We start from the raw sequence: 72,089 nt of genomic DNA, 5'->3' as shown, positions 1-72,089 counted from the left end.
GCATAAAATGAAGATTGAAAATTGACTGCTGCTTTTAGAAATATGGAGATTGCTGGTGATTTTCACAGAGCAATTTCAGGGAAGTAGTGAGCACAAAATCCCAACTGAAGTAAGTTAAAGAGTTAGCAAGATGAAAATATGAAAGTGTGACAGTGAGTACAGAAAACTCTTAAGAAGTCTTGCTGTAAAGGGAAGCCCAGAAAAGCTGCTGGAGCCAGAGTGGGATAATAAGTCTAGGAGGTTCACTTTTGTTTTACTGAGATGGGAGGTCTACCTGTAGGCTGATGAGAATGATCTAGTATTGGGGGGGAGTGGATGTTCAGAGGGTGCCACAAGAGTGGAGGGACTGTCCTTCAGAAGAGCAGGACCTACTCATCCTTTGTATCTAGAGGGAAGACAGAGCATGAGGGTAGGACAAGGAGACTGGTAGATTTGGTAAAGGGGAAAGGAAGCAATTCTCTTGTTCTTGCTTTTATTTTCTTAGTGAAATTTTTTAAAGTCAAGGTTATCAGATGAGAGTGAGGACTGGGAGGGAGTGTTGGAGGTTTGAAAAAAGAGAAGATATAAAGCAGTCATTTGAAAAAGTAGACAGGAAACTGACCAGAGAATTCTAGTAAAATAATCCTATAGTGTTGAGATTTGTGGCAATACACTTAGCTGCTTGAATGCAGATGTCGAGTAGGCAGAGTCGAATATAACCAGGGTTTGGATTTTGCCAAAAAAGCACAATGGAGACAGAGAAGGACAAAAGAATTGAGGGCACATGAAAGGGAGTTACGGTGACAATCCATGGAATCTAAGCTGAGTAATTAAAGAAGTAAGGACAAAGGGGAGAAGTGGACAGAGAAGAGGTATGGGGTAGATCAATGAATTATTGGGATGGTGGTGTCCTTGAGGAGGCAGGAAGAGATGCTCTGGATATCAGAAAGTTGGATGATGGAAAGAAGAACTTGGAGGTTATTGATAGTGATAAAATCTAGGTTATGACTGTGGGAGTAGGTGAACATGGTCAGGGGGACGGTGGAAGGGAGGAAGAGATATTGGAGTGAGGAGGTCAAAGACCTAGAACTGATCTCCTAAGTAAGTGGTGCTGAATCCTACCTGTTCATTCAGATCAACCTGAGAGTTAAAAAACAGAAACAAAAGCCCTAATACCTGAATGCCATCTTGACTAATTAAATCAGTATCTCTGGGGTTTGCGGAAGGCTTGAGCCCAGGTAATCGTTTCAAACAACCCCAGCCGATTCAAATGTGCAGCCAGTTTTAAGGACCAAAGATCTACACAGATGTTGAAGTCACCAGAAATGATGTCAAGAGTGTTACTGAACCAAACTTGGGTCCACTCATCCACAGTGCAGCAAAGCCAATCTACTGACACTGGGTTGTGATGAAGGAAAGTACAGTGTTAATTTACAGCCTGCCAAGCAAGGAAAATGGGTAGCTCATTCTTAAAAGACTCAAACTTCCTGATAGCTTTCAGGGAAGGGTTTTTAAAGGCAACATTTGGGGTGAGGTTTGCAGTTTGTGGACTTTCTTCTGATTGGCTAGTGGTGAGGTAACAGGGTGATGTTTCAGGAATCTTAATCATCAACCTTCTGGTTCCAAGCAGTCTGGGGTCTACTTGCTTGTGGTCAGCATGTAGTCACCATCCTCCACCTGGGTGGGGGTCTTAGTTTCTGCAGAACAACTCAAAGATATGTGACAGATTGTTATGTATATGCTTTGAGAAGGAACTAGAACTCTGTTTTACAATCTGAAGTATTGTCATTACTTTTCTTGCTTGACTACTTTTCCTTTCTGTGTTCCCCATCTTCCCTAATTAGTAACTGCTTGAGTCTGCTCTTTGGAACTCAGGGAAGGTCTAGGAGACTAAAGCTTTCTTCTACAAATAAGAAATAGGGGACATGGAGGGGTTTTTGTACCCAAGAAGACCCCACAGGGTCTTGCTTGGTTTCAATCCCCCCTTCTCTTTGATACTCCTCAATCCTGAGGGGAAAAGGGGTGGGACGAGAAAGGGAATAAAGTTTTGGATAGAGAGGTTAATCATAAACTTGGCAGGGGAACTTGGTTTTAGGGGCACTCGATTTCAAGAGTAGTGGTGAAGGGAAATGCAGTGAGCCAGCTGCTAAAATCGTTCATGCATGAAACAGAATGACTGAGTGGATAGGAAATGAAAGCAGTCTAACATAATCTCAAGGGAACTAGGGTTTCTGAAAGAAAAGTAATGACGAGAAGCAAGGAGAATACCTATTTTTCTATGCCTACCTCCAGGATCTGGAAACGTGGAGTGTGGAAGCAAAAAACAGCCATCATTTGAAAGGGCAGCAGGTAAGCAGGATGCAGCAGAGAGAGTCAGGTCTTAGAAGGTGATGGTATTCAGAGAATAATTGAGAAGAGAATTCAGAGAAGACAATTTAGGGAAGAGTTTGAAGGTAAAAGAGGTTCAAGCTCTGAGTTCCGAAGGCTGCACTGGCAGGGACTGCAGTTTGGGAAGGAATGAGAGAGTGGGTCAGATAAAGGGATATACAGAAGTGTATGGATGAGAGTCTCTATGTTGATCTGAGAGGCTTGGACTTGTGGTAATTAGTCCCATGTCCTCTCAGGGAAAGGTGGAAAAATTAATTCTAAGTATACCTTCCTTCTTGGGATAGGTTGCCTAGGTAGCATGTGGTGATGAAGCAAGTGGAGGAACTGGGTAGGTGGAGTGGGAGCCTGTGAGTCTCAAGCCCTTTTAAGTTGGACCAAGGACAGTGTCAAAAGGGGTAAGAGAATAGTCCTACAAGGTGTAAACTATGAGCCTTCCTTAAAATCTTTGATATAAGCAGTTAAATGGTCTGAATCTCAGAGCTTAACGAGTTATGTTGCATTATCTATTTATGTGCCTGTCTGCCATTAGGCTTTAAATTGCCCTAGCAGAATCTTTTTTTATTTATCGTTTACCCCCTGCACCTAGCATAGTGCTAGCTACAAAGGAAGTGCTTAATAAATGCCTGATGTACTGAAATGAAATGCTTAAAAAGCTAAAGACAAGGTTTTATTGTGTCTGGAGTTAAGTATCCAAGTGAGGCACAATATTTTGTTAGCAATTCTGGATTGTAATCTTACCAGGCTGCACCTATTGCTAAGTATACTTACATTTCTAACCACAAAGAGCACTTTCTTACTTGTTAAAATAATTAAATTAAAATAGTTTCTGCCAGGAATTGGTGCCACAATATATGTCGTTAAGTAGCACATTAAGAAATCAATATTTCTAGCTTGCACTAAGTAAGTTAAGCATCCCTTAATTTAGAAGCATGAACAGCGTATGCGCTTAAGATTCATTTCACAAAAAGAAAAATTAGATCCGCTAACTCAAGGACCCAATGAGACCTCGACATTGTCTTTAGTTCTAGACTTTTTGCTCTATTTGGGGCGCAGGTTTTTCCCTTTCTTTGGAATTTGTCGTTTGGAATTGGGGCAATCTAACACAAAGCAAAAGCAAACAGAAGAGACTCTCTGCTCAAAAAATCAGCTGTCTGCTCTCAATCTCTTGTGGTAGAACCCTGTTGTATTTCTTCTGTATTTATAATAATGTGTCTCGAGAACCCAAATACCAAGTGTTTAATCTAACATGGTGATTTGCTAGAATATTATTTTTTTAAAATCTTTTTTATGCTGTATATCAAAATAAAGTTAAGAACTTATTTATGGGGAAAAAAAGAAGGAAAATAGAACAAGATCATCCTATTTGGATGCAACCCAAATGCAATAAAAATATTCAAAGGAAAATATTCAAATATACAAAAATTTATAAAATCACAAATATGTAAATCACAAAACAACAATTGAAAGAAAAAATATTTTCATCAAAAGTGAAAAAGGGTTAATTTCCATATTAAAGTGTATAAGAAAAATAACCCCAATAGTTAAATAGTCAAAGGATATGAACAACAACTTCACACAAAGAGATATAAATTGCAAAGGAAATAAACTTAAGATAACAATTAAAATATTAGATTACACTTATTAAATGAGCCAAACTAGATTAATAATAATCCAAATTCTAGTGAAAGTGTGGTGCAAAATATTTGCACAAAACATGTAATACTGTAATTTAGGGTAATCATTTTAAAAACTTACATTGAAATGTTATTGTTTAACATTCATACCTTTATATTTAATACTTCTAGCTCCTCAGTAAAAAAAAAATCAATATAGTGAATACAAAATTTTCCAAGATGTTCATTGTATATTATTTACAATTGTAAAATCATAATAGGAACAATCTGTACAAATTATAACAAAGGGATAGTTATAGTATTATGAAAGGTATATGGAATCCTTGGACTACTCTGCAGAAGTACCCCCCTTATCTGTGGTTTCACTTTCAATTACCTATGGTCAACCGCAGTCCGAAAGTATTAAATGGAAAATTTCAGAAATAAACAATTCATAAGTTTTAAATTGCACACCATTCTGAGTAGTAAGGTAAAATCTCACACCATCTCACTCTATCCCACCCAGGATGTGAATCATCCTTTTGTCCAGCTATCCTACCTCTTAGTCACCTAGCAGCCATCTTAGTTATCAGATCAACTATTGCAGTCGCAGTGTTTGTGTGCAAATAACCCTTATTTTACTTAATGATGGCCCCAAAGCACAAGAGTAGTGATGCTGGCAATTCCAATGTGCCAAAGAGAAGCTGTAAAGAGATTCCTTTAAGTGAAAAGGTGAAAGTTCTTGACTTAATAAGGAAAGGAAAAAAATGTATGCAGAGGTTGCTAAAATCTAGGTAAGAACTAATCTTCTCTCTGTGAAATTTTGAAGAAAGAAAAAGAAATTCATGCTAGTTTTGCTGTTGCACCTCAAACTACAAAAGTTATGGCCACAGTGTGTGATAAATGCTTAGTTAAGATGGAAAAGATATTAAATTTATACCAAAAGATATTTTTGAGAGAGAGAGACCACATTCACATAACTTTAATTATAGTGTATTGTTATAATTGTTCTATTTTATTATTAATTATTATTGTTAATCTCTTACTGTACCAAATTTATAAACTAAACTTTATCATAGGATAAAGTTTCTATGTACAAAAAATAACATAGTATATATAGGGTTCGGTACTATCCATGGTTTCAGGCATCCAGTGAGAGTGTTGGAATGTATTCCCCAGAAGGGACTACTGCAGTACATGACAGTGGAACAATGTCATGGAGCTATTAAAAGTAAACTTATGAAGTCTATGTAACCACATGAAAAAATACTTAGGCAGATCAATGAAAAAATGAGTAAGTTTAAACCTGTATGTGCACTGAGATTATACTCAATAAAAATATGTGGAATTTGGATTAAGATTAAAAGGGACTAACATTTTTAATATAATTATTTCAAAATTAATAATAGTAGTAGCTAATATTTACTAAGCATTTACTAGTGCCAAGCACTGTTCTCAGTACTCTATGTATTTTACCTAACATCATCCTCAAACAAGACAATTAAGTAGGTATTATTAATATCTCCATTTTATAGATGAGGAAATTGGAGTTCAAAGAGGTTTAATAACTTTTTTCAAGGTCACTCAGCTATGGTCAGAAGGCACAGAGCCAGAATTCAACCCCTGGCAATCTGGCCTCATGATGACATAACAATGAATTATTCTTCTTTTTCAAGCTGCTCTATACTATGGTTGAAATATTGCTTAAATGATTAACAAAGAAGGAATTTTCTGCAAACTTTTCTACTCAGACAAAGCTAAAGGTGTGGAAAATAGATCTCTTTAATTCTTTGCCAAATTCCATGGGGTTTTCTCTAACTCTTAAGAATTATTTATTTAAAAGGAGCTTGGAAAACAAGGACAATTCCTTGTTTCTCCATTCCTACTATAGTTCCTAATAAACCAGTCTCCACTATAACTGCTTCAGGGAGAGTTAATACAGCCAGCTCTCAGGGACAATCAGCTCTATCGTGCACACTGAGGTAAAGATAAGGTTCATGTGTTCTCATCTATCTGGTGAATACTGCTACAATTCAACTGTAGAAAAACTACAATCAAATCATAGGAAATCATGTTTCCTGGGTGAATAAATGCAAAGACACAGGCTAAAAAAAGATATGTTACAATACCATATGATATCACTTATATGTGGAATCTAAAATATGATACAAATCAACATATCTACGAAACAGAAACAGACTGACAGATATAGAGAAGAGATTTGTGGTTGCCAAGGGGGAGGGAGGGTAGGAGAGGGAAGGACTGGGAGATTTGGATTAGCAGAGGCAAACTATTATATACAGGATGGATAAACAACAAGGTCCTGCTGTATAGCACAGGGAACTATATTCAATATCCTGTGACAAACCATAATGGAAAAGAATATGAAAAAGAACATATATATGTATAACTGAGTCACTTCGCTGTACAGAAGAAATTAACACAACCTTGTAAATCAACTATACTTCAATAAAATTTTTTTAAAAAGATACGTTACAATGATTGGATTTTTTTCCCCTTTCATAAATAAAAGCCTGTAGGAAATCCCTCCTTGAGCATTTTTGCCCATTGTCATAGCATTCTTTTTTTGCTTTCACTCAAAAACAAAGGTAAATCTGAGTGTCATCCAGCAGACATAAGCAGTTCAGATTCCTTTTAGAGGAACAATCCACTGATTTCTCTCGCATAGCCTGAGACCAGAGGGTTGTGGTAACATTTTCAGCAGACCCAGAATACTGGGTCATCACTCCAAACTAGTCCTCTTTTCTAGCTCATTCCTAAGAATCAACATTCTATTTTATTTTATTTTATTTACAAATAAGAAAAAGAGTTTATTTAGAGTCCTAAGAATTGCATTTCCAGAGGCACCGATTCGAATGGCAACTCAAATGTGCTCCGGGGTAAGTAGAAAATAGTGGGGGCTTATAAAGTCAACAAAGATATTCCAGAGAAATTACATAGGTTATCTTTACAGAACTACCATTGCTGCTGGCAGGCATTTTCACCTGCTGGCAGCAGATTGGTTGCTAAGCCGTGGTCTCTAAGGAGTAAAAAAGACAAGTTCCAGGTGGTCTGAGGGTGGCTGCGTCCAAATTCTATGCTGTGTTCAGGGGTGGACATGTGTTAAGTTCTACTTCCTCCCAGCTCCATCTTAGATCACTTTGACAAAAGTGACCCCATTGTTAATTGATGTAAGGCACTGATACTTAAGAGATTTGTGTTACACCGCCTAGTACACTCAACTAACCCATCACTTATGGCCCCTCCCACAGCCACTGTTCTTGGCCTTGGAGGCCTCTCCCTCCTCCTTCAGCTCCTGCCTCCAGGACACACAGAATCACAAATTCAGTCTTCCACAGGCTCTGCCTTTTTAAGCAGCAATCAATGTGACTGCTGATTAGGGCCTGAAAAGGGGGAAGGTACCCTTGGACCTAGCTATGTCCACCAATCTTCAGCCCAATTTGATTTCAAAGGCTATCCCAGGGGCACCCCTCAATGAAGGAGAGGAAAGGAAAGGGGACCTGAAAACAGAACAAGTCTGAGACTGCCTCTCAACAGGGGACTCGGATTCAGATCATAGAGTCTTGGAGATTGTGGTAGTTGAGAGGGATCCTGAATTAGCTTCATCCACCAGATTAGGGCAAAAGCTGGTCCCTGTCTTTAGAACTTTAGAACTTGTTTAAGAGAGGTGAGTCACAGCAGCATCTAAAATTCACAGTAACATTGAGATTAAAGAGCTTCATAGGAACACATAGGCTGCTACAACCCTGGCATCCATAGGAAACAGTGTCACCTTCGTAGACCTTCCTGAGAAAGCGCTGCTGTCTGCCTGGAGTCTGGCAGAAGCTTTCCCCAGTCTCGCAAACCCCACTGGTGTTGACTCGACACTGGAAAGACTCACCGCCTGATGAACGTGCTGAAGGCTGGTGTGATTTTTGGTGCTTGGCTTACCCCTGGGAGGAGGCATAGACGCCTCTAGGCGCAGGGTCTGCACTTGAGCACCGAGGGCTCTACCTGACCTCCCAGGGATGGACTGTGCTGCTGGAGGAAGAAAGTCAAGTCCATCACTGCAGCTCCACTGACCCCACTTGCCAACCAATTATCACCCCAACACCAGGCGGACACCACTGAAAATGTCCTATGCGAATGGCATCTGCAGGAGCACAACAGGTAAACGGAGTTGTATAAGGAGTCAGCACTGCCCACTCCTGCTCTGTCCCGGCTGCAGCTTCACAAAGCCTCCCCTCGCCCTCCTTCTCACCCTCCACTCTCCCTTTTCATCTGAGGAGTCAGGCTCCGAGGAGAAGCCCAGGACTCAGCCTAAAGGGAGAGATGAAGGGGGCAGGGAGGGGACAGAAAGGATGGGTGGAAGGAAAGGGGACAGGAAGACAAAGAGAAGATCAGAAGAAAGAGAGTGAGGCAAGCCAGGGGGAGACTGAGGAAAGGAGAAGAGAGGGAGCTCTTTTTTAATTTTTAATATATTATGGTTTCAATATTTCAGGGAGTTTTCCTACAAGTCTCCAGCAGTGATGAAAGAAATCTGAGACAGAAGAAGAAGGAAACAACAAACACATAAAGATTAACTTTCAGCTAAAACAAGCTTCATTGAACGAACTTTGGGTTATAAATTGCTTTCATTCTCTGGGAGTACTTGTGACTGTTTGGATTTTGCTGATTTTTTTCCCTTCGATTCTCATCGGGGTGACCTGGATAGCGTATAAGATGTTCAGCAAGTTGTTCAGTAGGTAGGAGCAAGTCACTAATTTATCCTCCCTACTTTACTGACTACCAAGCAAATCCACTTAGAGGTGAAGCTGCAGAAATGCCTTCTACGTGACTGACCAGCAGTTAGACAATGTGGATTCTGGGACAGGATGATGTCAGCAGCCTGTCAGGGCTAAACTTTGCTAATGTTTCTCAACTTTGCATAAGTCATTTCAACCATCTGTCTTGCTTTCTCTTAGTGTCCAGGGGAGGAAAAAGACAATGATTAAAATCTACTCCATGGGGCTTCCCTGGTGGCACAGTGGTTAAGAATCCGCCTACCAATGCAGGGGACACGGGTTTAAGCCCTAGTCCGGGAAGATCCCACATGCTGTGGAGCAACTAAGCCCATGCGCCACAACTACTGAACCTGCGCTCTAGAGCCCGTGAGCCACAACTACTGAGCCCATGAGCCACAACTACTGAGCCCGTGTGCCACAACTACTGAGCCCACCCGCGCTCCACAACAGGAGAAGCCACTGCAATGAGAAGCCCGCGCACCGCAGTGAAGAGTAACCCCCGCTCGATGCAACTAAAGAAAGCCCACGTGCAGCAACGAAAACCCAGGGCAGTCAAAAATAAATAAATAAATAAATAAATAAATAAATAAATAAACCTATTTAAAAAAAAAATCTACTCCATGCATATTTATAAAACATTTTTGAGAGTCTCCTAATGGAATTTTTTCTACAAAGTACAAAATACTAAATTACATTAACCATCTTTAATGCTATGCCTAGGGGGAAAGTTTGTATATATATATATATATATATATATATATATACACACACACACACACACACATAATTTATAATATAACAAATTTAATATAGTTAAAGAGGCTATGTTGAGGGAGAAAATTTATATATAATATGCATGACACATATTATTTGATGCCAATTGAGACTTCCCTTAAAAAAAACCATAGTGTCTTAAACTTATCTTTAAGAAAGTGAGTCTGCTTAGGGCATAAAGATTCATTGAGGTGGAGGATGTTTTGTAAATAAAATACGGTTCAGTGTGAAATTCCTAACAATTTGAACAAAAGTATAGGAAGGATCTCACAGACCTCAATTTCAACATCTTAAAGTGCATTTTTTTTTTCAGTCAGTGCTTTTGGTTTTTCTTAAAGTGACTGTGAAGTGAAATGGAGGATAGTGTCTGCTGTCTGGCATAGGAATTTTACTTCTTTAAAGCTATGGTAGTTTTGCCAGGATTTAACTTCTATACAGAGTGGAAGGTTAGAATATATTTACATCTACTTGGTCCCGTCCAACTGTAAGATTCTACTAATGGCTCTTTTCCTGGGTTTATTTGTATCTAACACCTCAATTTAAGTCATGTGACTTTTCCCCAGGAAGTCACAGATTATTTGAAGATGAGGAGTTGTCTTTACAGTAAGAGTGTCTTTTAGATAGTGAAACCCACCCTTTAGAACTACTTTGCTGCTTCTCAGTATCTGTTGTTTTGTACCATCCCCCTCCCCTGCTGAAATGTATACATTCCCTTTAGCCCTTTCCAGATGAGCTAAGATATGATTTTATTTCATTATCAATTCTAAAGGGACCATCTACTGATCCTTAAAGGAGCTGTCAAACTAGATTGAGTTCTCCTGTTAAAATCCTAGACCTCTTGCATACCTTTAAAAATAAAAATAACACAGAGGTGACTGGAAGATTGATCACTCCTCCATAACAAGATTAAAGGTCCCAGTTTTCAGAGAATGGATTCTATTTACTAATAAAATTTTATAGTAAAAGCCAGTGATATTCAATTGCCCTGTTGTGTGTCCAGTCACTTCTCATGATGAAACTTTTGTTTTATCCTCCACATGAAAATGCAATTAGATCACAGTATAATCTCCTACGTAAAACATTTTAATGCTCTGAATGCCCTACAGAATAGAATCAGAACTCCTTAGCATATAATATAAAGATCAAAAACATAAATGCTGATGGGCTGGAGGTTGATGACTGTACTGAGGGAGGAGAGGCCTGAGGCAAACTGGGCAGTACACACATCATGTACGGTGCTGTGCTGGAACTTAAACAGCATTGCCAGACCCTCTAGATTTTCTAGAAAGCCTGGAATCCATATTTTTCCATGTAAAATATTCTAAATTTTAAATGTTGACACCTTATTTAAGAAAAATACTGAATGAGCCAAACAAAACCAATCTAATTTCCAAATTCAGGCCGCAGGGCCCTCTTTGCAAGGCTGGACTCTGATGTCTGCCACCTGTAGGGCTTCATCTCTCACCCCACCCCTTAAGCACATACCCTGTCCTCTGGTCATAGTCTGAGAAGGGCAGCTCTGTAAATGCACTGCCTTCAGTCCCATGTTCGCAAGCCTCTTCTTGCGCCCTTTTCTTGCCTGCGAACATGGAAGTCATATTTCATGATTCAGCTCATTGGCCTTTCCTCAAGACATCCCTCACCCCTACTTAGGCCATACTCACCACACTGTGCCTTATACCCCTCTCTCCAAACTCTATATAACTTCTCAATTACATCTGTAATTTACTGCTCTTTTTTATTTACCTGACTCGTCCTAAGAGACTCTAAGCTCCCCAAAGACAGGGACAGTATTTTATCAATCTCTGTATTCTCAGTACCTAATGCAGTGCCTGGTACATCACCATCATCACTAACACATATAGTACTTAACTGCATTCCTAATGCCTGACAAGTATTAACGTGAACTCTCACACTGGACTGGTATTATCCTCCTCATTTAACACATGAGGAAACTGAAGCACAGAGTGTGACAAGATTCAACACCAAATAGTCTGGAGTTAAGAGGCCACACTTCTAGACCATATTTCCTCCCATATGGAGCAGTGTTATTTGCTGGAAATCAAATTAAATCTAAGTGTCATTTCCTAATAGTTGACCACTCTTTAGTATTTCTAATCCCTTTCTTATGTATCTTTCAGTTGCCAGTCAAACAGAAAAGCTGAGAGGCTATTTTGCCAAGAAGGCAAAACTTAATTAAAATAATGGTGTTTAAGGAATCTAAACTCACCTAGACTTCTGAATTCATCTGCCCTTGCTTCAGCCTTGGTGATAAACAGAGTGCAGCCTGACCTGGTGATAACCCCATTAGGGAGTTTCTTTTGGTGCAAACAGCAATTTAAGCAAATATGCCCTTCTGTTTTTTCTAGTGCTCTTTGTTATTGTAGTAAAATCCAAGTTGAGTTTCATGTGGGAAATCAAAAAACCAAAGAAGGCGACTTTTCATTATACGCAGAAATGCAATGAAATGGTTTTTATTCCCATTCAAGCACTTATTATTTACCTGCACAGCTAAGGAATGGAAGATCTAAAAAGAAACTAAGTGCTAGACTGGCGTCTGCTCTTTTACCCAGATGGAAATTTCACAGGCCTGTCTGAAGTTTCAGGGTAAGTGCTGTCACTCTCAAAAACCAGTAGGTCTGCATTTTCCTTTGCAGTTCAAGTACTCAAACTACAGACATTGTTACTGTTTTTAATCTGATTATAAATATTCCAACTAAAGTAGTTAAATGTTTAGAAAAGGTGAAGACCTGGTAAAACTAAGAGACTGAGGTACTCTGTTGACACTTAAATAATGTAGCCAAGGACAACGTAGGAAGTCATTTAGTGCTATTAATCAGTAATCTAAAAGCATTGTGTCTAGGTGCATGTGTCTTTCTCTTGGCTAACATCTGTGAAATTATCATTGAAAAATCTCATAAAGGAACATTGTAAAAGTACCCAGTAAAATCCAAATGATTGCCATCAATTACAGCTCACCTTTTGTAAGGCTCAAACTTGACATTTTAAAACATTTTAGTTATCACCTTGCTTCAAAATGAACAATGTACCCATGGTTAAAATTCTACCTTCCTTTCATCAAGATATTTGTGACCTAGAAAGTTCAGTCCTCTAGTTAGTATTGATTTTACTTCTGTAATTTTTAAAATAAAGATTTCATGCCCTGTATATCTTTTTTTCCCCAAAAAAATGTTGTTCTATATTCCTGACCCATGAAAAGTGCTGCCATCTGCTGGCCATTTATATATAACTCTATATAAGCAGTTTGGGGTCCTTGAGGAAAGAACTCTGAAAAACTCCGTGCGTTGTTCTACCAGCAACTGAAGCTGAGTACACTTGTCACTTTAGAATTGCCCTTTAAATTATAACACCTCTCTCACTCTCTCACTCTCTCTCTCGTATGTTGACTTGCAGAGTTAAAAACAAACCAAAAAAAGGTAATGTTTGCTGCCCCCTGCTGTTCAAATTCCTTAGCATTTCCGAGCTTTTCTCTCTTGCTGAAACTAAAAACATAATAATTAATGCATTTGTTCCTCCATTCATTCACTCATATAGCCGTTCACTCAGTTATTCATTCAATGAATGAATATAAGCCATCCTATGCACCTACAAACCATGACGTATGCAGATGACTGGGACACAAAACTGACCAATGTGACAAGGAAAGAACAAAGAAGAATTTCAAGGCAAAAGTACATGAAGTCTGTTTTTAAATGTCCCTAGAATCCATCAATTCAGTTGTACAAAATCTGTGATGCCTGGGCTTAATAACAGTCTGAGGCATAGAGAATGGACTTGAGGACACAGGGAGGGGGAAGGGGAAGCTGGGACGAAGTGAGAGAGTGGCATGGACATATATACACTACCAAATGTAAAATAGATAACCAGTGGGAAGCAGCCACGTAGCACAGGGAGATCAGCTCGGTGCTCTGTGACCACCTAGAGGGGTGGGATAGGGAGGGTGGGAGGGAGACTCAAGAGGGAGGGGATACGGGGATATATGTATGCATACAGCTGATTCACTTTGTTATACAGCAGAAACTAACACAACACTGTAAAGCAATTATACTCCAATAAAGATGTTAAAAAAAAAAAAGTCTGAGGAAAAGAGGGAGAGAGAATGGAAGGGGAGGACAGGTAAGAAGTGGGAGAGGAAAAAGGAGGGTGTAAGTAGGCACAGTGAACATGATGTAATCCAGTCATGACAACTTGCTGCTTCCTCTTTAAGTCCATTATAAGCATAAAACTTTTTAATAAGGAGCTAGATGAGTTTAACAGGAGTACATTCCTTCTGGAGCAAGATCTGTGTCTAACGTTTTAACTTTCTCCAGGAAGACCAGGAAATGTGCTCTGCTCTGTCCTTTCACAGAACCTAGTGGCAGTCTCCACCCTCACCCTAACCACACTGTTCCATAATATCTGACTTTTCTTTGTGACTCCTCTTACCAGACAGGGAGTTCCTTAAGGGCTGAGAAGTTGTACATCTTTCTCTCTTCAGCTCTTGGCTTAAGGCCCAGCACATGGTGGGAAGAATAATATAGTAGTTAAGCATTCAGACTTTGCAGGTAAGACAGATCGAGGACTGAATCCCAAATACCCTAGTTATATAAATTTGAGAAGACTTCTTAAACGTACTGAACCTCATGTGATAATTGTGATAATAACAACTACGCGTGTGCTTTCTCAAACATCACATTCCACCTAGACTTTTATTATCTTAGTTTGTTTTAATCTCTGTAAAAGTCCCAGACCCCAAGAAAAGGTAGTATTTTAAACTGCGATTGGGCATTTAAAACTTAACAGGGGGGGCTTTCCTGGTGGCACAGTGGTTGAGAGTCTGCCTGCCAATGCGGGGAACACAGGTTCGGGTCCTGGTCTGGGAAGATCCCACATGCCGCGGAGCAACTAGGCCCGTGAGCCACAACTACTGAGCCTGTGCGTCTGGAGCCTGTGCTCCCAACAAGAGAGCCCACGATAGTGAGAGGCCCGCACACCGCGATGAAGAGTGGCCCCCGCTTGCCACAACTAGAGAAAGCCCTCGCACAGAAACGAAGACCCAACACAACCAAAAATAAATAAATAAATTAATTAATTAAAAAAAAAAAAAAAACTTAACAGGGGGCTTCCCCGGTGGCACAGTGGTTAAGAATCCGTCTGCCAGTGCAGGGGACACGGGTTCGAGCCCTGGTCTGGGACGATCCCACATGCCACGGAGCAACTATCCCCGCGAGCCACAACTACTGAGCCCACGCACCATAACTACTGAAGCCCATGCGCCTAGAGCCCATGCTCCACAGCAAGAGAAGCCATCGCAATGAGAAGCCCACGCACTGCAACGAAGAGTAGCCCCCACTTGCCGCAACTAGAGAAAGGTCGCACACAGCAACGAAGACCGAACGCAGCCAAAAATAAATAAATAAGTAAATAAATTTATTTTAAAAAAAAACTTAACAGGAATGATAGATTTGATGGACTTTTTGATGGGGTGTGGGGATGGGGGAGGGAAGACTGAAGGCTCCAAAGAGACAAGGAAGCATTTGAAAGGGCAAATCAGCAAAAAAAGAGGGAGAGGGTGAGTCAACTTCTCTCAGTCTCATCTGTAAAATGGGGATTATAACAGCATCCAGGTCAAAGGGTGGCTGTAAGGATTAAATGAAGAATATATGGTTTTCAAGAAATATTAGCTATTTTTATTGTTGCTCTTGAAGATTCTCAGAAGACAAACATGACCCCATTCCCAATTTATTTTTAAGAATTTATTTCCAGACAACACATGGATTTAGCAGGGAAAGAAATGAATGCTATTAGAGTTATTTCCTATATTTTAATTTTTTTTCACTGCCCACAGGTGTGCCTCAAGTTTTAAAAGCAGAATGAAGAGCAGAAGCCACACAAGGACCCCCCATATGAGTTTCTCGTTGTCTTAGTTCAGGCTGCTATACCAAAAATACCATAGACTGGATGGCTTAAACAGCAAACATTTTGTACAGTTCTGGAGGCTGGCAAGTCTAAGATCAAAGTGCCTACAGACTCGGTGTCTAGTAAGGGCCTGTTTCCTAGTTCATAGGTGGCCATCCTCTCACTTTGTCCTCATAGGGCAGAAAGGGTAAGGGAGCTCTTTGGGGTCTCTTTTATAACAGCATTAATCCCATTCATGAGGGCTCCACGCTCATGACCTAATCACCTCCCAAAGGCCACACCTCTTAATACCATCACATTGGGGGTTAGATAGCATATAGATGGGTCTTGTTTTTGTATCCATTCAGCAAGCCTGTGTCTTTTCGTTGGAGCATTTAATCCATTCACATTTAAGGTGATTATTGATATGTATGTTCCTATGACCATTTTCTTAATTGTTTTGGGTTTGTTTTTGTAGGTCCTTTTCTTCTCTTGTGTTTCCCACTTAGAGAAGTTCCTTTAGCATTTGTTGTAGAGCTGGTTTGGTGGTGCTGAATTCTCTTAGCTTTTGCTTGTCTGTAAAGCTTTTGATTTCTCCACCAAATCTAAATGAGATCCTTGCTGGGTAGAGTAATCTTGGTTGTAGTTTCTTCCCTTTCATCACTTTAAGTATATCATGCCACTCCCTTCTGGCTTGTAGAGTTTCTGCTGAGAAATCAGCTGTTAACCTTATGGGAGGTCCCTTGTATGTTATTTGTCGTTTTTCCCTTGCTGCTTTCAATAATTTGTCTTTAATTTTTGCCAATTTGATTACCATGTGTCTCGGCGTGTTTCTCCTTGGATTTATCCTGTATGGGACTCGCTGCGCTTCCTGGACTTGGGTGGCTATTTCCTTTCCCATGTTAGGGAAGTTTTCGACTATAATCTCTTCAAATATTTTCTTGGGTCCTTTCTCTCTCTCTTCTCCTTCTGGGACCCCTATAATGCGAATGTTGTTGCGTTTAATGTTGTCCCGAGGTCTCTTAGGGTGTCTTCATTTCTTTTCATTCTTTTTCTTTAGTCTGTTCCACAGCTGTGAATTCCACCATTCTGTCTTCCAGGTCACTTATCCGTTCTTCTGCCTCAGTTATTCTTCTATTGATTCCTTCTAGTATTGTTTTCATTTCAGTTATTGTATTGTTCATCTCTGTTTGTTTGTTCTTTAATTCTTCTAGGTCTTTGTTAAACATTTCTTGCATCTTCTCCATCTTTGCCTCCATTCTTATTCCGAGGTCCTGGATCATCTTCACTATCATTATTCTGAATCTTTTTCTGGAAGGTTGCCTATCTCCACTTCATTTAGTTGTTTTTCTGGGGTTTATCTTGTTCCTTCATCTGGTATATAGCCCTCTGCCTTTTCATCTTGTCTTATCTTTCTGTGAATCTGGTTTTTGTTCCACAGGCTGCAGGATTATAGTTTTTCTTGCTTCTGCTGTCTGCCCTCTGGTGGTTGAGGGCTATCTAAGAGGCTTGATGGGAGGCTCTGGTGGTGGGTAGAGCTGGCTGTTGCTGTGGTGGTCAGAGCTCAGTAAAACTTTAATCAACTTAACTGTTGATGGGTGGGGCTGGGTTCCCTCCCTGTTGGTTGTTTTGCCTGAGGCAACCCAACACTGGAGCCTACCTGGGCTCTTTGGTGGGGCTAATGACAGACTCTGGGGGAGCTCACGCCAAGGAGCACTTCCCAGAACTTCTGCCGCCAGTGTTCTTGACCCCATGGTGAAACAGAGCCACCGCCCGCCTCTGCAGGAGACCCTCCAACAATATCAGGTAGGTCTGGTTCAGTCTCCCCCGGGGTCACTGCTCCTTCCCCTGGGTCCCGATGCGCACACTATTTTGTGTGTGCCCTCCAAGAGTGGGGTCTCTGTTTCCTCCAGTCCTGTCGAAGTCCTGCAGTCAATTCCCACTAGGCTTCAAAGTCTGATTCTCTGTGAATTCCTCCTCCCGTTGCCAGAACCCCAGCTTGGGAAGCCTGATGTGGGGCTCAGAACCTTCACTCCAGTGGGTGGACTTCTGTGGTATAAGTGTTTGCCAGTCTGTGAGTCACCCACCCACCAGTTATGGGATTTGATTTTACTCTGATTGCGCCCCTCCTACCGTCTCATTGTGGCTTCTCCTTTGTCTTTGGATGTGGGGTATCTTTTTTTGGTGAGTTCCAGTGTCTTCCTATCGATGATTGTCCAGCAGCTAGTTGTGATTCTGGTGTTCTCGCAAGAGGGAGTCCACATTGGGGGTTAGGATTTCAAAATATGAATTTTGGAGGGACACAAACATTCAGCACATAACATTTGTCAGAGCTCAGATACTGACATACTGAACAGAGCAGATTACGTCACAACTGTATATTAAAATATAGCTGAGCACCTATAACATCCTGGTCCTTTTATACCCAGAGCACAGAAATGCCCATGTCTCTTTTTCTTTTCTGAGAATTCATGATGTCTTTATGTTTCACAATAAGGAGGAGATACAGAGAACAATTTAATTACATGGATACTCTGTGGCACATATTTTTTTAATTAACCTTTATTGGAGTATAGTTGCTTCACAACTTTGAGTTAGTTTCTACTCTACAGAAAAATGAATCAGCCATACATATACATATATCCCCTCCCTTTTGGGTTTCCTTCCTATTCATGTCACCACAGTGCATTAAGTAGAGTTCCCTGTGCTATACAGCAGGTTCTTATTAGTTATCTATTTTATACATAGTATCAATAGTGTATATATGTCAATCCCAATCTCCTAATTCTTCCCACCCCTCCCCCTTTACCCCTTGTTATCCATACATTTGTTCTCTACTTCTGTGTCTCTATTTCTGCTTTGCAAATAGGATCATCTATACCATTTTTCTAGATTCCACATATGTGTATTAATATATGATATTTGTTTTTCTCTGCCTTACTTCACTCTGTATGACACTCTCTAGGTCCATCCACGTCTCTACAAATGACCCAATTTCATTCCTTTTTAAGGCTGAGTAATATTCCATTGTACATATGTACCACATGTTCTTTATCCATTCCTCTATTGATGGTTTTCTCTGGGTATATCCCCAGTAGTGGGATTGTTGGGTCATATGGTAGTTCTATTTTTAGTTTTTTAAGGAACCTCCATACTGTTCTCTATAGTGGCTGTATCAATTCACACTCCGACCAACAGGGCAGGAGGGTTCCCTTTCCTCCACACCCTCTCCAGCATTTATTGTTTGTAGATTTTTTTTGATGATGACCATTCTGACCGGTGTGAGGTGATACCTCATTGTAGTTTTGATTTGCATTTCTCTAACAATTAGTGAGGTTGAGCATCTTTTCATGTGTTTGTGGCCATCTGTATGCCTTCTTTGGAAAAATGTCTTTTTAGGCCTTCCACCCATTTTTTGATTGGGTTGTTTGTTTTTTTGATATTGAGCTGCAAGAGCTGCTTGTATATTCTGGAGATTAATCCTTTGTCAGTTGCTTCGTTTGCAAATATTTTCTCCCATTCTGAGGGTTGTCTTTTCATCTTGTTTATGGTTTCCTTTGCTCTGCAAAAGCTTTTAAGTTTCATTAGGTCCCATTTGTTTATTTTTGTTTTTATTTTCATTACTCTAGGAGGTGAGTCAAAAAAGATCTTGCTGTGATTTATGTCAAAGAGTTTTCTGCCTATGTTTTCCTCTAAGAGTTTTATAGTGTCTGGTCTTACATTTAGGTCTTTAATCCATTGAGTTTATTTTTGTGTATGGTGTTAGGGAGTGTTCTAATTTCATTCTTTTACATGTAGCTGTCCAGTTTTTTCAGCACCACTTATTGAAGAGACTATCTTTTCTCCATCGTATATTCTTGCCTCCTTTGTCATAGATTAGGTGACCATAGGTGCGTGGGTTTATCCCTGGGCTTTCTATCCTGTTCCATTGATCTATATTTCTGTTTTTGTGCCAGTGCCATACTGTCTTAATTACTGTAGCTTTGTAGAGTATAGTCTGAAGTCAGGGAGCCTAACTCCTCCAGCTCTGTTTTTCTTTCTCAAGACTGCTTTGGCTATTCAGGGTCTTTTGTGTTTTCATAGAAATTGTAAAATATTTTGTTCTAGTTCTGTGAAAAATGCCGTTGGTAATTTGATAGGGATTGCATTGAATCTGTAGATTACTTTGGGTAGTAAAATCATTTTGACAATATTGAGTCTTCCAATCCAAGAACATGGAATATCTCTCCATCTGTTAGTGTGTCTTTGATTTCTTTCAACAGTGTTTTATAGTTTTCTGTGTACAGGTCTTTTGGATCCTTAGGTAGGTTTATTTCTAGGTATTTTATTATTTTTGTTGCAGTGGTAACTGGGATTGTTTCCTTAATTTCTCTTTCTGATCTTTCGTTGTTAGTGCATAGGAATGCAAGAGATTTCTGTGCATTAATTTTCTATCCTGCAACTTTACTAAATTCATTGATTAGCTCTAGTAGTTTTCTGAGGGCATCTTTAGGATTTTCTATGTGTAGTATCATGTCATCTGCAAACAGTGACAGTTTTACTTCTTTTCCAATTTGGATTCCTTTTATTTCTTTTTCTTCTCTGACTGGTGTGGCTAGGACTTCCAAGACTATATTGAATAACAGTGGCAAGAGCGGACAACCTGGTCTTGTTCCTGATCTTAGAGGAAATGCTTTCAGTTTTTCACCATTGAGAATGATGTTTGCTGTGGGTTTGTCATATATGGCCTCTATTATGTGGAGGTAGGTTCCCTCTATGCTCACATTCTGGAGGGTTTTTATCATAAATGGGTGTTGAATTTTGTAAAAACCTTTTTCTGCATCTACTGAGATAATCATATGGCTTTTATTCTTCAATTTATTCATACAGTGTATCACATTGATTTGCGTTTATTGAAGAATCTTTCCATCCCTGGATAAATCCCACTTGATCACGGTGTATGATCCTTTTAATGTGCTCTTGGTTTTGGTTTGCTAGTATTTTGTTGAGGATTTTTGCATCTATGTTCATCAGAGATATTGGCCTGTAATTTTCTTTTTTGCGTGATATCGTTGTCTGGGTTTGGTATCAGGGTAATGGTAGCCTCGTAGAATGAGTTTGGGAGTGTTCTACCCTCTGCAATTTTTGGGAAGAGTTTGAGAAAGATAGGTGTTAGCTCTTCTCTAAATGTTTGATAGAATTCACCTGTGAAGCCATCTGGTCCTGGGCTTTTGTTTGTTGGAAGATTTTTAATCACAGTTTCAATTTCAGTGCTTGTGCTTGTGATTGGTCTGTTCATATTATCTATTTCTTCCTGGTTCAGTCTTGGAAGGTTGTACTTTTCTAAGAATTTGTCCATTTCTTCCAGGTTGTCCATTTCATTGGCATATAGTTGCTTGTAGTAGTCTTTTATGATACTTTGTATTTCTGCGGTGTTCGTTGTAATTTCTCCTTTCTCATTTCTAATTTTACTGATTTAAGTCCTCTCCCTTTTTTTCGTGATGAGTCTGGCTAAAGGTTTATCAATTTTGTTTATCTCCTCAAAGAACCAGCTTTTAGTTTTATTGATCTTTGCTCTTGTTTTCTTCACCTCTATTTCATTTATTTCTGATCTGATCTTTATGATTTCTTTCCTTCTACTAACGTTGGGTTTTCTTTGTTCTTTCTCTAGCTGCTTTAGGTGTAAGGGTAGATTTTTATTTGAGATATTTCTTGTTTCTTGAGGTAGAATTGTATTGCTGTAAACTTCCCTCTTAGGACTGCTTTTGCTGCATCCCATAGGTTTTGGGTCATAGTGTTTTCATTTTCATCTGTTTCTATGTATTTTTTGATATCCTCTTTGATTTCTTCAGTGATCTCTTGGTTAGTTAGTAGCGTATTGTGTAGCCTCCATGTGTTTGTGTTTTTTAGTTTTTTTTTCCTGTAATTGATTTCTAATCTCATAGCATTGTGGTCAGAAAAGATGCTTGATACAATTTCAATTTTCTTAAACTTATCGAGGCGTGATTTGTGACCCAAGATGTGATCTATCCTGGAGAATGTTCCATGAGTACTTGAGAAGAAAGTGTATTCTGCTGCTTTCAGGTGGAATGTCTTACAAATATCAATTAAGTCTATTTGGTCTATTGTGTCATTTAAAGCTCGTGTTTCCTTATTTATTTTCGGACTGCATGATCTGTCCATTGGTGTAAGTGGGGTGTTAAAGTCCCCAACTATGATTGTGTTACCATTGATTTCCCACTTTATGGCTGTTAGCAGTTGCCTTATGTATTGAGGTGCTCCTATTTTGGGTGCATAAATATTTACCATTGTTGTATCTTCTTCTTGGATTGACCCCTTGATCATTATGTAGTGTCCTTCCTTGTCTCTTGTAATAGACCTTATTTTAAGGTGTATCTTGTCTGATATGAGTATTGCTACTCCAGCTTTCTTTTGATTTTCATTTGCATGGAATATCTTTTTCCATCCCCTCACTTTCAGTCTGTATGTGCCCCTATGGCTGAAGTGGGTCTCTTATAGACAGCATATATACGGGTCTTGTTTTCATATGTGTCTTTTGGTTGGAGCATTTAATCTATTTACATTTAAGGTAATTATCAATATGTATGTTCCTATTACCATTTTCTTAATTGTTTTGGATTTGTTCTTGTAGGTCTTTCTCTTCTCTTGTGTTTCCTGCCTAGAGAAGTTCCTTTAGCATTTGTTGAAAAGCTGGTTTGGTGGTGCTGAATTCTCTTAGCTTTTGCTTCTCTGTAAAGCTTTTGATTTCTCCATCAAATCCGAATGAGATCCTTGCTGGGCAAGGTAATCTGGTTGTAGGTTTTTCCCTTTCATCACTTTAAATATGTCCTGCCACTCCCTGCTGTTTTGCAGAGTTTCTGCTGAAAAATCAGCTGTTAACCTTATGGGGGTTCCCTTGTAGGTTATTTGTTGATTTTCCCTTGCTGCTTTTAATATTTTTTCTTTGTATTTAATTTTTGTTAATATGATTAATATGTGTCTCAACATGTTTCTCCTTCAGTTTATCCTCTACAGGACTCTCTGTGCTTCCGGGACTTGATTGACTATTTTCTTTCCCATGTTAGGGAAGTTTTCTACTATAATCTCTTCAAATGTTTTCTCAGGCCCTTTCCCTTTCTCTTCTTCTTCTGGGACCCCTATAATTCGAATGTTGTTGTGTTTAATATTGTCCCAGAGGTCTCTGAGACTGTCCTCATTTCTTTTCATTCTTTTTTCTTTATTCTGCTCCTCAGCAGTTATTTCCACCATTCTATCTTCCAGCTCATATATCCATTCTTCTGCCTCAGTTATTCTGCTATTGATTCCTTCTAGCGTATTCTTCATTTCAGTTATTGTGTTGTTCATCACTGATTGTTTGTTCTTTAGTTCTTCTAGGTCTTTGTTAAATATTTCTTTTATATTCTCGATCCATGTCTCCATTCTATTCCCGAGATCTTGGATCATCTTTATTATCATTACTCTGAATTCTTTTTCAGGTAGATTGCCTATGTCCTCTTCATTTATTTGGTCTTGTGGGATTTTACCTTGCCCCTTCATCTGCAACATATTTTTCTGTCATCTCATTTTGTCTAACCTGCTTTGTTTATGGTCTCCTTTCTGCAGGCTGTAGGGTAGTCGTTCCTCTTACTTCTATTGTCTGCCTCCTGGTGAGTGAGGTTGGTCCTGGGGCTTGTGACGGTTTCCTGGTGGGAGGGGCTGGTGCCTGTGCTCTGGTGGGTGGAGCTGAGTCTTTCCTCTCTGCAGGGCGGGGCCGCATCAGGTGGTGTGTTTTGGGGTGTCTGTGAGCTTAATACAACTTTAGGCAGCCTATCTGCTGATGGGTGGGGCTGTGTTCCTGTCTTGCTGGTTGTTTGGCATGAGGTGTCCAGCACTGGAGCCTGCAGTCAGTTGTGTGGGGCCAGGTCTTGGTGTTGATATGGATACCTCTGGGAGCGCACACGCTGATTAATATTCCCTAGGCCCAGGAATTCTCTGGTGGTCCAGTGTCCTGGACTCTGCGTTCCCACCCCGGAGGCCCAGGCCTCACCCCTTACTGGGGAACCAAGAGCCCACAAACCACACCGTGTGGCCAGAGAAAGAGAAAAGAAAAAGAGACAGATAAACAACACCCGGGATAAATAGCAAAAACAACAGCAAACAGCAGCAACAACAACACAACACACACACAAAGAGAGAAAAAAAAACAAAAAACAAAACAGCAACAAGAACAAGCAAAGAATTCAAAAATGAGAACAGTCAATAAGCACTAAACTAACAAAAACAGAAAATGAAAACTAAAACAAAAACAGAAAGTAAACAAACAACAAAAGAAGCAAAGAAAACATAAAATATACACATACAAACCAATCAAAAAAATACAAAAATAAAATAAAAAACAAAGAACAAAAACAAGAAAAAAACTTCCAAAACAACAAAAAATAAAGTAAAAATAGAAAAATAAAAAATAAATAAAAATAAAAATACATATTAAGATAATAAAGATAAAAAATAAAAGATAAAAAATAATAAAAGCAACAACACCAACAATTGAACAAAACGAGACAAACAAAAAAAAGAATAATTGTAGTATGAGTATTTTCCTGGGGCCTCCGCTGTCAGTGTCCTTGCTCCCACAGTGAGCCAGAGCCGATCCCGCCTCCCTGGGAGGCCTTCCAATACCTCTAGGTGGGTCTCTGGACCTGCTGTGAGCACTGTGGGGCCAGCTCATACCCTGACCTGGCCCAATTCTCACTTGTATTTGTCCCCTAAGTTCACTGCTGGGAAGGCTACACTGAACTCAGTTGTGGGAACACTTGCTGTCTATGCAGGTATTCCACAGATGCAGGATTTACCAAGCCAATCTCGGGGATTTAATCCAAGGCTTGTGCAGCTGCACAGAAAGAGTTCCGTTCCTCTTCCTTAGTCGCACCACCCCTGGGGCTCAGCTTTGGTTTTGACCCCACCTCTGCATGTGCGCCACCCTCAGGCATTTGTTCCCTGCCCAGGTGAGAGGAAGCGAAAGCAGCAGCTGCTTGGGGCACACTTGCTCACTCAGACCTGGGTGTGCACGAGTGGCCTGCAGTGGCGGGGGCCGGCAGGCAGTTGTAACCAACTGTGGCGGTTCGCTCTGGTGGGAGTCCCTCCCAGTGGCCATGGAGGCAGGAGCTGGAGTGTAGGGGTGGTGAGTGTGTGTGGGGGGGTGGGGCGGCCCTGCCTCCCTGCGTGCCTCTCAACAGTGGCACCTCCGTTTTCAGGCAGACCACGCTTCCTCTAGGGGCACTCCCAGCCTCGCATCCCCTCTCTCCCATCACCTCTGCTGTATCCACACAGCCAACAGCGTTCCTCTCCCTGGATCAGTTCTCCCAACCCCACACTTTAGCATTCAGCCCCCTCCAGCATCGGTGGACTCTCATCCCAGGCAGGGGCGCCTAGGGCTGATTCCCAAGGAGGCTTTGGGGTGGGCAGCGCTCAGACCCCCGGAGCCGTCGCAGGCGGGCGGGAAGGCTCAGAAGGGAGCCCCTCCCAGTGCCAGTGGATGCCAAAGAAGCCGGCCGCTGGGGGAAGGGGTTATAATGGCGGCTGCGCCCCTTGCACGCCACTCAACAATGATGCCTTGCTTCTGTGGTGTCCCTGGCTTTTTCTGCAGACTTTCCCCTTTGTGGAGCTCCTTACTCCTGTCCCTTCAGGCTGTCTTTTCACAGCCAATAGCTGTCCCCTCCCTGGGTCTGCACTCCAAACCCCACTTTCCAGCACCCAGCCCCCCTTCACAACAGGTGACTCACAACTCAGGCTGGAATGCACAGAGCTGAGATGTAGACCCTGCCTGCCATTCTTACTTTGTCCTGCCTTCCACAGACCTTCCCCTGCGTTCTCCATTGATCCCCTGAAGGTCCTTTTCTGTCCCAGTTGATTTCCCCACCGTGAGGGAGTTTTTCTGAGTGTGGGGACCTCCCTTCACCTTCAACTTCCTGCTAGGTTGCTGGTCCCTTTTTTGATACTCATTTTTTCTTTCTTTCGTCCTACTCGGTTGTGAGGGGATTTTTCTTGCCCTATTAGGTGTCCAAAAGTCTTCCGCTAATGTTCAGCATGTGCTCTATGAGAACTGTTCCATTTGTAGATGTCTTCTTGATGTACTTGTGAGGAGTGATGAATTCCACATCCTCCTATTCCACCATCTTGACTGCTCCTCACGTATTTTTTTTAAAGCACTTTCAAGTAATGTCATTTTTTTATCTTTTATTTTTTAAAGTTATTGATTTTTACAGTAGGTCCTTGTTGGTTATCTTTTTAAATATAGCAGTGTGTACACGTCAATCCCAAACTCCCAATCTATCCCTCCCTCCCACCCTTCCCCCACCGCATGACCATAAGTTCATTCTCTAAGTCTGTTCCACCTCTGTTTATAACAAGATTGAACATTCTTTTCTTCACCAAGGGAAGTATATAGGGTTTAGGGTTTCATCTTGCTATTTATTTTCTTACAATAGAAATAATAATATCTAACTCAGAGAATGTGAGGATCCTGGGATTCTGGAATTCCAGGATAGATGGTCATTCTGTCGACCAGAATATGTTTTTAGTGTGCAGCATTATTCTAGGTAGAGTGGAAGACTGGTCGAGATTTTCCTTTAATAGATCCATACGTAACTGACTTGTTTCATCTTCAGTGGAGTCTCCAGAAATGAAAGGATAGATACAATTTGAAGTGAAAACTGAAGAAGAGACAAGATGACTTGGAATGGAGGCTATTTCTAGGTATTTTAGGTTCAAATGGACTTAGGATAGAAGAAAGAAATGGAGAAAACTAAAGAAGTAGAACTTGATTGGATGAAATAAGACAATTAAAATAGGTGAATCTCCAACTATCTGGAGCACACCAAGTTCAGAACAGATGGTCACAACTGACCCTGCTTATCTCATCACAAAGCACGTGGTTCCTCCCTCAACCAAAGATACAAGTTATATGTTATTGTTGGACACTCCATTTTTATTAAAGGCCAGTATAAAGGATTGCCACCTAAAATTTGCTGTAAATATTTTTTGAGGAAGTTAACTTCTAACTCCCTTTACAAAGTGCCCTGCAATAAATGTACTATAAAAATTAGACTTAAATAATATTTTCTTTTCATGTGACACTTCTTCACTCTGATAACAGGAGAATGGAGCTTTTTTTTTCTTCTTGTTTACTTTTCTTTTCTTTTTTTTTCCCAGGGAAGTCCCATTAGAGACTTATTTTGTTTGTTTATTTATTTATTTATTTATTTGGCTGTACTGGGTCTTAGTTGTGGCCCATGGGATCTTCATGGCCTTGTGCAGGATCTTCATTAAGGCACGCAGGCTCATAGTAGTGGCATGCAAACTCTTAGTTGTGGCATGCATGTGGGATCTAGTTCCCTGACCAGGGATCGAACCCAGGGCCCCTGCATTGGGAGCACAGAGTCTTAACCACTGGACCACCAGGGAAGTCCCATTTTTCTTCTTGTTTTCTTAAAGTTTTAGTTTAAGTAATGATTACTTACTGGCCTATAAGACAAGTATAAGAAATTTAGAAAGGTCAGATTAATCAGGCTTTCTGTGACAAAATAAATTCAAGTCTCTAGTTACTAAAACGTTAATGTTATATGATATTATGGACTATACTGTATGGTGTCAGAGAGAAGATACATAGCTTTAGTTTTTAAAAACTAATAAAATAGTTTAATTCATTCAGTTATTTACCACAACCAGGAGTGTTAAAGAACTTGGGGTGCAGATAAATCTTTTATATACTTACCAAGCAATACTAATTTTTAAAAAATAGAATGTTACCTTAAGGCTGGCCTAGTACATATTTGCATATCTTTTACTTCTTATCCTAATAAATACCAGGCACTGTTTCCTTTTTTTTTTTTTTTCCTTAATACTTTACTAAGCAAATTTTAAAGATTACATATTATTTTGATATATCTGAAGGGGAAGATGATTTAAAGCACAGAAGAATTTTTTTTTAAATTAATTAATTAATTTATTTATGGCTGTGTTGGGTCTTCGTTTCTGCGCGAGGGCTTTCTCTAGCTGTGGCAAGCGGGGGCCACTCTTCATCGCGGTGCGCGGGCCTCTCACTATCGCGGCCTCTCTTGTTGCAGAGCACAGGCTCCAGACGCGCAGGCTCAGTAATTGTGGCTCATGGGGCCAGTTGCTCCGCGGCATGTGGGATCTTCCCAGACCAGGGCCCGAACCCGTGTTCCCTGCATTAGCAGGCAGACCCTCAACCACTGCGCCACCAGGGAAGCCCTGTTTCCTTTTAAGAACTGTTTTTTTCTTCTCGTGGCATGGGAAAAAGAATTTAAGTATTTGGAGAACTGCCTATGGAAAAATTTCTCTGAACACAATTTTGTTAAGGTTTGTTGTGTCTATTTGAGATTTCTTTTTTTTTTTCCAATGACTATACTGTATGCAATGATGACACTGCAGTCTTTGAATCTGAATTTATACCAGTTGAGACATCTCTGGGGTCTTCATGTCTGCATGGGCTTGCCTGACTGGGATTTGAAGGGGCAACAATTTTAAAAATTTATTATTATTACTATTGATTTTCTTATTGTCCTCTTAAGATATTTTGTTATCAATGTTCTGCTACATCCAAAGTGGCTGCTTGTTAATACAATTTCACCTTTTTCCCTAAGCTTCCAATGCCAAACTCTAATCCACTGACAAAAGTGGTGGCCAAAATGTCCCTACCCATAATATCTGTGACACAGGAACATTGTAAAAAGATCTGAGTCACACAGAATTGGGGATCTGCAAGGACACACTCAGGTTGTTCAGAATTTTTATTTCAGCAAATTTCTACAAGGTGGTGGGGAGTTATGTGAGTTGCTTCAGCCATGACAACTTGACAGCTTTAACATGCCCAGTTGAGGAAGGGTTACCACCAGCCTGGGGCTATTTTGTAGTACCCATCCAGCACTGACACACTGGTCAGTAGCAGAGATGTGACCTTCAGTGGGAAAGCTGATATGGTCGGCTGAGATGATATATTTCATGCATTTGTGTGAACAGTTCTTCTTGAATATTTGATGCTCCTGGAATGATTTAGAGAAGTCTTTTAAATTAGCATGTAATTTAGTCATATTTAAAGACATAAGTCATTGTAGGTTTTTCCCCAACAAGGGAACGTGGGACATGGAAGGACCATTGCTCAAGACCTGGTGTGGACAGCTATTGGCAACACCATCTCAGTACCTTGTTGGCTAGGTGATAGAAGCTGGCAAGGTATGTATGAGGGATTACAGGAAAAAAGAGAAAGCTATTGAAATATCCATGTAGTGCCATAATCAGAATTGTTGTTAAGGTGGCATGGGTACTTTTTTAGAATTGTCTTCAGAAAGACAAGGGTACAGGTAAACAGTAGGAATTTATAGGCAAGAAGAGTAGGGCAAGATGCTACTTTCATAGACAGACACTTGAGACTCCTATTGTCTTGCTGAAGATTCTTTATACCAATCAAAAATGGAGACCACTGATTATTAGAAATTTTGTCCTACTTTGATTCTGGGGATTGTTAAGAAAAAATTATCTAAAACTTGGAAGTAAGCCAAAAAGATTACTGTCTGCCTTTTCAAAGACATATTAAAGCATTGTTCAACAAGTCTGCCCAAAGGTCATCTGCTTCTGGAAGGGGAATGGCAAACAATAGCCCCAGCCCTCCTCAGCCAAACTAGCTCTCCACCTGTTTTTGCATAGCTTCAAATGAAGAATGGTTTTTACAATCTTAAGTGATTGGGAAAATATCTAAAGAAGATTAATATTTTGTCACATGTGAAAAGTATATGAAATTCAAATTTAAGCGTCCATAAGGTTGTACTGGAATATAGCCAGGCTCATTCAATCAGATATTGTCTATGTTTTTGAGCTTCACACACTCCTCAGTTTTTGCCTCTTTGTAGGAAAGGTTTGCAGACCCTTTACCTAAGGGCTGTAACTTTGTTTTATTGTTTCTTATTGATAAGGGTTCAGACTCTGGTGGTAGATATCTTGCTTGTTAAGATAGATAAGTTACAATCTTTTTTCGAAGTTGAAGATGTAAGTGGTATCTGTTCACAGGCAAGATAACCCCGAAAGCTAGAGTTTTATTGCCTTGTAAAATATATACCAGTTTTGTATCTAATTTTTCCATGTTATTCTAACATTCTCTTTTCTGCTGTTGCAGCATCTTACATCCTCCTTTGAATCAGCTTTGTCATCCTGCTGGTTCCTTTATTAATGAGTTAAATACATCTCTGACTTGTGCCAACTATTTATTTGTTTGAATGTTTTTAACTTTCTGAAAACTTATTTTGACATGTTCTTCTAAAATCGATTCTTTTATTAAGAAAACTCTGCAGTGGTTGTTGTCAGTTCAAATTACCTATAGCAGGCCAGTCCCATGCTTCTAATATTTGTATGCTCTTTTCTCATAATGCATAATGATGAGAACTGCTAGAGTCCCCTTGGAAGGGGTATCAATTTGTCTTGAACTCCATGCCCCATACACAAAGAACAAAATAGTGCCTTACAGTCAGCTGGTGGGTGGGTGTCTGGTTTCTGAGAAGTTAAAAAATTGTTTAAATTTTGTCTAGAAATGCTAATTTCTTCCCAGAAATGGCTTATAAATTACATCACTCAAAAAACCAGACCAGACTTGGGACAATGTTCCCTTCACAGACATTACAAGTTCAAGAGCAAATGCTTGAGCCCTGTCCTGAAATTTAAAGTAGGAAAGTCCAGAAGTCCAGTTTAGCCCTGTTAAAAAGAAAACCACAAGCCCAAAATGGCATCATTTGCTTGTGCTAAAAGCCCATGAAACCAAACTTAGACTCAATACCTAACCTAACCGCAGTTTCGACCTTCCTCAGAAATAGTTTGAAATTTTCTGATCAGCACCAATGAGATAATCTGTCACAAGGGTCCTCTCCATCCACCTCTCCCTTCTCCCCTCCCCCACTACAGAGGAAGAAGAGGCAATATGCATGATAAAACCCTTGCTGGTCCTTTCCATCCAAAAAGATGTCCTGGCCTAAAAATAATCATTTCTTTTCTTTTGTTAATAGCTCCCTGCCCCATCCTTCTTCCTATAAAAACCTTCCATTGTGTACAACACTTCTGAGAGCCCTCTAGTTCTAGCTAGGTGGATGCTGCCCTCATGAATTGCCTAATAAAGCCAGTCAGACCTTCCAATTTACTCAGTTGAATTTTGTTTTTAATCCTTCCAGGTTTCCAACTCCTTCTTTGTCTAGGGGTCTTCTAATGCTTACAGGATTTAACTTGTTAACAGGGTCTAACTTTCCGCAGGGAGGCAGTGCTGAGTAGAAACTGGACTTGCCGGTCACATTAAAGCACATAAGTTGGTCAAGATCTCCTAATTGTGAAGCAGCCGTAAAACCCAAGTATCTGTGTCCCTGCAATGGTTCCCCTCTGAGTAGTGGGCTATCAACAATAGGACAAGCAGCAGACAGGCTCCTAGGAAACTACATTCGGGAGGAACTCCCAGCCTCCTGCTCTTTCAAAGGAGCACCCTAATCTTCTACTTTTATTCTTTGCTATTTCATTTTATGACTTAAAAGAAATAGAAGAAAAATTACATTGCAAGAAAATTTAAACCTAGAGCAAATAATGAGAGAGTGAAAGTCTTTACTGTTTAAGTGAACAGTATACAGGGAGCACCCAGACAGTGATGTTTTGAATGAAATTATGCTTCCGTCTTGTTTCAGTGTTTTACTGCTATAGGGAAAGAGGAAAGTCTACCCTTCCACAGCCATTCTCCCACCCACAGAGTAATCTGCAAAGTTTCTGTATATCAGAACATCACTGTCACCCAGCATTTTGTTGAAGAGAGTTTAATCCATCCAGGGAGTTTAAATTGGATTATCCCAGTAGGAAAGGGATGGGCATTTTGAGAGTAAGGGATTATCCCAGTGAAGGGCTGGTATAACGGGGGGGGGGGGGGGGCGGGGGGGAGTGACCAGCCAGTGATGAGTGATGAAGACATGAGTCTGGATTCTGAATCTAGTTGTCTTGGACTTTGCCTGGTGTGCGTAAGGTTAAAGATGGCCCCGGCCCTGTGGACCCAGGCTGGGAGTTAGGTAATGTTTTATCCCCTTGAAAGCCTGCCCTCAAACAGCCAGAGTGTGTAGGTCAGAAAGGTTATCCACCACCACGTTACTCTGTTTATTTTCTTTTTGTCATCCCTGAGTCTTGGGTCAACCCCACCCCTGCTCTGTCCCCCACGAATTAACAGAAAGGAGCAAACCCCCGGTTGGGTCACGGTGATAAGAAAAGCCAACCGCGCCCCGCCCCGCCCTGCGTTAGCAGCTGGAGGTAACCTCAGCAAAGAGCCTGTTCCCTCCTCTCCACGATTTTCCCTCCCGCGAGAACTTCTGCACCGAGAATGGGCCTGGTTTTACAGATAAGGCCGAGCTTGCAGCTGAGACGAAGCGCTGTCGGGAGTGCTGCTCTTCCTTCTTTGTAGCGTTCTTGTGATGGTTAACGGAGCTGATTAAAGTGCAAGGCACAGAGTCTGGAACAACATAAGTACTCAATCAACGGTCTCCATTATTCTCACTATCATGAGCCCGTTAGTTATAACTGGGGGTCGAAAAAAAATCAACGGAGAACCGGAAAGGTCTGCAAACGGGGCGGGACACTGGAACCTCGAATTGAGGGGGGGTGGTGGCGGGGGAGAGCCCACACCAGCAGCCAATCCAGCTGTCCCGGGGAGGAAGAGGAGGAGCCACAGCCGCCCCCGGGACCTCGCTGCTCAGCCCCGGGCCGAGCGCCTGAAACCGCTCCGCTCCGCCGCTCCACGTCTCCACCCCGCCCGAGGCCGTCGCTCCTTCCTCGCGCAGCCATGGCCTCAGGTGCCACTCCCGCGGCCGTGAAGGTGAGATTAGTCGTCCCGACTGCTGCGGTCCTCCGTGCCCTGTACGATCCCGCTCCCACCCGGGGAGACCGCGCCTCTGGGCCGTGCGCCCAGCCAGTGCGCCCCCGCCGCGGCGGGGAGGGTCTGAGGCCGGTTAGCCCAGGGGCAGCGGGCGGGGGAGAGAGAACAATTGCAGCGTCGTCCCCCAGCCTTTGGTCTCAGCTGCATCCGCAGCGCGCAGGAGGTAGGCAAGCCCTTCAGAGAGGGACAGCGGACCGGTGCTGCGCCCGCGCCCAACCCTTCCCGAGCCCCTTTCTGGGCAGATGCGTCTGGCCGGGGCTAGCGGGTGTGCCAGGTGGGTGGGCACCTGCAACCGCTGAGACGGGCTCCTTGAGCCCTGACCGACTTCAACGCTTCCGCTCTGACTTGGCTCTCTGCCCGCGGCCCACGTGGGAAAACTGCATGCTTGATCTTTTGCAAGCTTCCGGCTTTTTTGTGTGTTCTAAACTTAGGCCTTCTCTGCTTTGAGAACTCTTGAGAGTTTTTTAGAACACCGAAATGGAGTATGGGAATACTGGGCCACTCTCTGTTTGGAGGCCTCTGGCTTTAAACTGCTTTGTTGGCAACCTTGAAAGTTAGGGATCAGTTTCCTTGTGCCCTTGGTCCTCAGAGGTCTCGGTACAAGGCATCATTGTGCAGTGGGAGCTTTGGCCGGAGGAGGGCACGAGTTCCGAGGATTGCAACAAGTTTCCCTGGGGCTTTGACGCACTTCTTCCTGGTTGATGCATCGCAGGGAGAGACTGTAGAATTACAGTACACAGAAATAAACAGGATCAAAGTTAAGATCTCTTCCAGGCTGTTTATGATCAGCTAAAAACTCAGTTGACTTGTTTGGCTTTAGAAATTCTTGGCCGTGAGATAGGAAGGTCCGTCGCCTTCAAGTATCTCTCTTGACTCCGCGTTTTGTGTTCAGTTCCCCCTGGAGAAGGCAAATCTCTGAGATCAGTATGTAATCAACCAGAGTGATTAGCTTAGTAGGCCCTTGCAGCTTTCAGACACTTGATGTCAGGGGGTGGGTTGGGGAGGGTTGCAGTCACATTTAGATACTATATTCCCTTTGCCATTTTGAAAAGAATCTTGCATTAAACAAATATTGTAGAATGCCTCTTCCTTATCAGTCATGGAAAACAAAGCAGAATTTTTATGAAGCTCTTTTTCATTTCAGTAAAATGGGAACATTACTGCAGGGTTTGCTGAGACGTTAGAATTGTATTGTCTTTCTAGCACATGGCTGAAACTTATTAAATGGTAGTGCTTCTAAGTGAGGGAGCTGAGATTAATTTTGAACATCTTTTCTCCAAAAATTAAATTATGATAGGCCACAGCTTTCAGTGGACAAGCAGGAAACTATCGCCTTTCCCTTACAAGAATACACTTAGAGTGACATTAAAAATAGAGAGCAGTGGTATTTAAAACAGTCTCACTTTAACCTGGTTTCGCATTCTCCCTACCACACAGTTTCCCTGTAAAATTAGTGCAGTGCATTTAAGTGCAGAATGGGCACTGTGATTACAGCCCTGATGTAAATACTGAATGATGTATATTTTTGTTCTTGGCCAGCTGCAGAATATAAAATTAATAGGTACAAATAGTGCTAGGCCTGCCTGCTGATTTTTCTCTTTGGGGTTAGAACAGGTGAAAATTTTGCTGTTGCAAATCCATGATTCCTACACCACTTCTGCCAGACTGCTGAGGCAACATCCTATATAGAAAACATGAAATGCTAGTGTCCAGCGCAAAATAAGCTAATGAAAACCGTATCCTATCCCCAGATCATAAAATATAGAGCTGGAGTGTTCCTTAAGACCATATAACCACACAAACCTCTTTTTGTGGACATAAAGCTGAGGCCCAGAAAGGTCACCTAAGGAGTCCAGAATTATAGTTGGACCTAGATAGTGATAGAATTGGCTTAGAGCCTGGCATTCCACCAACTAGATGTTGTGAGCCATTTCTGAAATCTGACATGTGGTCCCTGTGCCCTGTTTTATTCTGTTGACAAAGGTCATGCAGCCTTAAGGAAAAGGGAGTGTAGAGTGTTTGCATGAAGCAAGCTGCCTGCCGAGTGCCCAGTGGACACTCTCCCATAGTATTAGTAGCAGCCACTGTCTGGGAGGACCTCAGGGAGACAGTGTCCTCCGGCAACAGCCACGGGCAGTGGCATGCTTGGCCATGTAGAGGGCTGAACCGATCTCTGGCATTCTGGAGGGCTCCTGTAATGGGCCATGGCTCCCCTAGGCAGCTGCCCAGCTTTTACTCTGAGGGATTAAAAATAAGTCTTGTTTACATGGTTGCTATGACAAGGAGGGGGTATGGTCCCATCATAGTTGGGTAGTGGGCTATAAACAAAATGGTATCAATATTAAGGGGGACGGTCAAGTCTAGACTGGAGGACAGGCCTTTGGAGCTCTCTTTTTCGATGGCTGAGTGCGGCCAGCAAAGGCCTTCACACTGAAAGTCCTTGAGTGACCTTGAGAAACTGGTGGACAACCCACAGGCCCCAGTTAGAAACCAAATGACCAATGAGCCTTCATTTTTTGCCTAGAGACACAATGCCATTTGGGGCATGACAATTCCTCCCTTAGTATAACTGTCCTGAGCATTGTAGGACATAGAACACATCCTGGGTCCCCTCTCCCCAAAAAATGCTGGTAGCACTCCCTCCAGTCATTGTGGCAGCCAGAAATTTCCCCGTGGATTTCCAGGCACCTCCCAGGAGAGCCTCAGCACTTGGTTGAGGACCCCTGGGCTATAAATCCCTGAGACAGAGACCGCCTGGTGAGGAGATGAAGAAGCAGCCAGGTTGGTGTCCTGAGCAGCAGAGAAAAACAGAGATGGGGGCTTTTTTGCTGTTGCTTTGAGAAAGGTGTGTGTGTGTGTGTGCGTGCGTGCGTGCATGCATGTATGTGTGTGTGGCTGCTTTGGGTCTTCATTGCAGCGCTTCATTTGGGGCTTCATCTTGAGGTGGCTCCTCTTGTGGAGCACGGGCTCTAGGCACACAGGTTTCAGTAGTTGTAGCACGTGGGCTCAGTAATTGTGGCTCATGGGCTCTAGAGCTCAGGCTCAGTAGTTGTGGCGCACAGGCTTAGTTGCCCCGCGGCATGTGGGATCTTCCGAGACCAGGGATTGAAGCTGTGTCCCCTGCATTGGCAGGCGGATTCCTATCCCCTGCACCACCAGGGAAATCCCTGAGGAAGGTTTTTTGATTGTGATTATAATCATGGTATTCTAGTCTGTGCCTCAAAAGCATCTAAAGCAGTAGTTCTCAAAGCCTGTGCTGCATCTGCACCCTCCTGGGAGTTTGTTAGAAATGCAGATTCTTTGGCCCTTCCCCAATCCTGCTGAATCTGAAATGGGGAGGTGGGCAGCAAATTGGATTTTCAAGAGCCTCAGTATATTCAGGTGCCCGCTAAAATGTGATAACCATTGGCCGTGGAGCTTTGAAAAGGCTGGGCATCTGCATTTTTAACAAGCTCCTCAGGTGTTTCTTAGTGAACTAGTTTCCTTGGCTGCTGTCACAACCACCACAAACTGGATGGCATAGAACAACACAGGTGTAGTCACTTAACAATTCTAGCAGTCAGAAGTCCAGAATGAGTCCTATGGAGCTAAAATCAAGATGTCAGTAGGGCAGGTCCTCTTGGAGGATCTAAGGGAGTATCTGTTTCCTTGCTTTTTCCAGCTTCTAGAGATCACCAGCGTTCCTTGGCTCTGGGCCCTACATTACATCGCCTTTTCTCTCCCTGCTTCCATCATCACATCGCCTTCTTCCTCATTTGACCTTCTTCAAAGGACCCTTGTGATTACATTTAGGGTCCACCCAGATAATCCAGAATCATCTCCCCATCTCAAAATCATTAATCACACAGGTAACATGCACAGGTTCTCATAATTAGAATGCTGAGAGGCTCTCTTGCAGGAGCCATTATTCAGCCTATGATGCTCAGCTAGCCCAGATTTTAGAAATTATGATCTGGGCCCTAGCGCAAGGGTGCTCAATTATGGCTACACGTTAGAACCACCTGAGGAGCTTTAAGAAAAATAACAACTCTGTCTTGCTCAATTAGAATATCTGGAATCTGGGACCTGGGCTTTGGTACTGAAAGCTCCCCTGGGGATTCTAGTATCCAGCAGCTGACCCAGGAGGAGCACCAGGAAGAATCCTATGTCCTTCCACAAGTGAAGGAGAGTGCTACAGAGTACAGTAAGCTTGGAGGAAAATCCTCCTCAAAAAGTCACTGACCACTTCAGGAGGTGAATTGTATCTTCAAAGAGGGTGTCTACCCATTAGAATAATATCTTGACTTTGCAAGGAGAGGTTGGTTAAATAAAAACCACGGATGTTCTGAACCTGAAGTTATTTTGGATTAGCACTCCCCCCACCAAGACCTCATTTAACTTTAATTACCTCTTCAAAGACCCTATTTCCAAACATAGTCAAATCCTGCTCTTTGATGATCGCTAATCATCAAAGAAAGGCAAATCAAAACCACAATGAGATCATCTCACACCTGTCAAAATGGCTATCATCAAAAAGTCTACAAATAACAAATGTTGATGGAAGCAACCTAAGTGCCCATGAGCAGATGAAAGGATAAAGGAGTGGTATATATATACACAATGGAATATTAGCCATAAGAAAAGAATGAAATTCTCCACTTCATGGAGTGCTAGGTTCCTCCATGTAGTATAAAGTGATGGTGAGCGGCTGTTTAAACCAAGTGGGGTACGTGAAATCTCCTGTGGCTGGTACCAGGGGAAGTGGACACAGGGTAGGGGTTGGTGTGAACCCTTTTGGTATCGTTGGAAGTAACCATTCTGGCCGGGTAAGACAACATTTAGATAAAATGCTTACACAGTCTCAGAGAGGAAGTCAAACCATCTCTTCTTTTTGAGGAGTTTGGCTTTGTGGTCTGCAAGTGGAAAAGTGTGCGATGAATCAACTTGCTGTTAAAATCTAGCAATGGCCTTGATGGACCAGGGGGGTCCTTATTTCAGAACTTTATCTTGTGTAGTGAAGAAGTCCTGGCTGGGCAGAATTGGCCCAGAAATTCCATCTCAGACCTTGAACACTTTTCCTAAGCATTTCTAGGACTGCTTGGACTGAGGGCGATGCCTCTGGCCTAGAAAGCCTGGTAAGTATGCATGAGGTCTTGCATGGACAGCCCCCTCCCTTACAAGGTGGGTCACTCAGCTGCCGAGTTGCTGTTTCCATGCTTGCTCTGTGACCTTCGTCCAGAACTTGAACTCTGAGGATCAGTTTCTTCATAACATGGAGACAAATTTCTAATAGGTTGTGGTGTTTATCAAGGATTCCAGGGGATACTGGGAGGTAGTACATCATAGTGGTTGAGTATGAAAGACCTGGGTTCCAATCCCAGCTTTGCTCTTTATAATTTGCTCTTTGGACAAATTTCTTTTTTTTTTTTTTTTAACATCTTTATTGAAGTATAATTGCCTTACAATGGTGTGTTAGCTTCTGCTTTATAACAAAGGGACAAATTTCTTTTAAGTTTTGTGTTTCTCTTTCCTCTTTTATAAAATGGGTGTTACACTATAGGGCCCATCTTACAGGGTGGATGTGAAAATTAAATGAGGTAAGGCCCCTGGAGAACTTGGCCACAGTGCCTGTGACATGTAAATGCGAAGACACAGTTACTTTATCAAGGCAGGTACTGAGCTGACCATTTGAATTTAGAGGCTGGAGGGGAATGACAGTTAGGCCACTAGTGCTTGGGAGCTTCGTCCCATAGTTATACTTTACCATGGAGCCAGCAGGTGGCGACATTGCCACATCTTGGCATTGCTGGCCTCCGTCTGCAGCAAGAAAAAGGTTAGCGATGGAGTTCCCTAGTGTGGCTGTACTCAGTTGCTACACTTGTCCTGTGTCCCTTCCAAGATATGGGTTTTGAGAAACAACTTGAGCCAGTTTGACTGGACGGGCTCTCCTGCAGATAATTCCAGTGCCAGAGAACACATCCTGGCCTTTCTGACGAGCTGTAATGGCTCTTGTTTTCACACCCAGTACTAAATATTCCTCACTGAGGGCTGAGTTAACAGCTACCCAGTGCATGGTCATCATGCAGCCAGCGTGGTTTGGGCTGAAGCTTGGGGCTGCTGAGGGTGGGCTCCAGGGCACTGAACTTCAGCAAGACCCCAACTGGCATTTCTTATTCACTGCCGTGAGGCTGGGCTGGCTTGCCTAAACAGAGGGTGGTTTCAAAACCAAGTCTGGTTTGTTTTGTATATACGAGTGTGAATCCAGTGTTAAATCCAGAATGCGAGATGCCGTGGCCCAGGGGAACGGCCAGAAACAGCCAAGTCAGAGGGGTAGTATTAAAAAAAAAAAAAGGAAGCAAAAAAACACCAAACATTTCCATGAGTAGAAGAGTCCCCAGAGGGTAGGCTGAGAGTAATTTCAAAGTCAGCAACTCAGTTCGGTGGTCTGAGGTGATGACATGGGCTGGACAGTTCATTACACCCCCTACCCCATCCCAACTATGATCTGTGGTGCTTCGGCCTTACATGAAATGATAAAGACACCAGCTACAGGAAGGGTTAGGATTTCATAAAATAGTGTGATTTTAAAAATTTCTACTGAACTGAAATGAATTTAAACCCACTGACTTAAGTGAACACTTCTGTTGATTTGAAAACTGCAGTCCTGTATTGGTTAGTCTCTACCTACGATGTTAAGTTGTAACAAAGAAAAATGTTGACTTGCTGTAGAATATGTAACCTGCTGTGGTTTCAACAATGTACCACAAGGTGGCAGCAACTTCGAAAACTGGTTTAGCCACGTGAGGAAGTCGTGGGATGCTTTCCAAGTACTAAATCATGTAACCTGCAGTTCTTTGTAAAAATCTTACTCAGTCGCCCTTTTTCTTATTTTGTTGATTTATTTTTCTAGGAAATAGGGCCAGAGAGGTAACTATTTTCCCACATACTAGTATAAATCAACTGTGTAACCTGATCTCAAAATTATTTAATTCAGATGTTCAGTTAATTTTTAACATTGGAGTTTTGTTCTCAAGGAGCTACTTTGAGTAGAAATTTTACTCAGGTGACAATAGATTTAAAGCTGTTCATTGAAAAAAACATGCTCACGTGACTTTTTATTAGGTTTCTAGTAAAGAGTCATCTCTGTAGCCTGTTGCTGACAATTTAAATAGTATTTTTCCTTTAGGAAGTATCAACCCAGGGAAACCTTCCTAATGATTTCAGTTATTTCATTTTTAGTTAACAGTTTATTAATATATTTAGTTATCTCTGTAATTGTTTTTGTTCAGGTGTCTTAATCATCAAATTAGATTAACTCTATAGGGTAATATCAGGGTTTTTAAACTCAAATTACTTCCTGAAGATGAGGACAATTAAGTTAATGTCTAGAAAATGCAATATGACACTTAAAAATAATTTGGAACTACAGGCCTTTGAATTACTTACTTACATTTACATGTATATGAATGACAGTTGGATTTCATAAATATAAATGAGGCTAACTTTTCATGCTATTCCAGATTCCTCTATCTGTGATCCCTTACAGCTCTGATTTTAGTGGCATAGGAAAGAAAATCTCTCGTTTCTTTATCAAGTACGGTAATGAGGAGAAATCCTTACCAAATGGAAATGCTGAATATTTTCTATCCTAGTTGTTTTTTGAACATTTATTCCATCACGCATTTAGTAGAGATAATAAAATTGGTTAGAAAGTACTTTCTCCAACCATATTTACCTATTTTTAGGTTTGGCTTTATGATTTAAACTAGTTGAAGTACGTTTCCATACTAATTTGTTATTCAAATAGTCAGCAAAAATGTGATTTAGTCCAAAAAGATGACTCATGCTTTGGTTATTTCTGGAATATAGAAGGCTTTCGAATGTTTGCTGAATAAATGACTGCTTTTCAGGAATGTTCAGATTTTTAAAACAACTAGGGCTTAGCAGGAATGGAGAAGAGCATATGAGTATGGATAAACGAATTTGCTTAAAATAATCATTTTGTTTCTACTGCAAACTGATCAAATGTGATATCTTTTTATTGTCTCCTTCAGATTGGAATAATTGGTGGGACAGGCCTGGATGATCCAGAAATCTTAGAAGGAAGAACCGAAAAATATGTGGACACTCCATTTGGCAAGGTTAATATCCAGTTAGTGGAGACATACTAGCTTTTTTCTTTCTCCCTGCTGCCCTGATTTTTAAGTTAAAAAAATTTTTTTAATTGCTTTTGTCTTGGCAGCACAGGGCTGCCTGCCCCAGGCTGAGAGAGGCCAGGAGTTCTGTTATTGGGTTCTGCCAACTGAGACAGTATCCCTGAGATTGCCTTGGACTTGACTACTGAGAACATGGCTTTTAAATGTGTACAAATAATTTCTTAATTATACCCCTAGAAGCCAGATGCTCATTTCAAACACAGGAACTGTACTCTCCAGATCACTGCATTCAAATCAGCTTCTAATTTGGGGCCTATCGGTCATACCACAGTCTTTAACAAATGGGAGGAAATATCTAATGGCCTTTTCTTAGTACACCCTGGCCCAAAGGGGGATTTTGGGGGGACTGAGAACACAACTGCATAACTGAATTGGAAATAAAACACTCCTTTTCTATTAAAAGGAGGCTGGGGCTTCCCTGGTGGCGCAGTGGTTGAGAATCCGCCTGCCAATGCAGGGGACACGAGTTCGAGCCCTGGTCTGGGAAGATCCCACATGCCGTGGAGCGACTAGGCCCATGAGCCACAATTGCTGAGCCTGCGCATCTGGAGCCTGTGCTCCGCAACAAGAGAGGCCGCGATAGTGAGAGGCCCGCGCACCGCGATGAAGAGTGGCCCCCACTTGCCGCAACTAGAGAAAGCCCTCACACAGAAACGAAGACCCAACACAGCCATAAATAAATAAATAAATAAATAAATTTTAAAAAAATAAAAAATAAAAATAAAAGGAGGCTGTTTAGTTCTCCCAGCCCTTGTGTCATCCAGCCAGGGTGAGGGTGTCTGCCTTCTCCTAACTCCATAGGGCTACTTCCAAATGCTGTGGTTCCTCTGATCCTCCTGCGAAGATCCCTGTATTTGGCAATCCCAACCAAACCCTCCTTTTCAGCCAAGTCCTTAGATTTGATCCCGTATCCTCCAAGTCCTGCCGTCAGCTTGCTCACTTCTTAGCCTCATGTTTTCTTAACCTCCTAGGTTCCCAGACCTTTTCCTCCATTACCTGAGGTCATCTTGTGGCCATCTTAGACCTGGTTAACACAGCAAATGGTTCCAGTGCTGAGTTCTTAAATTCCCTGATAGTGGCCTCCTATTCCTTTCGCATTTCACCCACACCTGTTCTTGAACCTGCCAAATAGCCTTGACACATCTGTGTATGATCAGTGTGGTGTCAGAGTCCCCAGGGGTGCTTGCTACAAATAGATCTTACTAAATGGTACCTACCCACGCATGCTTCTAAGTCTTACGAATCTCTGTACTGGTAGAGAGGGCTCAGTAAACATTGAGTGACTAAGTTGATCCATCAAATCTAGACTCTTTTACTTCTTTGAAATATACCTTCAGACCCCAAGTTTCTATGAATCCTACTACAAGTGAACAACTGAAATGGCAGCTTTTTGATTGTTTCTATATGTGTTTTTAAATCACTGACTTGTAACCATTTTTCACTATGTGCAGCCTTCTGATGCCTTAATTTTGGGGAAGATAAAGAATGTTGATTGCGTCCTCCTTGCAAGGTAACGTATTTCAAGCTTTTGAATGTTACTACCAAAGGACATTTTAAATTTAACTTAAATTCTGAAAAGAGTAATGATGCAGGTATGAGTTTTTAATGTGTTGGTGGAGCCATAGCATCTGAGTCATCTTTATCGCTTATGGTTTCGGGGTAGGTTTTACTGACTTTGGAGATTAAAGATCTTGCCCATCCCCCCTTAGGTTGGGAAAATGTTTAGAACAATCCAATGAGTGATGCAATGATTTGACTAAACTTGAAGCTCTGCTTTCAGTTCTAGCTGCAAGAGGAAATGTTTTCTTTTGTTCTTTTCTGTCTTTTATCTTCTAGTTAACAAGATCAAGAGAAACTGCTTCATTCATGACCCCTTGTGTAGTAATAGTTCTAGATTTGTGGGGAGTGGGTTTCAGGTCGCTGAAGTGAGTTCTCTGTGGTGTCTACACCCTTATTGCCTTGACAAGGCTCGTGCTGTTCCCTAAAGACAAGAGCAAGTCATTTTATCACACAGTTAGAAATTAGTCAGACTGCATGTATTAGTTTTCTATTGCTGCATAACAAATGACCACAAATTTAGCAGCCTGAAACAGCATACATTATCCCCCAGTTTCCAGGTAACTGGAGTGTGGGCACAGCTCATCTGGGTCCTCTTCAGGGTCACACAAGTATATATTGTGTCACATGGGTATATTTAAGTGCTTGTTCTTATCTGGAGCTCCAGGTCCTCGTTCAAGCTCACGTAGGAGTTGGCAGAACTCAGTTCCTCAGGGTTGAAGGACTGAGGCTGTCAGTTCCTAGAGGCTGTCCATGTTCCCTGCTTTGTGGCCCTCCCCGTGGGCAGTTCACGAGACAGCAGCTTGCTGCTGCAAGGCCAGCAGGAGGGCCAGGTAGCGCATGCTGGCAGGCTGGGGCCTGATCATGGGAGTGACTCCCAGCACCTTCCGCTGTGTTCTGTTGGTTGGAAGCATCTCAGGTCCACCCACAGTCGAGAAGGAAGGAATTATTCAGAGCATGAAAATGAAGACCACCCTAGGGTCTGTCTGCCACACTGCATTTTTGAAACGGAAGTGGCTTTGCTGAGTCCAGTAAAACTAAATTTTAGTTCTAGATGGTCGCATAGGGTTGATTTCAGGCAACCTTCTTTGTTGGTCTGTGGTCATTGCTGGATAAACGCTTAATTTTTTCCAGACTGTAAGAGAAAATGGTTCGTGTTGTAGCCCCATGGTGAAGGTTTTATACTCTTGCCAGCTGAACTGAAGTGTGTCGGACTGTGAACCACTCTATGCAGTGGTTCTTAACTCCTTTTGATATGTGAATTTCTTTTGAAAATCTAATCAGAGATTTGGAGACCAGCCTTAGAAAAATGCATGTACAGGAGTCCCCTCTTATCCACGGTTTCAGTTACCCATAGTCAACTGTGGTCCAAAAGTATTAAATGGAAAAGTCTAGAAATAAACAATTCATAAGTTTTAAATCTTGTGCCGTCCCACCCCCTCTGCTCGGGTCAGGAGTCATCCCTTTGTCCAGCGTATCCACACTGTGTACACTACCCACCTGTTAGTATAGGAAAAAACATAGCGTATATAGAGGTCAGTACTATACGCAGTTTCAAGCAGCCACAGAGGGGTCTTGTAACGCATTTCCTGTGGATAAGCGGGGACTACCATACTTTCTGGGCATTCATGGACTTCCACCTTCTGAGAGGTCGTTTATGACCTTGGGGTAAAAACCCTGATATGCTAATGCTTGTCTGCAATTATGTACAAATTATTTCCATATTCTTAATTCTGTTGTTGGTGATCAGAAGAGACATTAAAGTTTATTTCAAAATATCAGTATGGAATGATACAAGGGATATTGGATAGCAACCCTGTGGTGCAGGTTTTTATTATCCATTTTACAGATCAAAAAAAAAAAACACTGGGGGCTGAGAGAGCTGAGTGATTTTGATGAGGTCACACAGCTGGTATGTGGCAGAGCTAGGATTTGAACCCAGGCAGTTTTACTTCAAAGCCCAAACTTTTAATCATTATCGTACAAAGTGAGATTTTTGTGTGTTGTTACTTCCTTGAAAGCCTGTTTCTGCATTATCACATGTGAAGACCACTGGTCTCTTGACACTTAGCCTTCCTGTGGCAGAACATTACCTGTGATGTTCGTACTTTTTCAAGCAGCTCAGGATAATTTTAACTCTCTGTGAAATACTGCTTATAAATATACTCTCTAACGTGTGAATTTTTTAAAATAATTTTAGAAATCAAGTTCCCGTTACTGGCTGTTTACGGGCACACTGGGTGGGTGGGTGTGGGGGGGTATGTGTGAGAGAGATAGGGGGAAAGAGTGTGTGTGTAAGTACTCAGTTTTTCGTCCAACAGATTGAACTACTCATATAGCAAGTCCAGTTCTAGGTACCAGCAGGGAAGACAGATAAGGGCCTCACCGTACCTCAGGGCTGATGCTAGTGGGAAAGATGGACACTGAGAAGGAAATATATAGTTTCAGTGGCCAACAGGTGCCAGAAAGAAAAATAAGGTCAGGGGGTAGTGATGTGATGGAGATGCAGTGGTCGTGGAAAGCCCTCCTCTGGCGAGGTGATGTGCGAGCCAAGGCTGAGCAGGAATGAGTGTAGCTAAGCAGCGAGGCCAGTGAGGCTGAGCCCCGGTGGGAAGGGATAAAGGTAAGGACTGACGTTGCCGTTTGTAGGCTGGGCCCAGATGATACGAGCGCCATGGCAGAGTATTTGGATTTTGTTTGAAGCGTGCCACGAAATCATCAGCGGTTGTGTTAAGGGTGGTGGGGCTGCCATAACAAGGTGCCACAGACTGAGTGGAAACAGAAATTTGTTTCCTCACAGTTCTGGAGGGTAGAGGTCGGAGATCAAGGGGTCAGCAGGGTTGGTTCCTTCTGAGGTTGGGAGGGAAGGATCTGTTCCGGGCCCCTCTCTTTGGCTTGTACCTGACTGTCTTCTCCCTATATCTTCACATGTTCTTCTCTGTGTATGTCTGTGTCCTTTTATAAGGACGCCATTCGTGTTGGATTAGGACTCACCCTAATGACTTCATTTTAACTTAATTACCTCATTAAAGACCCTGTCTCCAAATACGGTCACATTCTGATGTATTGGGGGTTAGGATTTCAGCCTAAGAATTTGGAGGGGACATAATTCAGCCCATAACAGTAATGATGCGTGAGGTGATCCATTCTTGGACCATACCTGCTGATGTCAACATAAACAACTGGGAAATCTAATATTTTAAATGTTTCATTAATTTATTTGGGTGATCGGGCAGAAAAGAATAGAGAGATTAGACTGGAAACTTGAGTTTCTATTTTGGGTGTTTCTTCCTTGGCACCTCTTGTTTTCCGTGTCATGGCTTATGAGAGACCAGATGCCTCAGATTCTGGGGTGTTGGTGCCCCACAGGATAGACATGGCACATTTTACTGGAGAGTGAATTCTAAGTAAGCTGTTACCTACTCTTGATAGGAAAGTAAAATATGAAATGTAAATTGAGTCTGCACTTTATTTATTTTTATTTTCAGCTGCATTGGGTCTCCGTTGCTGCGTGCGGGCTTTCTCTAGTTGCGGCGAGCAGGGGCTACTCTTCTTTGCGGTGCACGGGCTTCTCATTGCGGTGGCTTCTCTTGTTGCGGAGCACGGGCTCTAGGCGCGTGGGCTTCAGTAGTTGTGGCACGTGGGCTCGGTAGTTTTGGCTCTCGGGCTCTAGAGCGCAGGCTCAGTAGTTGTGGCGCACGGGCTTAGGTGCTCCGTGGCACATGGGGTCTTCCCGGACCAGGGCTCGAACCCGTGTCCCCTGCACTGGCAGGCAGATTCTTAACCACTGCACCACCAGGGAAGTCCCGAGTCTGCACTTGAAAACCAAATAGTTTATACTTAAAGTAGGCTGGTTATTGCCTGGCCTGTTCTCACTCTTCCTCTGCCAAGGAAAGCATTTTGGTGGGAAGGGCTGGAAGGCACTGCTGTAAATGTTTTCTTTTCCAAGAGTATTAAAAATGCCCTGCTCACTCCTCTACCATATTTAATATATTTACTCTCTTTCCTTAGGCATGGGAGGCAGCATACCATCATGCCTTCGAAAGTCAACTATCAGGCGAACATCTGGGCTCTGAAGGAGGAGGGCTGTACACATGTCATAGTGACCACAGCTTGCGGTTCCTTGAAGGAAGAGATTCAGCCTGGTGATATCGTCATTATTGATCAGTTCATTGACAGGTGAGCAGTCATCTAAAATGCTCAGGCTCCTCCTGTACGATCATTCCCAGCTCAAGTGGACTATGTGTGGGGACTTGGGGGAAAGGGGACACAGGCCCACAGATACAAAATAGAAGAATCATCATGAACGCTCAAGTTCCTAATTCCCAGCTTCAACATTTATCAGTTTGTAACTTTACAAGAACTCTTTAAAAAACAAGTTACTTAATATTTCCTTAGTATTAGATGTCTAGGCAGTGTTCTCTTTTTCCCTATTGTCTCACAGACTTTTTTTTTTTGTAGTTGGTTTGTTGAAATGAGGGTCCAGAGAAGCCTTTTTTTCTTTTTTGTCCTATAGTCTCCCCACATGCTGGATTTTACTGATTGCATCCTTAAGTCTCATTTAGTGTCTTCCCCTGTCCCCTGTGTTTACCGTAAACCAGTGCTTAACTCTAGAGGCCTGATCGGAACCAGGTTTGAATTCTTGGTGAGAATCTTTCTGCATCATATCAGGAGGCACGTAATGTCTGGTTGTCTTTTCGTGATGTTAAGATCAATAGTTGGTTCCTGAGCTAGGGATTTTCTGTTACTTAACTGCACAAGGAATCTATAATGTTCCTTTACCAAAATATTGGACTGCCAACAATAATGGACTGCCAAGATCCTGGGCTTTCTCTGCATTTAGAAGTAGTTGAAGAAGTCACAAGAAAATGGGTGGTCTCCTAGGGACCCCATCCTCATGCTGCTCCCACCTCCCATTCCTGGGGGAAGTAACCACTTCCCAGAATGCTCTGGATGGAGACAGGTAACTGCAGTCTGCTACTTGAGCCAGAGCGGTGGGGAGAAGTACCACAGAGAGTAAACCACTTGGTAGCTCCTATCAGCATTCCCCATCCATTCACCCAGACCATCACCTCAGTCCATCCTGCTCTTCCAGTCTGTTAACTCTGGGCTCGCTGTACCCAACGCCTCTCCTACCTCGTCTGTGTGTCTTCTGCTTTTCAGGTATTTAAATATTCCGTAGTCCATCAGAAGCATTGAATGTTTCCTGATGAAATGAAGCTATTAGCTTGAACCAAATGAAATTGCCTGTTCTAAGTTAGAAATGGTTGAATATCAGTAATTTCATGTGGTTCAACCTAATAAATAATGAGGGTAGACTAAAATCATTACATGCCCCTCCCCTTTCATTCTTCCTATCATTTTTCTGCACCTGACACTATATGTTTTTCATCTTCCCCTCTAGAATGTAAACCGTGTGAGGGCACGGACCCCATATGTCCTGTTTGCCACTTTATCCCCAACACCCACAGTACTACCTGGCCCGTGGTTGCTCAGTCAGTATTTTTTGAGTGACTGAATGAACATGATTGTTCGAAGGGAGAGGGAGGCTGGAGTTTGTGTTTAGGGGACATCTTGATCAAAATCTCTATGGCCGTCAAAGACATGTGTTTGGAGGTAATGACCTAAGAAAATGGGTGCAGTGTGGTTTTTTTAATAATGCAGTGCACAAAACTCTAGAATGATGTGGATTTATAAAGTATGATAGATGGTACTGGAAAGAAAAGTTTGGCTTGGATACTAAGCCTGGGATTAATTTGTTACTTACATGGTGTAACTGTACACTGTTGCATTTCCCAGATCTTTTTCTCACATGTAGTAAATGTAGATGTTTCACATACTGGCTCTCAAGAAAGCAGGTGGGGCACAAAGAGAATAGAAAGAGAACAGGCGTTGCCATCAGACCTGGTTTCTTTCTGCCTTGGCACTTATTAGCTGTGTGACCTTAAAATCTTCTGGTATCTGTTTTCTTCTATGTGCCATGTCTATAACCTGCCTCCTTAGTCTCGCCTTGGGAGTTCTGAGTCCCTAGCGAGTGCCTTTTATGGATCTAGCATGTGGTACCTGTCCAATAAATGCCTTTAGTGTGAGTCTGGGCTGGAGTATGTCTGCTAGTTAACATCACTTGGTAAAAACAGAAAAAAAGGTCTGTTAGAAGGAGGATCCCCTAAGTAAATAACATTTAGAATGAAATCTCAAATTTTGTATCAGTTACATATTGCAACAATAACATTTTTGATATATTAAGTTACATAAGGTACTAAAGCTCATTTTACCTGTTTCTCTTATACTGTTTTGATGTGGCTGCTAGAACATTTTAAATTACGTATGTGCCTTGCATTATTTTGCTATTGGAGAGCATCTTCTAAGTGTTACTGCTGCTGTGTTGAGCTGTGTGGTTTCTGTTAACCAGGCTTGAGAATGTCTTACAGGAGAGGAGAATCAGAACTTTTTGCCTTGTGAGAAATGCCCTACATGTGTTGTACTGACAGCACTTTTTCATTTTAACAGAGTAAATCCTGGTGTGTTGAGGCAGGCATCTGAACCTCCACTTCGTGCTGTCATCAGACATGAATGGTGAGCTGCAGGCTATGCTGTTTGCAGCCTCAGTGCCCATAGCTGTAACCACAGCCCCAGAATGTTTGATAGGACTGCAGCATCCTGCAGAGGCGCACAGAGGATTAGAACTGTGGGAGCAGGAGCACTGAACTCTAGAAGGGTCATCTTGGCTCTGTTTGGCCTCAGGCAGATCACTTTACCTATGTGGGCCTTGGTCCTCTCTTCAAAATTACAGGTTGAACTCCATCACTTAAGCTCCTTTTCCTTGCACTGTCCATGGGTTCTTCTCCAGGGATTGATCTGGAAACACGTATTTGCTTACTACTGCTATAACTTTGCCAGCACATCATCTTAGAAAAGATATCCTATCCTAAAGTGTCTTCAAAGACTAGAGGGACTGTTTTTAATCTCCCTGACATACATTTGTGATAAAGAATCAAAATGGAATAGTATGGCTATTCTTTTTTAACAGATGGCAGAACTAGAGCATCTTGCTTTCTCTGCCCTCAGTGCTCAGCATAGGGGAAAAAAACACCAACCTGGCTTGTCAACCATGCCGTGCATACCTTAGAAGTCATTAAGATTTAAGAGTGACAGGTAGCTTTGATTTTTATGGTTGTTTTAAAAATCATTAGATTTCTATAAGCTGAAAATGAAAAATACCCTTGAAGGTGTCTGACAGGCTGAAAGCTCTTTTAAGAAAATAAGATCATTCTCTTCTGAAAATCATTGGGTTTGCTCATACTACATCCCAGCCTGTGAAAACTTGAAAGCCTCGGCGTGAGAAAAGGGGAATCCTGGGTGTGGCTGACCTGGAGAAATCAGGACAGCAGACAGGTGGGGAGAGGAGTTGGTTCCAGTATTTTTGGGTGTGTGTACTCAGTCGTTGCATCTGTTTCTCAAACATGCAAGGAAATAACCTTTGCTAATATTTAAAGTGAAAGTAATCTTTCATTTGTGATTAGGGCTGCTGTAGAAAGGAAAATGTATGTGGATCTAGAACTTAAATGCTGAAAGAATGTGTTCTCTGGTCATTTTCCCATGTGTATTGCACAGTGACAGGTTTCCTGACTCTTCCCTTATCCTGGATCCCATGTGCAATATTCTTCACAAACCAAACATTTAAAATAGTAATTCATACCAAGAACTTGTAAGAGGCTCGCCCACAGTTAAGTGTCCTCAGTGCCTGCCTTGGGCCTCCTGATGTACTGGGTTTGATTAATCCCTTTCTTCTACTTGGTGGAGGTCCCCACCATCAGAGCCATAAGTCATTTGGCAATTCATGATAAAACATGGTTAAGAATGGGGCTTGTTCTGCTTCTTGACCATTATTAAACAGTCCATGTGAACTGGGGAGAGAATGTGTCTGACCTTTCATCTGTTTTAGGATTGTGAGGCTATTTCTACTTTAAAAGGATCTTATAAGGGAGACACTCCCAAGATTCATAATTTGGGGTAGTTCTCCTGTGGTACAAACCTCTGCCCGTGCAGGGTACATCTGGCTCTCACAGTGTCTCTGGTGGGGAAGCAAGACTGTCTGAGTGATGGAGAGAAAAGACCTCATAGGGAATCCAAGTTGATCCCCCTCCCCAGAATCTGGCTTTGCACATGAAACTGAGACAGAAATCTGAAAGCTTAGCTACTCTCAGGGTTCCACTAAGGCTTTTCAGATTGTTTCTCTACTGTGCTTTATACCTGCCTGCATCCTTGTGTCTTCTGATCTCCTGTATCTATTTGCCACTGTCCAGGAAGCAGCTGGGACAGCCAGCGGCTTTACTTGCTCAGTGGTTCTGCTGTTACCTCCCTTCCTGCTGGTAGAAGCACCTCCCTCCTTTGAGCCCAGCAGGATCAGTGGTAGGTGTTTTATGAAGCTGGATCCTCCCTGCCTGTGGTTTGGTGAGGGCTCCATATAAGACTAACCAAATTCTGAGACAAGACTTAGAAATTTAGAGGCATAACTATGCATTTACTTGGCTTTTGTTTTGTTTTGTTTTTGCTTTTCAGCCTTGCAGGTAAAGACATAACCATCCCTCGCATCCCACCCCACTTTTAAAGCCTGACTTTGATGATACATTATAAAGTGGAGTATAGAAGTGATTTCTAGTGAGATTTTTGCTATTATAGAGCAAGCAACACTGTTTCCCCTAGATGCTTTTTTCAAAGCATGAGGCATTTTGTTGTCTCTTCCTGTTTTCCTTCTGTTGCACATACCGTCCATTGTTGACCCAGTTATTGTTAGATACTCCTAGAAATTCATTTGTCTGTGGGGGGTGGGGACTGATTATATGGCCTCTCTTCCACCCCAGACTAGTAATTTTCCATGCCATGGAAGGTACACATGGGCAGGGGATTCTAGCAGCTTCCACATATGACCTTTCTCCTTTCACCATCAATCCTGATTATCATCATTGAAGGGAATTCAACTCACCTTATTTATCATTTGTTTGTTTATTTTTAAAGAATTTGTTTATCAAACAAACAAATCATTTGTTTATTTTTAAAGAATTAGTTTTATTTATATGTTTATTTTTGGTTGCATTGGGTCTTTGTTGCTGCGCACAGGCTTTCTCTAGTTGCGTCAAGCAGGGGCTACTCTCCATTGCAGCGCGCGGGCTTCTCATCGTGGTGGCTTCTCTTGTTGTGGAGCACAGGCTCTAGGCGCACAGGCTTCAGTAGTTGTGGCACATGGGCTTAGCTGCTCCGCAGCGTGTGGGATCTTCCCAGACCAGGGGTCGAACTTGTGTCCCCTGCATTGGCAGGCAGATTTTTAACCACTGTGCCAACAGGGAAGTCCCTCACCATATTTATGAAAGGAACAATTAGATATGCAGAGTGTTTGGAAAGATGCCCACATTATATTAAGTTTAAAAAAAAAAAAAGATGCATACTAGTAGGGTCACTTAAACTGCTTCTGTCACTACCAGAAATATCTCAAGGTGAGGCTGGGTAACATCTGTAAGGATGAGAATAAGATTCTTTCTTTTTAATAGCAGCCTCTATTAGGAATGTTCAAGGTGTTTTTTGGTTTTTGTTTTTTTAACAATGAGAAAAGTATGAGCAAAAAATTAAGATTAAAAAAAGGCAGGATGTAATTCCTAATGCCAGGTGTTTTCTGCAAAATGCTGTTAACACACTGGCCTGAGGCCCCTGGTTAGGTACTACTAAAAGAATGTGGTGGAAGAAGCCCCAGCTTGGAAGTGAGGACATCCAAAATTGTATCCTGGCTCTGCCCCCAAATTCCTGTGTCACTTAATGTCCTCATCTGCTAAATGAGGGTGTTGGATTGATTCCTAAGAGTTCTGATGTCCACCCTCTTAAGAGAATTATTTTCTCGCTAGAATCAGGAGAGGCTGGGGGTTGGGATGAGCTTTGGCTGGTGATGCACACTTACTCATCAGGAAAGTCCCGCTGTAACCACAGGGGTAAGGGATGATGTCAGTTTATTTCCCTCTCCCAAAGACACAGCCCTGCCTTGGGCTTCCCCCGGGGTTTAACAGTGCAAAGTTCTTCTTACCCACCCTTGGAAGGTCGGCCTAGAGGTTGAGGTGTGTAATGATGTCAGTTTCTCAGTCTTTCAGCCTCTTGGGCACGGGGTTTGTTCTTACCAATAGAACAATAGAAATGGAGGTTTATGATAAAGAATTACACAGGAAGCCTTTGCTCAGCTCTTTCTCCCATTCCTGTCAGCAGCTATTTTGAACCCTTTCTGTTCTCTCACAGCTTCCTGCCCATATCCTTCGCTCTTGGTTGAGAACATTGCCTCTTTACAAGAAAACAGATGCTATTCGGCACAAACGCGCCATCTTCCTTCACCCTCCCTTTCACCAGTTACTTGCATCCCTGTTCTTCTTTGTCATCTTGCTGCTGTCCTTGAAGTGGGGGCAGCTGTTCCCTGTGTGAGGTTAACTCTCTGTTCTGCAAACTACCTTCTTACCTTATATCCTTACTGTTATTTAAAAAATGCTGTAAGCTCCCAATGTTTGAGTTCCTACCAAGTGCCACAAATCAATTAACCCTATTTACCACATACACGGGTCGTTTCCTCAGTTTAAATTGAGGGAACTTAAGCTCAGAAATATTGGTCATTTGCTAGTAAGTGGGACCTGTGGGGTTTGAATTAGGTTCATCTGCAAACCCTATGACCTCAACCACTCCTGACACATGGACTTCCAGCTCTGCCCTCCCCCCTCGAGATCCACACTGGCTCCTAGATACAGGACAAGGTCCCAAAGACACCTCACACTTTGTAATTCACACTTCATTAATTTTCCCCCTTGGTTGTCTTCTAACCCCACACCTTCCCCCGTCTCGAGCTCCCTCTTCTCCACTTGGTAAGTTGCTAAGTTGGTAATACCATCGCGCTGCCATCTACCAGGTGACTGCTGCTGTGGATCTGTCACCCCTACATCCAGTCAGTCTCCAAGTCGTGCCCATGTGTGCCTTGAATCCACCCTGTCGTCTGTCACCACTGCCCTCATCTGGGTTAGTTCTTAACATTTTTACTTCTCCCAGCTTGACTCCCCTCAAAGCTGGTTGCCATACTACTCCCGGAAAATAAAACAGGAAGGAAGACACAGTCACAAGAGTGCTGGAAACCAAGCTCAAACAACTGCTACCCTCTGGGAGGCCTTACCCCGGAATCTGTTACTGAGCATCAGCTCGTATGCAGACTTCTGAATAAGCAGCACAGTCTAGAGAAGGGCTGTCCCTGTGTAGAAGACCTCAGCTACTCAGCTCTTCCTGTAATTTGATGTAATTTTTTCCTAGTTCCTTTTGTCATTGATGGTAATGATCTTTGATGTGTACTTAAAACTATCTTGTCCCCTTTGTGGTGGTTTCTTCACTGCTTTTGTACTTTGCATCCTTGCTCATTTCCCTTTCCCCAATGAAGTATTACTGTTTATTATCTGGTCATCTCTGGTCTTTTGAACATGAAGTCAAGTTATTTCTGGATAATTATGAAGGGAAAGAAAATATTAAGTTCTTCCCACTTGTGAGATGCTGTTAGGCCCTGGATAATTAACGCACATACCTATTACTGGTAGAGATGGTTAGAATCGTAATAGAAGGCAATCTGACACATTACTAAAGTTTTCAATATGCATGCCTTTCCAACCAGCCTTCCCCTTTTGCAGCTTGCAGTGCTAAGAGTAAATGCACCAAACAATGCATTTTTCACTTAGGGGCACTCATGAGATAGACTGTTTGGATAGACTTTAAGTGATGTGGGTAGAATCATTTCCCCGAAACCAAGCTGCATATGAGCAGCCCTTGGCCTCGCTTTGCCAGTAAATTAACCGCCTCGTGTTCCTGTGTGCTGAGGCTCGTGGACATGTGCTGTGCTCCAGAAGCACCTTGGAAATGTGCGGGTGTGTTTGCTTCTGCTGTGGGAAAAGTGTTTTCCCTCATCTTGTTTGCAACTCAGCATTTCCTCAAAGGAAAACTATTAACAGATGGCTGTCTTTGTGCCAATTCAAGGATCTTGATCCAGAAAGAACCTACTGGTCAGTCTTTCTCTGGGCTTTATTCCCCCACTGTGTCTGAAAGTGCCCGGTATTCTCTCCCTGATGGCCTTGAACTCATTTCTCTTGCCAGTATACAACATCATTTTGTCTTCTTCACCCTTCCATATGCAGTTTGTTGTTTGTTTTGCTAACTTTTCTCATCACATATCCCCGTTTTGGGGGTACCCTTGACTTGAGACCCGAGTACGTCTGCTCTGAAGTTGGCAGACGAGAAGTACAGAAGCAGATTTTCTACCAGCAGTAGTTACTCGGACTGAGCACTTGCTTCATGTGTTCTCATTCAGTCTTCACACTGACTGTATTTACCCTTCATACTTCCCCATTTAAAATATGAGAAGACTGATAAGGTGAACACAGGTCAGAGTGACTCTCTCCTGGAGGCACAGAGACAGCCAGGGAGCAGTAAAGCCAGTCAGTTGGGCAGTCCCTGAAGTCTACTTCCAGTGGATATCCCAGGCTGATGGTGGAGAGGGGGGTGAAATTAGCAGTCCCTTTGCCTCGCTAGGAGGCTTCACCAATTGAAGCAAGAGTTAGGGGCAGAGTTGCATTGCGTTAACTATGTTAAACCACATGAGCACATGTATTAGCTTCCTACTGCTGCTGTAACAAATTACCACAAACTTAGTGGCTTAAACAACACAAATTTATTATCTAATTCTGCAGGTTAGGAGTCTAACATGGGTCTCAGTAGGCTAAAATCAAGGGCTGCATTCCTTTCTGGAGGCTCGGGAGAATCCCTTTCCTTGCTCTTTGCCACCTTCATTCCTTGGCTCCTGGCCCCCTTCCATCTTCAAAGCCAGCAATGGCGGGTCAAGTCCTTTTCATCACTAGTACTGACTCTTCTGCCTTCTTCCACATGTCAGGACTCCTGTGATTGTACTGGGCCTACCTGGTTAATCCAGGATAATCTTTCTAAGTCCAGCTGGTTAGCAGTCTTAATTCCACCTGTAACCTCTGTTCCCCTCTGCCATGTAAGGTAACATATTCATATGTTCTGGGCATTAGGGTGTGGATATTCAGGGGTGCAGGGGGGCATTATTTTGTTTGCTACCACATGCCACTTTCACAGCGTGGTAGGACAGAGCCGCCACCCCCAAACTCTCATCCTTGGTCTAGGTTGCTTCTGGAAGGTGTGTGATCCTTCCTGTTCTTCTCACCCACAGCCTAAAACACAGCTTCCCAATGGATCCAGCCAGTCTGACCTTGTCTAGGCTAATTGTTTCCTGTGGCCCAGGAAGAGATTCCAATTCTATCTCTTGATGGAAGGAAGAAGAGATCTCATTAAGGGCCCCCTTTATCAGGGAAAGGTGCTCACCTAGGCACGGCTGCACACCTAGTTTCTGCCCTCAAGAAAAATCTGCAAGTGTCTTCCACTGATGAGCTCCTCCATGTACTTGCTTCTGCTGCACCTGTGTCCATTGGTAATGTGACTTGGGTGAATACTGTGGGCCGGATGCTGCGTCTGTTCCCTCACTGATCCTCAGGCAATAGTAGTAGCACTTTGCAACAATTACTATTTATCCCCAAACATACATTTGACATATAAATGGAGGAGTTATTGCATCAGCCTATTGGGATGTAGCTACCGGAGGTTTTTTGCGGCCCTGTTTTAAACAAGGGTGTAAGTGGATGTTGCTAATACGTTATGAAGAAAGAACTCAGGGAGGTTAAGTAATTTGCTCAAGGCCACAGGAAAAATCAGTAACAAGATTGAAATCCAGGTACAAAACTACATTTCCTATATTTTCTCCATATCCGTCAGAAAACTCCACCTGAGGGTGAACTACTATTTTGTTTATAGAAGAGCTCTTTTGACTGGAAATTGGGAGTGAACAGGCAGGAACCCCCTTCAACACAGGCTCAATGAGGTAACAGTCCCCACTGTGTGGGACGTCCCTTGCTTCTTGCTGCGTTACAGAAGCTCTCACTTCTACTTAAAAACTCTCAGGGGGAGGACAGGAGATCTTAAAATCACATATATTTTCATTTTAGAATTTCACTTGGGTGGTGTCCTTCAGTCACTTCACTTGTGATTGCAAACCCCATTGCTCTTGGTCTGAATTTCATTCAGCATAATCCTACCTCATTATTTTATGCAGCACAGGAGTATTTATAGTGATTTAAATTAGATTATTACTTTTCCTTGAATATGTCACTGTTTGAGTTATGCAGAACACCACAAGTAGGTGGGCAGTCTGCGTGAAGAGATGTTTCTTATCGGCACTTTCCCTCCTGGGATCTTAACAGCATAACCCTGAACCTATTAGAAATACTGGTATTAAAGTCCCCATTTCTTCCTCGGGGCTACCCCTCCTGCAAGGTTGGGTGCTCTGAGGCCCCATTCTCAGCTACAGCTTCTCCTTGGTGCTGACTCCCAATTCAGTCTCTAGCCCAGACCTCAGTTCTGAGCTGCCGTGGGCTATCTGGGCATCAGGGCTGACTTAATCCTCATAACACTCTTATAAATGGGTGGATGAACACTACATTTTGTAATTGGAAAATGAAGAATCAAGAAGATATGGTGGGGGCTTCCCTGGTGGCGCAGTGGTTGAGAATCTGCCTGCCAATGCAGGGGACACGGGTTCGAGCCCTGGTCTGGGAAGATCCCACATGCCGCGGAGTGGCTGGGTCCACGAGCCACAACTACTGAGCGTGCGCGTCTGGAGCCTGTGCTCCACAACAAGAGAGGCCGCAACAGTGAGAGGCCCACGCACCGCGATGAAGAGTGGCCCCCACTTGCCACAACTAGAGAAAGCCCTCGCACAGAAACGAAGACCCAACACAGCCAAAATAAATAAACAAATAAATAAATAAATTTTTAAAAATAAAAAAAAAAAAAAAAGAAGAAGATATGGTGGTTTGCTATAAGCCTTAGAGGTGGGATTTAGGGAGCTTTGTTTAAAGAGAAAAATGTAAAATGTTCCAGTTGAGAGGGAATTAAAACTGTAGGCAGTTAGTATCACATGTATATAGCATAACATAAGGAATAACTAATACATATTATGTCTTAAGGTAAATGTTCAGAACAGAGAGGAGTAATTAGGCAAAGAAGGGACGGAGATAGATAAGATGGGGGTGTTACTGCATAGATGTCTATTGGGGTATAGCCACTGAAGGGTTTTGTGACCCTGTTTTCACACTTAATCATGGTTGTAAATAGGATTTTTGCTAATACTTGACTCACTGAAGGCTGAAACCAAGCCAAAGCTGGAATATGTGGCACCATTTTATTAGTCAGTTTTACAAAAAGAGAAAAGCCTCTGTTTATACAGGCTGGAAGAGTCGTTTGACCTGTTCTTCAACGCCATCTGAAATTGCTTTGGGGTTAACTTAGCCTTTCCCTTAAGACACGTACGATAAGGGGATGAGAGGAGCACAGACTGGGTTTTCATTCCCCCCAATCTCTGAGGCCTAATCTCTGAGCAAGGTGGCTTTGGTGCCAGCTAGTGTCACTGTTTAATATGTGATGGGGAGGAAGTAACAGGTTAACTTTGATAAGTGGACACGCCAGCTGTGTAAACTGAACCAGAATATTTCTCCATGCCGTTCCCTACCCTCCCACCCTCGGAAGCAGAAATGAAGTGATTTGCCTTCACCTGTTGGTTTTCCCTTGCCCCGTCCCTCCCCTGCTCTCCCCTCTCTAGGAAAATGAGGACTTTCTTTTCTATATTACTCATGAGTTCAAGTTTAGAACAATATAATGGATATAGGAAGTGCTTTATTCTGAAAACTTTGAGAGAGAAGTTGCTGGGTGACTTGCCACTGGCTTAATTTTACCCTCTCTCCTACAGATTCAAAAATGTTTTATCAGAAAGTTAACTTTAGAACTTTCATGAGACTTTAGAACTAATTCTGGCGGGTAGACGCATAAGCTTAAGTAAGGGAGCTAAGAGACAGATGATTCTGAAATGTGGAGCTGGATGAATGGCTGCTTTCTTCAGTGGGTCAAAGGCATGAAAAAATAAGGTTGAGGGCAGAGGGCAGGAATTACTCTCAATTTAGTGACAGGGCAATCAAATGCAAAGTTTGGACCGTGTTTGGAACATGAAACTAATCAAGCAACGGTTTAAAAAAAGTTTTTTTTTTTTTTTTTTTTTGAGGACACCAGGGAAATTTGCACATGGTCTATATATTAGGTGATACTGAGGAATTAATGTCATTTTTATCAGCTGTGATAATGACATTGCCGTGTAGAATAATCCACATATTTTGGTCCTTCTGAAGTAGGGGTGAAGTGACAAAGTCTGGGATTTGCAACAGATGAAGCAAGTTTGACAAAATTTAGGAAATTGTTGAATCTAAGTGATAGATATATATGGGGTTCACTATACAATCCTCTACATCTAAGATGATGGAAAATTTTCATATTGACTTCTTAAGTGTTTTACCTGGCCTCCTGAGCCCACAGTTGAGTTGCATCTACAGTTCAGTGTGGTTATCCTATCACAGCCACCAGACCACAGGCACTTTAATTCCTGTTGGGAAGCACGTTGCCACCAACCCAGAGCCAGAAAAGCCAAATACCATCCAGAAGCTCTTTTTCTTGTTGTTGTTGTTGTTTTTAAAAAACAAAAAACAGGACCAAAAAAAACCAGTTTCCTTCAGCTTATCCAGAACTATTGATTCTGGAGTGAGGACCAAGATATCGACCTAGATACAACTGATTACCAGCCCCCAGAGGGGGGAAAGGTGGCTTTTTAAAAACTACCCTTTTTTATTTTATTTTGTAGGACTACCAGAAGGCTTCAGACCTTCTATGACGGAAGTCACTCCTGTGCCAGAGGAGTGTGTCATATTCCAATGGCTGAGCCGTTCTGCCCTAAAACGAGAGAGGTTCGTAATATTTCTGGAAGGTGCACCAGAATAAATCATGAGGGCTTGGGGTGGCATCTAGACGTAGATTAACTGGCCAAGCATGTGGTCTCTCTTCCCCTCTCTAGCTTGCTGCTTACTCAAGGTTTTATGAAGAGTTGTTTCCCTTTGCTAATAATGCCTCCACTACTCTCAGTCATTGGTAAGCTGAATCACTCAAAGTTGCTACCTTTTTTTTTTTTTTTTCTTAAGTAAGTTTTGATTTTGCTGTCAGGATACCTTTTAAAATAATTTAGAGTAGCATAATATGTCCAGAGTATACAATCTGGAACCAGATTTCTTATGATCAGGTCTTTACGCTTCAGCGTAATTGTTGTGTGTCTTTGGACCAAAACCTCGGATTTGGTTTCCTCGTTTATAAAATAAGGTGATGATAACATGTACCTCATAGGACTGTGAGGGATAAAAGAGTTATTTACTTATAAAGTGCTTTGAGTGATGCCTGTTAGTTATAAGACATCCAGTGACTGTTAACTGCTTTTATGAATTAAGTTATTAATAATCTGTAAATTGTCAGATTGGCATCATTTGCCTTTGAGCTGAGTTTGGCTGTTACTCTCCAGCTGCCTCTCCAGGATTATAGTAAGATCTCAGGACTAAAGGGGCAGCCCTACAAAAGCCAATGGTGATATAAAGTGAGGAATCACAGCCTTAGCTTTCAGAGAATAAAAATGGCTACCACAATTCAAAAGTCCATCCATGGTACTTTTCTTATAACTCAAGATTTGAAAGTCAGGTGCAACCCAGTAGGTCAGAAGTTATTGTCAGAGACAAACTGCCTAGTAAAATCTACTTTATAAAATAACTTAGACAATACATATAACTAAACATGTTAATCATTCAGGTGATTTTAACACCTGAATGTGGAAAGTAGTACATGTTCAGCCTTGTATAATCATGTAAAACTAGCTTCCTTACAGTTAAGAGCTAGGGCACCTTAACCTCACTCTGGTCTCAGAAATCTAGAATCCAAAGCCAGGTGTTGGAGGGAGCCATTTCAGATATATCACTGCATGTTGATTCTCTGTGACATCTGTGAAAGCACCTTTTTTACTTCTTTAAAACAAAAAAAAGGCAGGTTAAGTTTTAAGTGTGAGTTTAGAATACATTTGACCCTTGAACAACGTGAGGGGTTGGGGCACTGACCTACCATGCAGTTGAAAATCTGAGTATAACTTTACAGTTGGCCCTCCTTATCTGCAGTTCTGCATCCAAGGATTCAGCCAACCACAGATTGTATAATATTGTAGTATGAATTCATTGGAAAAAATCCATGTATGAGTGGACTGCACAGTTCAAACCTGTGTTGTTCAAGGATCAACTGTGTATGTTCCCGGCTAGTTATCAGCAGAATATCAGAACAATGTAAGTCTGAAACTCAGATCTGTCCACAGAATAAATCTGCTCTCCAGGGGAAGTTAGATGTGTGCAATAACATTTTTGTCCACTTCAAAATGGGGGCAGCTTGGGAAGAAATAGACTAGGGAGAGAATATGCATGATAGTAGGAAATCAGAGGTACTGCCCCAGTGATTTGGGTACTAGGAGTAGAGGTGGGTAAGGGAAGTGCTAATGATGTATGCAGAGCACATGTAAATGTGGTGGCTGGGTGATAGTTTCCAGTAATGCAGTTTGGCCTCCCTTGAGACCGAATTAATGCAGCTATTAATAGTCTAGTCAAGCTAAGGACCCTCACATAAAGACTTTAAAAGAGTGCTGGGGAGGGCAGTTTAAGAACATGGGAAAATAAGGCCTTCAGAATATTACTTTATTCTTATATACCCTAAAAGAGATTTTAAAATATTGTCCAAAAAATATAAAGAGTGGGTGGTGTTGCCCCTTCGTAATTATCACTTTAACTTTCAACATCGTTGTGATCTTTCATGTACTGACGACAGATTGTCAAGTGGCAAGCAAGGTACACTATGGTTGTACTATATCTTACCATTTGTGTTGAAATATGTGTATGTAAAAGAGATAAGTATGAAAATATTTATATGCAAATAAAGTGTTTCTGGAAAGTTGACCAAAGAACTGCTAACAGTGGTTTCCCATGGGGAAACTGGGTCGCTAGTACACAGGTAGAAGAAATACTTGTCACAGAATAATATCCTTTCGTACTGTTTACATTTTTGTACCATGTGCAAGTATTACCTATTCCAAAAATAGTACTTCTAGTCGAAAGGTAATCTGAAACAAATTCTTCTAAAGTCCTGACACAGTAAAGAGACCTCTAAGCCTGTAGTTTATATTTCTGGCACCTTACGGTGGCGTTGTCTGTTCGTGTGGGAGTGCAGAGTACTGGTCCAGGTGGCAAGGGCCCAGGGTCTGTCACTGGCTGGCCCACCCAGGCCCATAAGCCTCTACTTCCTCCTCCCCAACGTGGCACCCACCGCCCAGGGTGATGGTGAAGACTTACAAGCCACATTGCCACTGGCCTGCGATAGTTGTGATCTTCCTTCACACATCTCTAGAAGCACTCTGAAGTTTGGCCGAGACATACAGCTCAGTTATTTGGGATTTTTAAAGACATTTAATGAAGACAGGACTGGGCTGGATATATCTTAATTTTGAAAGTAGGGGGGACAGCAGGGGAAAGAGTGATTTAATAAGCCCTTGTATTTATACCTATACTCCTTAAGGAAAAGTTTTGATTTAGCATAATCTTATTTTCAGCATGTATAGGATAAATAAACATGATGTAGCATCAGCTAGTCATCTAGGGCTTGTCGTGGTTCTAAATTTGGAGTTGCCGAGGCTCTTGTTAAAATTCTTTCTCCTCTTGCCATAGCATAATGTGTTATTTTTAAGGAAATAGGTTAATTTGCTTCTGTGGTTCAGACATGTGCAGGCAAGACCTTGGCCTAGATTGGAGCCTTCTATTGACTTTGAGTCACTCCATTTTATATATTGGTATCATAGGAAACTTGACAAATTATTTGGGAAATGTGTAGAAGCTGCCAGTGTTAATAATTAGAAGACCAGTTAAGCATTTAGATTCCTTGCTATATATATTCCTTAGCTCTTTTAATATTCACAGTATTGGGGCTTCCCTGGTGGCACAGTGGTTAAGAATCCGCCTGCCAGTGCAGGGGACACAGGTTCGAGCCCTGGTCTGGGAAGATCCCACATGCTGCGGAGCAACTAAGCCCGTGCGCCACAACTACTGAGACTGCGAGCCACAACTACTGAAGCCCCCGCGCCTACAGCCCATGCTCCGCAACAGGAGAAGCCACTGCAATGAGAAGCCCATGCACTGTAGCAAAGATTAGCCCCCGCTCGCTGCAACTAGAGAAAGCCCACATGCAGCAACAAAGACCCAAAACAGCCAATAAATAAATAAATAAATAAATAAATTCTGAAAGAAAAAAAAAACAAACACACAACTTCACGGTATCTCTGAGTTATATAATATTATTATTCCCATTTTACAGATGAAATAACTAGGACATACATAAGGGTAAGTGAATTCTTGGCAGTGCTTTAACAGTTAAGTTTAAAAGACTAATTTTTTTTTTAATTAAAAAGGAATGTTTAAGCACAGGCTAAGAAAAAAATGAAATTAGATTAGATGTACATTATTAGACACTAGAAAAAGTGATCAAACTTTTAAATAATGTTTCTAAACTCATGTGTCACCTTGCCTCTAAAGGGATGCCAAGATAAGTTTCTCTCTGGATAGAAGAAATCAGCACAGCCCCATTCTGTTTTTTACTGTATGTCTTTAGAGAGGCAACAGGCAAAAGAGATTATGAAATCACTTTCTACCCCCAAAAAGCTTTCACAAAAGCCCTCAGGTTTTGTATAAAAGAGCAGTGAGAATGAGTTTCTCAGGAGCTTGAAAACAGTTCACTCTGCACATCTCTGAGATGTGAATGAGGAAGGCATCTTAGTGTAGCCTTGGAGGTTAAGAGCTCAGGCTCAAGCCCCCTTTCACAATCCATGATAGTCTCTTAAAGTTGTTAAGAAGTGAGATTAAAGCATGTAAACAAATGCCTGGTGTGTAGAAAAACCTCAGTTTGCTCTTGTACCTGTGAGCTAGGGTAGGGGCTGGGGCAGGACAGAGCACTATGTAAGTGGGTAAGGGTCTAGGAAACACCCTTCTGTGATCTCCTAGGTTCTCTTCGAGGGCCTACAGGTACTAGGTATTTATAGTAACAATCTTTTAAAGTATCAGAGGAAAAATAAATTAAGCTGAACTTCTGTTTGTATGTTTTGAGTTTGGTTCTTTGCATTCTAGGTCCTCATAGAGACCGCTAAGAAGCTAGGACTCCGGTGCCACTCAAAAGGGACAGTGATCACAATTGAGGGACCTCGTTTTAGCTCCCGGGCAGAAAGCGTCATGTTCCAGACCTGGGGGGCGGATGTTATCAACATGACCACAGTTCCAGAGGTGATCCTTGCTAAGGAGGCTGGAATTTGCTACGCAAGTATCGCCATGGCAACAGATTATGATTGCTGGAAGGAGCATGAGGAAGTGGTAGGTGAAATTCTCTTTGGAACATGTATGGCCTGGGCTTCCACGTGCCATGTGAGCCAGTAAGGGAGTGTCTTAACTCTTTGTTTATATTACATTAGTTCCAGAAAGTGCCATTCTACCAGGTTTTAAAGTCAGCTTTTTATACACTGTCATTAGGTATTAACAGATTTTTTCTGTAGTTCCCACTGGAAGAACAGAAATCTTCATAGAGAATAAAAAGACACTTTTATCCAAGGATCAACAGGGGAACAGTACACTGTAAACATGTAGGTGTGTTGGGAATTATATTGAGACTTGGCCCTTACTTTAAGGATAAAGACTTGGTTATAAGTTCTTTATGCTGTGCTACTGTTTATTATGTAGGGGGAAAACCCTACTATTATGTACCTCAACCTGGTGAGAGGACTCTGTATTCATGTCTGTCTGTATTCATGTCTGTCTCACCTACCATGGCTGGGTACTGTGGTTGGTATAATAATATGATAGCAGACAGACAAGTCCATAAGGAGCCAACATTCTGGGTTTTGTGGGGCTGGGTAGAGGCCAAGCAAACCAATGTGAGAAGGCGCAGGGTTATAAAGAAATAGTGTGATAAGGTACAGAAGTACATATCAAATTGGCCCAACCAAATACTTCAAATCCAGGAAGCCTTCCTGGTTTAAGTGTGATGGGAAAGATGGCCGTGCCTGAGTGGAGTGGAGAGGAGAGGAGGGAGAAGAGGCAGGCAGGGCCACGTAGGCTGTGTAAGGATTTCAGATGGGAGGTCAATGAGGGTTTTTGGCAGGAAAGACAGCAAGATCCAGCTGGTATTTGAGGACACTGGGCCACAGAGGTCAGGCTTCCAAAACAAATATTTTCTTTGTGGAAAACTTTGAACATCTACCAAAGTAGAGTCTAGTATAATGAACCCCCAGTTACCCATCACCAAGCTTTCCAGAGTTATCAGCCATGTCAAGTCTTGTTTTATTTATATGCCCCTACCCACTTTTCTCTCCCCTACCCTAATTATTTTGAAGTAAATTTTTCTAAAAGGCCTCTCTTTTAAAATAATTTTTTAAAACCACAACACCATTGTTGTATGAAAAAATATTGATATTAATTCCTTAATATAATCAAATGTCCAGATTTGTCACATTTTCCCTCATTTCATAATTTTTAACTGTTCAAATCAGGATCCCTTATAATCCACACATTGCATTTTAACGATATGCCTCTTAAATCTTTTACTCTAATATTCTCCTCCCTTTTCATTCCTTGCATTTTACTTGAAAAAACCAGATCATTTGTCTTGTCATTTATCTCATTTTAAAAAGAGAAAGTGATAAAACTACAGCCAAGAAATTTTGAAGGAAGAAGTGCTGGAGTGGCGGTTCTGAACACACTTAGGGGAGGTGACATCTTCTCCAAAGGGACCTTACCACCATCTCAGGCTGCTTGTTTCACCATCCAATTTCATGTAAAATGGAGTAAGATATTCTAGCTGCCTGTCCATCCGTGGGTATGGAGTTTGGGTCGTAGATGAACCCAGATTCTTTGAATGAATGTCTTATCCTCACTCTGCAGTGTAATAAACTGTTGCTGACTACTAGGATGTTCATTATGTAAGAGATTTGCAAATCCTGACCCAAAAAAGTCCCTGACTTGGCAGCTTTGGTCATCTAAGGGACAGCTCAGCCTCATGATGTTGAGAAGCTGCTTCCAATTAATAGGAGACTCCAGCCTCTGCCACTCCCCAAGAGCAGATTGCTTCCTGCCTGTGGCTTTCTGCTCGGTCTCGTAACATTTGTCTCCCATGCAGAGCGAATGGTACTTTCGTTTAGTAGCCCACATGAGGTTTGGAAAACAGTCAGTTGGAGCTACTTCAGTTAAAAGCAAAAAAAAAAAAAAAAAAAACCTAAGCTCTGTGTAAGTGGTAAGGCACAAAAGCAAATAATATTAAATGCCACCAGGAAAACATAGACAAAGATGGCATCATCTCAGTCAGCTATGTGTGTCATTCTGCTTTAAACCAGATGTGTAGCCTGGCATGGCAAAAAGGTTTTAGAGTTGCCTAAACACTTGCTCAAATTCCTGTTGTTCTTTTTACTTGTAATACTGGGTGAGTTATTTAACCCGTTCACGTGGGTGGGGGTTGTGTAGTTACATTTCTGACCTTGCAGGATTATTAGGAGGATTAAACCATATGATAAATGTAGAGCATCTAGTATAGTGCTGGCTCCTAAGAGGGTGGTCATCAGATGGTAGGTGTGATGGAATGGAGGAGAGGGATAGTTTCTGAAGAAAACTTCTGAGATTTAAGCTGGATGTTGAACAGGTTAGAATTTATTGTGAGGAAGTTAGTAGAAAGGACATTTTGGGTGAAGCACAACAGCAGAAACAAAGAGAAAAAGGAGATCAGAACCTGTATTAGTCACAAAGTGTGAGGAAAAGAGTAAAATACAAGGTAAATCTCTTGGATGTTTCATGACCCTGCATTTGAAGATTCATAGCTGGCAGGCACCCAGCAAGCTGGTCACCACCTTGTGCTGTGATCCCCTCGCACAGTGATGGGACGCCCCTCTGCTACAGTGCTCATCATTTTGTTCTAAACACATCTCAGTGTTGTGGGAGGGGTCTGGACTTGATACTCCAGGAAATAGAAAGGTGTAATCACTGTGCCCCTGAATCTTGGGTTTCTTCTAAGCATAGTGAAACATGACAATTACTCTTTCTGATCATCTGTTTTATACTCAACTTTCTTCAGCTTCCTTATGAAGCAACTTCAGTCATACACAGAAGCAGACAATGGTAATGAACGTCCAAGAATCCAACATCCAGCTTCAATCATAAACATAACAACTTAAGGCCAATCATATTTCATCTATACTCTGATCCATAATTTTATCCATAAACATTTTAGGAAACATTTAACATAACCACATTACCGTTATCGCATTCCAACAATTGCTTAATATATCCAGGCAAAGTTCAATTTTCTAGTTATCTCAAATAGCGTAAGTGATTTTTTTCTTCCAGGTGTTTTTAAAAGAAACCAGGTCATTTGTCCTGTAGTTTCCCACAGTACGAATTGGTGAAATCGTCTCCTTAGGGTGGTTTATCCAATTTCTCAGTGCTCTGTTATTTTCTGTAAATTGGCAGCAGGATCTAGAGATTTGATCATATTCAGTCATCATAATCCACAAGGAAGCTCATTAAAGTGGACTGTTTCTTTGTTTTGTTTGGGTTTTTTGGTTCTGTGATGTTAACAGCCCATCCATTAATTCACTGGGACTGTAAAATGGTTGATGCTTTGATCCCATCGTTTTTCTTTATTAGCTGGAAGACTTCTCTAAAGAGAAATGTGCTTATCTTCTGATTTATCCAGTATAGCAACAGTTTTTAAAACTGGAATCCATTCTGTGGACATGAGGAGAAGAGCCACAATCTTTCTAGGCCACGCTAACACATTATACATCTGAGAAACTTTCTCGGATGCCATACTGAAAACCAGCAGTGCTTTTCAGAGATGTCATTGGGTTTCTCCAAGAGCTCTCCCTGATACATGCAAAGCTTGGGTCCAGGGGATTGAAACTGGGGTAAACTGACTTTAACAGATCAGGTAGGAACTCAAGAAAATGTTCTGTGAAAAGCAGTGGAATTTTAAATTGCTGTTAACATCCCGTGCTATTGTTTCTCTAGGTTTCTGTGGACCGGGTCTTAAAGACCCTGAAAGAAAATGCCAATAAAGCCAAAAGTTTACTTCTCACTACCATACCTCAGATAGGATCCATGGAATGGTCAGAAACCCTCCATAACATTAGGGTAAGTATCCTCAGCCATCTGTAAGCAGACAATTCCATAGACCCTCAGCTGCCTTTTTCTCTAATTTGCATTTCACCCTTGGCCCATCTCCTTATGTATTTTATACTAGGCTAGATGTTTTCTACAAGTTTTCATGCCATTTACTACTACTAACCATAAATGGAATAGATATACATTTTGGCTGGTAATGCAAGAGCACTGGAAGTTAAGGTGGGGAGAGTTTTATTATCTAGTCTACCAGGTTCTTAACATTGTCCTGCTTTGCAGTATATCCCTAAGTTTTACTTCAGAAGATTGGTAATGTTTGCTCTGTACATGGATTATGCTGCAGACAAGGCTGTTTTCTCTTTGGCAGATCCATGCAAAGTGTTGGCAGCCTTTAAAGCCAAAACACTGACAACAGCAATACTGAAATTGTGCCAGGGAATGTCTACTTACAGTTAATGTTGCGTCAAACTAAGATAGTAATTAATGATAAACAAGTGATGGGTTGCAGATCGGTAGCTCTTCAACTCTAGTATTAATTCCCAGAATATAATTTGAACTGACTGCTGAGCTCAGAGATGTGTGGTTTTTATCTGGACATCTTGAGACTCTCTTGATTAACCACCTTGGATAAGGAGTTGCCTGAAATTGATCAGATGTTACATTCACCTAGTAGCCAGTATATCCTAAGGTCCTAAGTATATCCTAGAACACATCTGTACTCTTAGGTCTTAAGAAAAGTAGTTGAGAGAAGATTCGAAAAGTTGATAAAAGCCCTCTCTACCTGAATTACCACTGAGGAGCCCTGGAATGAGAGCCACTGTTTTAGTGTGACAAGGACACTATGTGGTAGTAAATGATTGCCAATTGCTGGGCATGGAGGTGCCATGATTTGTAGTGTTTGCTGATTGCTGTGGTATAAATGCTCTTGCACAGCCGACTTCAAGCTACTAACATGAAGCCACTGGTAAGCTGGGAAGTGATGTACATAATCAGGTTTTTACAAGCTGGTACAAGCAGGCTCCAGCACATCACTGTAATAATATGCCTCTCAGCCTTGAGGACTGGCAAAGTCAGGAATATTGGCATTTGTAATCTATCTTCCCTACTAGACTTTAAATCCATAAGGAGCAGGAAACTCATCCATTGGTTTCAGCCTATATACCCAGGAGATAAATGTTCTTTAATGAGTAAATGTTAGGCCCTTCCCCCCATGAAGTATTTCATCATAATTGAAATACAGGCAGTCCTTATTATAAGGATAAAGAAAAGGGGAACAGAAAACAAATTCTAAGAATTGGAGAATGTCACTTTAAACTAGAAACAGTTACATTTAGCTAAACATAATGAGTGTAATGTGATAGAGCAGCGTGACTTTGGCTTGTCTAAATAAACACACTGTTGATTGGCAGGAAATGTGACTCATACTTTTGCTGCTGCTGAGGGTATAACCTGCAAGATGGGATGGTGTGTTTTGGGTTTGTTTTTTTTGTTTTGTTTTTTTTTTTAGGTTTCTGACCCTGTTTTGACCATAGTCCCTTGAACTTAAAGATAATTTGTCAAGCAATAAATTTATTATTTCAGCTGCATTTTTAAGTAAAGATGTTTGGATAGTAGAAATCGGTATTCTCCTTTCTTTCTGTGAAGCTTCTGAAAGTGTGTGTAAAATTGTGTGTTTCTGTATGTATGCATTTTTTTTTAAATTTATTTGTTTATTTATTTTTGGCTGTGTTGGGTCTTTGTTTCTGTGCGAGGGCTTTCTCCAATTGCGGCGAGCAGGGGCCACTCTTCATCGCGGTGCGCGGGCCTCTCACTGTCGTGGCCTCTCCCGTTGCGGAGCACAGGCTCCAGACGCGCAGGCTCAGTAGTTGTGGCTCACGGGCTTAGTTGCTCTGCGGCATGTGGGATCTTCCCAGACCAGGGCTTGAACCCGTGTCTCCTGCATTGGCAGGCAGACTCTCAACCACTGCGCCACCAGGGAATCCCATATGCATTTTTTAAGAGGGTTAATATGTGTAGAAAAGAGAAAATGAAGAATTGCTGCTCTAGACAAAATTGAGAATTATGGCCTCCATTCTATAGCATTAAGGAACACCATACTAATAATCCCTTATTCCAGGGCATTATTTTCAGCTCTCTCAGCACTGAAGTGTGCATCATTAATTCACTACACTTAGTGAGCACCCACTATATGTCAAGATATGTAAGACGCTGTAATGAAGAAGCTCCTATTCTATTTGGCGATACTAACGTTGAAATTTCAATGACGTTTTTCAGTGGAATAAGGCGAATGATGGAGGTTGCATAAACAACAATCCAGGCTGGAGGATGGTGTATAAAATATGTCCTAGTGGATGTAAAGGCGGGTGGAGATAAGTGAGAATCAGAACAGTCCTCTGAGATAAACATTCTGAACCTCACCTTACATGAAAGGAGAATGAAGAACTAAAAGTTAGGAGTTACACTCAAAGTCCCATAATCTGTGCCTGCTTTCTTTCAGAAAATGGCCCAGTCTTCTGTTTTGTTACCAAGACATTAAAATAGCATGGCTGCTCAGAAGACAAGGTAACCTTCTAATTCCAATCATTTGGGGAATTCCTGCTTGAGAAAACACAGAAGAGACATGCAGCTTCTGTGTCCTTGCCCCCTAAGGAAGAACAAGTGATAAGACATTGCTCACATCAGAGATGCCTTCTAAAAGACTTGGACTGCTTCAAATAACAGAAGGAAAGCAAATAACCAGTAAACATGTGGGGAAATATTTACACATTAGAAAAAAATAAGACACCTTTCACCATTCCCCCAAATTTGTAACAGTAAAGGTAAGCAGTAACACTCCTATGTTGCCAAGGAATGTGAAGAAATAGCTTTTAGACTATTTACTGATGTGACTGTAAATTGGTACAATCTTTTTGGAGGGCATTTTGGTAAAATGTATCAAAAGGCTTAAAAAATACCCTTTGTGCTGGTTACTTTACTCCTAGGAATTTATCTTTAAGAAATTATCAGAGATACATACAAATAATTATGTATAAAGAAGGATGTAGAACATAGTTTTAATAGCAAATATTCAAAACAATCTGAATATCCAACAACTGGAGGTAATCACGGTTAAGCTCTAATTAGATTGTGAAGCAGCCAACTGAACATCATGGTTTCACATAATATTTAATGTACTAAGGAAATTGTTGCTGTATAATATGAAATGGGGATATGTAAGCATTTTACAGTACTAATTTTGTTTTAAATATGTACAATGAATAGAAAGAAATATATATACTCTTTTGTTATTGTATTTGGGGGGAGGGACACTGGATAAATTTTTAATTTTCTTTATATTTTTCCTTATCTTCACATTTTTCTACAATGAATATAATCAAATAGTGAAGTTTTAAAAATAAAAATGGGCTTAGAAAGATCCAGTTCTTGAAAACACACTGTTTCTGGTAATGCAGCAAAAGTTAAAATGGCAATACTAAGAGGAGTTCTGTTTGAGTTAAATCTTTATTTTTGTTAAAAAAGATAATTAATGACTATAGTCAGAACAATACTTGGGTTTGCAACAATGTGAGAAAAGCTGGGTGTTTAATATGGAGCTAATCTTAAATTATTTAAGAGACTGTATACACACATTCTAGTGTGTCAGATATTCTTTAAATTGACATTTGACTTTTTGTTTCTACTCCTTTTTATGATCTGATGAATTATTTTACATGAGTTGGTGATTTTTGTTTTTTAATAAAGAAAATGGAAGCTTGCTTCTTACTGTTTTTTATTGTCAATTTTTTAGGAATGTGGTTTGTTTTCTTATCACAGGGAGATCATTCTTCCCTCAGAATTACTCCTTCTCACTATGGTCTGTTACTGGGTCCTTTAGTGATGTATCTCGTCTGTTTAAAGAGATTGTAGAATGAATGTGTTTGTGTCTAAGAAACTGTCTTCAAGATAATGAGCTGCTAATTGTAAACAATAAACTAGTTACCCTTCAGCATTAATACTAAGCTGTTTGGGTTACATGTGAGTATGGCTCTTGGATTCTCTGATGCAGTGGTTTCAACTCTGCATATGAGGGAGCCACAGAGGACCTGATGGGTCTGAACCTAAGGTTCTCTGGCTCTATACCCCATGATTGTTTTTACTACCCTGTAATATATGCTATGCCTTACTTTCCTTCATTTTTGGTAGGTGTCTGAGGATGTCAAGGCCAAAATGCAGGCATTTTTCTTGTTGCCTTCCCAAAGTACAGTGCTTCCCAAGTTAAAGAAGTTATTTTCTTGATCCAGTAGCCTTTTCTTGCAGCCTCATTTTTAGACTTCTCAAGTGGAGTACATGGTATTCTTGTTTTGTTACCCATCATTTACTCCTTAAACAAAGCCAATAATATAATTTTCCTTCTACCTCATTCTTGAGGACTTTGCTGACCATTTCTTCCCAGAACACTTCCCACTTCTATGATACTTCACTCCTTTTCTTAGCTACAAAAATAAGTGAACAGTGTGATCAGTTTTGAGCATTTTGAAGTTTCCCCAGTGGATTATGGGCATAATGGAAAAGTTCTAGCTTAGTGACAGCCCCTTGGAAGAGCGCTGAGTTACTAATTAGTACATCTGCATCTACTTAGAAATGTGTATTGGCATTGTGAGCTGCTTATTTTTGTTCTGCATTGTTGTTCATGATTTTGACAATTAGATAACCAGAATAGTTCATATTCAGTGTTAACCAAAAAGAGTGGAGAAGGCTGG

The 72,089-nt window shown here is 41.7% G+C and overlaps 1 protein-coding gene across 1 annotated transcript; it reads left to right on the top strand.

Moving 5' to 3' along the window:
* Positions 1-32,164: 32,164 nt before the first annotated feature.
* On the top strand, positions 32,165-71,112 carry LOC118897393 (methylthioadenosine phosphorylase). The gene is made up of 8 exons (XM_036856556.1): positions 32,165-32,315; positions 40,409-40,495; positions 42,022-42,080; positions 46,139-46,306; positions 58,941-59,043; positions 63,322-63,561; positions 67,240-67,362; positions 69,848-71,112. Exons 1-8 carry the CDS (start codon positions 32,283-32,285, stop codon positions 69,884-69,886), a joined length of 852 nt encoding a protein of 283 aa, XP_036712451.1. The 5' UTR covers positions 32,165-32,282; the 3' UTR covers positions 69,887-71,112.
* The last annotated feature ends 977 nt before the right edge of the window (positions 71,113-72,089 follow it).

The sequence above is a fragment of the Balaenoptera musculus genome, chromosome 6 (genome assembly GCF_009873245.2).
Source record: "Balaenoptera musculus isolate JJ_BM4_2016_0621 chromosome 6, mBalMus1.pri.v3, whole genome shotgun sequence".
In the NCBI taxonomy this organism is placed as follows: Eukaryota; Metazoa; Chordata; class Mammalia; order Artiodactyla; family Balaenopteridae; genus Balaenoptera; species Balaenoptera musculus.
This window is presented reverse-complemented; position numbering and strand designations above follow the sequence as displayed.

Excerpts from the sequence above, each read along its gene's own strand:
- LOC118897393 (XM_036856556.1), top strand. The coding sequence starts at position 32,283 with ATGGCCTCAGGTGCCACTCCCGCGGCCGTGAAG. Across the intron at positions 42,081-46,138 it reads GATTGCGTCCTCCTTGCAAG|GCATGGGAGGCAGCATACCA; the intron begins GTAACGTATTTC and ends CTCTTTCCTTAG. Across the intron at positions 59,044-63,321 it reads TCTGCCCTAAAACGAGAGAG|GTCCTCATAGAGACCGCTAA; the intron begins GTTCGTAATATT and ends TTTGCATTCTAG.